Source organism: Dipteris shenzhenensis, chromosome 11 (genome assembly GCF_047967505.1).
Source record: "Dipteris shenzhenensis isolate YYH24624 ecotype China chromosome 11, Dip_SZ_1.0, whole genome shotgun sequence".
Taxonomy (NCBI): Eukaryota; Viridiplantae; Streptophyta; class Polypodiopsida; order Gleicheniales; family Dipteridaceae; genus Dipteris; species Dipteris shenzhenensis.
In genome coordinates, this window is record NC_141606.1 from 36,770,808 (window position 1) to 36,842,896 (window position 72,089).

At 42.1% G+C, this 72,089-nt stretch overlaps 1 protein-coding gene and 2 pseudogenes across 1 annotated transcript; all 3 read right to left on the bottom strand.

Annotated features, from left to right (window-relative positions):
- Positions 1 to 16,401: 16,401 nt before the first annotated feature.
- Positions 16,402 to 17,674, bottom strand: LOC147896973 (uncharacterized; annotated as a pseudogene).
- Positions 17,675 to 18,378: 704 nt separating this feature from the next.
- Positions 18,379 to 20,428, bottom strand: LOC147896974 (uncharacterized; annotated as a pseudogene).
- Positions 20,429 to 57,584: 37,156 nt separating this feature from the next.
- On the bottom strand, positions 57,585 to 60,062 carry LOC147896975 (putative pentatricopeptide repeat-containing protein At3g01580). Its single transcript, XM_087381190.1, has one exon. It carries the CDS (start codon positions 60,060 to 60,062, stop codon positions 57,585 to 57,587), a length of 2,478 nt encoding a protein of 825 aa, XP_087237316.1.
- Between the last annotated feature and the right edge of the window lie 12,027 nt (positions 60,063 to 72,089).

The following is a 72,089-nucleotide window of genomic DNA, read 5'->3' on the forward strand; positions in this document are numbered from 1 at the left end:
CATAAGCTTATGCGGAAACTTGTGCATAAGCTCATGCTCATGCATGAGCATAAGCATGAGCTTATGCTTAAACATAAGCATAAGCATAAGCTCATGCTTATGCGGATGCGGAAATAGAGAAAGAGCTTATGCGGAAAGAGAGAAGGAGCTTATGCGGAAACTTACGCATAAGCTCATGCTCATGCATGAGCATAAGCATGGGCTTATGCTTATGCTTATGCTCATGCGGAAAAAGAGAAGGAGCTTATGCGGAAAGAGAGAAGGAGCTTATGTGGAAAAAGAGAATGAGAGAAGCATAAGCTTCTCTCATTCTCTATTTCCGCATAAGCTTATGCGGAAACTTGCGCATAAGCTCATGCTCATGCATGAGCATAAGCATGAGCTTATGCTTATGCTTATGCTTATGCTTATGCATAAGCTCATGCTTATGCTCATGCGGAAAAAGAGAAGGAGCTTATGCGGAAAGAGAGAAGGAGCTTATGCGGAAAAAGAGAATGAGAGAAGCATAAGCTTCTCTCATTCTCTATTTCCGCATAAGCTTATGCGAAAACTTGCGCATAAGCTCATGCTCAAGAAGGAGCTTATGCGGAAAAAGAGAATGAGAGAAGCATAAGGTTCTCTCATTCTCTATTTCCGCACAAGCTTATGCGGAAACTTGCGCATAAGCTCATGCTCATGCATGAGCATAAGCATAAGCTCATGCTTATGCGGCTGCGGAAATAGAGAAGGAGCTTATGCGGAAAGAGAGAAGGAGCTTATGCAGAAAAAGAGAATGAGAGAAGCATAAGCTTCTCTCATTCTCTATTTCCGCATAAGCTTATGCGGAAACTTACGCATAAGCTCATGCTCATGCATGAGCATAAGCATGAGCTTATGCTTATGCTTATGCTTATGCTTATGCATAAGCATAAGCATAAGCTCATGCTTATGCTCATGCGGAAAAAGAGAAGGAGCTTATGCGGAAAGAGAGAAGGAGCTTATGCGGAAAAAGAGAATGAGAGAAGCATAAGCTTCTCTCATTCTCTATTTCTGCATAAGCTTATGCGGAAACTTGCGCATAAGCTCATGCTCATGCATGAGCATAAGCATGAGCTTATGCTTATGCTTATGCATAAGCATAAGCATAAGCTCATGCTTATGCTCATGCGGAAAAAGAGAAGGAGCTTATGCGGAAAGAGAGAAGGAGCTTATGCGGAAAAAGAGAATGAGAGAAGCATAAGCTTCTCTCATTCTCTATTTCCGCATAAGCTTATGCGGAAACTTACGCATAAGCTCATGCTCATGCATGAGCATAAGCATGAGCTTATGCTTATGCTTATGCTTATGCTTATGCATAAGCATAAGCATAAGCTCATGCTTATGCTCATGCGAAAAAAGAGAAGGAGCTTATGCGGAAACTTACGCATAAGCTTATGCTCATGCATGAGCATAAGCATGCGCTTATGCTTATGCTTATGCTTATGCATAAGCATAAGCATAAGCTCATGCTTATGCTCATGCGGAAAAAGAGAAGGAGCTTATGCTCATGCGAAAATAGAGAAGGAGCTTATGCTTATGCTTATGCTTATGCATAAGCATAAGCATAAGCTCATGCTTATGCTCATGCGGAAAAAGAGAAGGAGCTTATGCTCATGCGGAAATAGAGAAGGAGCTTATGCGAAAAAAGAGAGAAGGAGCTCATGCGGAAAGAGAGAAGGAGCTTATGCTCATGTGGAAATAGAGAAGGAGCTTATGCGGAAGCTTACGCATAAGCTCATGCTCATGCATGAGCATAAGCATGAGCTTATGCTTATGCTTATGCTTATATAAGCATAAGCATAAGCATAAGCTCATGCTTATGCTCACGCGGAAAAAGAGAAGGAGCTTATGCTCATGCGAAAATAGAGAAGGAGCTTATGCGGGAAAAGAAAAGGAGGTTATGCGGAAAAAGAGAATGAGAGAAGCATAAGCTTCTCTCATTCTCTATTTCCGCATAAGCTTATGCGGAAACTTACGCATAAGCTCATGCTCATGCATGAGCATAAGCATGAGTTTATGCTCATGCTTATGCTTAAGCATAAGCATAAGCTCATGCTTATGCTCATGCGGAAATAGAGAAGGAGCTTATGCTCATGCGGAAAAAGAGCTTATGCGAATGAGAGAAGGGGGAATGAGAGAAGCATAAGCATAAGTGAATAAGAGGGAAAGGAAATAGAGAATAAGGGGGAAAGAAAAGAGAGAAGGGAAAAGAGAGAGGGGGAAAGAGAGAAGGGGGAAAGAGAGAATAAGAGAAGAGGGAAAAAAGAGAAGGGGGAAAAATGAGAAAAAGAGAAGGGGGAAGAGAGGGTTCCTATGCCCATCACTGCAGCTAGCGCTTAAGGCGCTAGCTGCAGGCCAATGCAAATAACAAAAAGCTTAAATGGAAAGAAGAGGAAGCACTTACCTGTAAAATTATGTCCCGCTCGGTGTAGTGGACTGGGCCCACAAAAGAGAGAGTATGTCCCGCTCGGTGTAGTGGACTGGCCCTACAAAAGAGAGAAAACAACCCATTTTTTCAAATAAGATGTTAGTGAAAAGAGGAGATCACAAAAGCAACTTCTTGAAAGGAGACAAGGAAAGAGAAGATTGAGGAGACAAGGAAAGGAGGAGATTGAGGAGAAGAGAAGGAAGAGAAGGAAGAGAAATACAGGAAGAAGAGGTGAGTTTCTTTCTTTCTTTCTTGAAATTTCGTTTTTTATTTCAATCCTTTCTAATCAAGCATGAAAACTAGTTTAAAACTTTAGCAATACAAGTAGAAACACTCACAAAACCAAAGCTAACAAACAAACAACCTACATTGTTGAAACAAACTCACCTCTTGAAGAACTTTCTTTCTGGAAACCAAAGAGGAAAAAAGGAGAGAGAGGGTGTACAAGAGGTAGGAGAAGGGTGAGGAGTGGGAAATAGAGTAGGAGGTTGCTTGGAATAGATGGGAGGTCAGTGAAAATAGGTGGGAGGAGATTTTGGGTTGCTTACTTGAGAGATTAGGAAAGCTTTGAGCAAAATGCCGCGCGTTTCGGCGTTTCGGGTTTTAACCCACAGCGTCGCTATATAGCGACGCTTATTCGTCGCTATATAGCGACGCTTATTCGTTGCTATATAGCGATGTTTTTAATTTAAAGCGTCGCTATATAGCGACGCTTACTGTTTATTTTTTTGTGTGGCCTCTTGTGAAGCTCAAACATGCTATGCCTATAATTGTCAATATCTCCTCTTACTACATAGCCTTACTATATAGGATTTTTTGTTTCAATCCTTACTATATAGCGACGTCATTCTTTTTATATAGCCTCAAGAGAAGCTCAAATTAAACATGCTATGCTCATAATTGTGTACATCTCCTCTTCATGCTTATGTTTTGGTTTTATAAGTGTAGATGGAAGGGACGAGTGGAAGCTCATCCGATGATGCGCCAACGCCCGGGAGCACGAAGTGGCTTACGGAGAGGTTATATTGTCATTGCACTCATTGCAAGCGAGAAGTACGACATCAACGTCGTATTATCATGCGCCACTTGCGGATGTATGGGGAGCAACCGGAACCAGTACCCCCCGTTGGTGTTGCACATGTTGATGGATCATCGGTAAGTCAAAGCTATTTAAGTTCGCAATCTTATTGTATACCCGGAATTAGAAGATCTTCTATTTACACGAATGAGCTTATGACAGGATGACGAGGGTGACGAGGGTACACATATACCTTCTCACTTTCAACAAGACTATAGTCTCCCGGATGACGACGAGGGTATGGTCGACATGATGGATTCCATTTTTAGGGGCACTACATCCCACGTACACGTGATGTCAGAGTCTGAGGTGAAAATGCGAGAGTTGCAATCAACACAATTGTACGAGGGTGCCAGGATGTCTAAACTACGTGCTTGTCTCTCAATCTTGAATCTACAAGTACATTATGGGTGGTCGGATACAAGTGTCTCGGCCTTAATGAGGTTAGCCCTTGCATTAATTTGATTGACTCATTATTTAGATATTGTTTGTTTTGAGAATCATCATTTGGATAGTGTCTTTGTCATAGGTTGCTCCAAAAGATGTTGCCTACACCAAATACCATGCCCGCATCAAGAGATGAAGCGAAAAAGATGCTAACAATGGTGGGTATGGATTATGATACCATCCATGCTTGCCGTAATGATTGTATTCTCTTTCGTCGTGAGCATGGAAATTTGGCTAGTTGTCCAAAGTGTGGGGAACAACGATATAGAGATGACTTGCAGGGTGAGAGGATACCGGTAAAGGTCTTAAGACACTTTCCCATCATTGCAAGAATACAACACATGTTTCGATGCAAATCCATAGCGGAGTTGATGACATGGCATGCATCTCATCGGTCCACTGATCACACATTGAGGATTCCCACAGATTGTGCGGCTTGGAAGCACATAGATAATCAGTGGCCGGACTTTGCGAGAGAGCCATGCAACTTACATCTTGGGCTAGCCATGGACGGCGTGAATCCTTTCGGGTTATGCTCGACATCTTGGTCGACATGGCCCATAGTCGTGGTGAATTACAATATCCCACCATGGCTAACAATAAAAAAGGGACACCTCATGCTTGCACTACTTGTGCCAGGAAAGTACAAGGCAAAAAACATGGACGTGTACATGGCACCTTTGATAGAGGAGTTACAGATATTATGGAGAGGAGTGCAGGTCTTTGATATTTCCAGAGCTCCTAGGCATACCAATGATATTTTAGTCAGGGGTATCTTGATGTGGACCATGCATGACTACCCAGGATATGGAGAGTGCGCAGGTATGTGGTTATGTCTTTACATGTACAATGAGGGATTATGCTTTTTTTACTCTCTTTTGCATGCATGTCTTGTACTAACATATTCATGCACGCGTGCACGACTTGTTACAAGTGGGTACCATGCTTGTCCTGTTTGTGGACCCGCTCTGAAATCGCTTGCACGCTACTCCAAACACATGAGGAAAAATGTTTATGAAGGTCATGCTCGATACCTTCCGCTCGACCATCTCGCACGTGGAGGTCAGCTTGATCCACCACCATCATATTTGAAAGCAAGTGATTGGATTCAAGCTTGGAGGGAGAATGGAGAGGAACCTCCTCCTGGTATGAAGAGGCTATCGATCTTTCACAAGCTTCCTTATTGGGGTCAGTTACAAATCAATCATCTCTTGGATCCCATGCATATCTTTAAGAATGTGGGGGCTACCATTTGGGCACACTTGGTTGGTTCCAAGGACTCGAGAGGAGTGCGAGAAGACTTGCATGCTATGAATAGGATGTCTCATTTGTGGCCCCAAGTGCATGCTTCAGGAAAAGTTGTCCTCCCGAAAGCAACGTGGATCCTCTCTACGAGGGAGGAGGCAGCGATCAAGGCAGACATTGCCTCTTTTCAAACACCGACAGGGTACATGCGTTGCTTGAAAGGAGCATTTTCAAAGGACAATAAGCTTAGTGGCCTCAAGTCCCATGATTGGCACAAGGTCTTACAGGTATTCTAAGTAGAATTAGTGTACCGATAATAGTGATGCATTAGCGTAATTATTATTATGTTATATTGTTGACATGATTTCATTGTTGCTTTGATAGTTCATCCTTCCAATTACAATAAAAGGGTGCTTACAAGAAGATGTTAGAAATGCTATATTCAAGATCTGTGGTATTGTGAGGTATGCTTACTATCAATTCGCATTATGTATTTTCTTCATGGACATGTGAAATAGGTGGATATCTCAAATATCTTACATATGCATGGATATGTGAAATAGGTGGATATCTCAAAAAGAGATCTCTATATCGAGCATCGAGAAGGCTAGGGTGGAATCCATCGAAGCCGTATGCTTGCTTGAGAAGCACTTTCCCTCAAGCATTATGCCAACTCAAGTCCACTTGCTTGTGCACATAGTTGATGAGGTGGCTATAGCAGGTACCGTTCATAATCGATGGATGTTTTTTCTCGAGCAGTTTATGAAAACTTTAAAGGGGTTTGTAAGACAAAGAGCAAGACCAGAAGCAAGCATGGCAGAGGGATGGCTTGTGCAAGAGTCATTAGTATATATCACAGAGTTTCTTGCATCCACGGATCCTGATATGCCGCAAGCTTGGCACAACAAGGATGATGATCGCATCATTGGCAAGGTCCCCCAAGGAAAAGGGATTGAAAGAAAGATGAGCGAAGAGCAAATGGAGAAATTCAATAAGTTTTGTATCCTCAATAGCCCTGAGATGCAGAAGTGGATTGAGAGATATGAAGTGGCCAAAGCAGAAAGAATAAATGCAAGGACGAGATTCAGAGTAATGTACAGGCGATCACAACCATATCCACGAGATCTGGCTCTTCTCCCTACTCACATGTCACTTGATTGGCTACAACTAGCTATACGTAAAGCCGAACGTGATGGAGAGACAATAAACGAGCGCGAGCGGGAGTTATCATCTGGATGTATGGTGCATGTAAGTTTCTTATCTCTTGATGTAATTAAGTAATTATTTGTGGCAATATATGCTATAAAATAGGTGCATCTTCATTGTTTTAATGATGCTCTTTTACAGTACAAAAAGTACAGTGCATTATGGTCATATGGACGACATTTTCGCGTAGAACGCATCGGTTCAAAGAGAGTCACGTATGATTGTGGAGTCATGGCTAACTTCACACAAGATAGCTGAGCAAGTGCTTCGGATACCAATCTTCTCTCCTCACAGTTGGATTATTGTGGAACCATACGCGACATCTATGAAATTGATTTCAGACGATTTACTATTTTCAGTCTTGACGTAAAATGGTTTAGAACTACTTACAACGGTCCCCATGCGACTGTGAGAAAAGATGGTAGCGGTCTCTTTGCAATAGACTCCACCAAACATTGGACCGATGAAAGTGATACTTTTGTTCTTCCCGAGCACTGTGAGCAGGTGCATACTAATGATTTAATTAGTCGAAGCTTTCGTTTTTTAAGTCCATTGATATATATATAATTGACGACATTTGGCACGTGATTTTTCATCTTCAATATAGGTGGTTTTTCATCCGGATCGTTCTGATCCAAGATGGTGGTACGTGATCCAAGTTGCACCACGAAGTAAGCAGATTTTTGAAGATCGAGATGTGGATATGGAGATGCCACTACCAATGCCGGATCCAATTGATGAATCTAGCGAAGAAGATGTAGATCACCATATGAGGCAAGAGGAAGATGCGCATAATGACATCGCACGGGAGGAGGATGGAGATCACGATATTGATGAGGAAGACAACAATCGTCAAGATCAATCACCACACTTAAGCTTAATTGAAGAAGATGATCAAATACTTTTAGGTGAACGTACGATGCTAGAGTACGATGATGATATAGGAGATCAACTCGGTATAGAGTTGGAGATAGACATGCTTGGCGCCTTAGACTTGGCTCAAGATGAAACAGTTGATGTAAATGCTCTTATTTAATTTGATTTTTCTCATCTCAAACTTGGACATGAATATATGAGCTTCAAAGGCTTGATGTACATGCTCTCATTTTTTAATTCTCTATGAGCTCAAACGTGTATGAAAATTTAAAAAATTTTGTCATTGGAAGAAAATAATTTTTAAGGCTAAAAAAAAAAAAAAAACCTCTCTGTAAAACGTCGCTATAATATATTGTCTCAGTGTCGCTATATAGCGACCTTTAAAAGTCGCTATATAGCGACTTTTACCAATGTCGCTATATAGCGACGCTTAGTAAAAGTCGCTATATAGCGACGATTTACGACACCCAATTTTTATACCGACGATTAACGCTAAGCGGGCGCTAATCGTCGATACGTAAACGTCGCAATAGGATGCGTGTGTAGTAGTGAGGGTTAGATCCCCTAACCCTAACCCTAAATGGGTTTGTATATATTCTATTTTTTAAACTAAATCTAGTGTACAATTAGTCATTTGTGGTGTGCTCTCTAGCTATGCCCTCTCTCCTCATCTTCACTGACCTTGTCCTCTCTCCTCTTCATATTTTGTTAGTTTCCTCTTGTTATAAAAAGCAAAAGTACTTCATTTCATGTGCTTTATTCATATCTGATACTAGATCGTAGATTCTGAACTTTTTCAAGTTCACTCCTTAGACGCACGCCACACGAGGAGGGTGGATATTCATGTCACTTCTCGATGAGTTCAAGGATTTGGTGCTTGGTGGTCCTCCGCTCATTACGGCTACCAATTAGCGAGATATCTTTCTTGATCTTCATGTCGATCACAACTGATTGTACAATGCATTGTTCAAGGAGACGACGGGTGGGATGATACACCATGGATGATTCAAGGTGAAGAATTAGTGATACACTGGGAGGACTTTGATTTCAATTCTACTCATTGTGTGGTGATCGAGGTACTTGCTGCATTGGAGGTAATTAAAAGGGTGACATTCTTTGAAGGGTGGGATGCTCCCCAAGCTTGGGGGGAGATTTATCGCATCTGCTTATTAATTCCTATGGATAAGCTCATCTTGAATGATTTCTTCTCGATCTTATTACAAAGGTTTTTAGGGCTCAGCTATGGTTGGTAATGTTTTGACCAAGGAATCCCTTTGTACCTAATGAACCTTTTGTGCCTCATTTTGAGCATCAAGTTGTAATTCTTTTTAGTCTAAAGATAAACTATCAACAAAGGATTGCAAGTTTATTTGGTGCTGAACGTATTGCTCAAGTATTGAATTCTCCCCACCCTCTCCTTCTACCTATCTTGGACTACCAAGAAACTTGGGATGTCCGGATTTTAGTCTTGGTGTGATGACATCTTGGCTCCTCCAATTTGAGGGCGCATACAAACCTTTGACCAAGGCTACTGGTGTGGGTGTGAAGCTCACTTCACCAGGGGGTGAGGTGTATTGTTATAGCAAGTCTGCACCAGCAAGTACTTGTAACCAAGCTGAGTACTCGACACTCATTTTTGGGCTACAAAAGGCGCAAGAACATTGCATCAAGCAACTTGAGGTGCAAGGAGATTCTTAACTCATGTGTGAACAAGTTAGTGGAAGGTGGAAGGTGCGGAGCAAAGGCTTGGTTCCATGGCATCAATAAGCATTGGAACTTTGCCGAAAATTTGAAGAGGTAAAAATTCAACATATCCCTCGAGCTCAAAATATAGTTGCTGATTTCTTGGCATGTGAAGCTTGTACTTCAATCATGCATGAAGCGAGTGGAAGCACCATCCCAACAAAGCCACAAGCCACGAAGGAGGGTGATCATTTGTAAGGAATGCAAATGTTGTGGTCATCATGAAACTAAGTGTTGGGCATATTTGATATGAGTTTGCCAACTTCAGAAGATCATCAGAAAGGTCCTCAAGGACATTGCTCAAAAGAAGAGTGCCAGACCGCACACCCCTTGAAGAAATAGCATGGCAATTACAAGAACTGGAAGAAGCTGAAGGTGATGTGCAAGCTCTCCAACTGTTGACTTTTGTCATGGCATTCTTGTTTGCCTTGATGAACCACGGGGGGTTTCACTCATAGTAAAGAAGACATGTCACCTGCATGCAAGGACTTCTAAAAAACCCCCTATTTATGAAGCTCTTGAGACTAATATATCCCCCTATTTAAGCTTATAAGATATATACATGTATGACTTTTTATGTATCCCCTTTCTTAAATGTAAGTCTTCATAGAACATATATTACTTTCTTTTTAAAAGTTATAATTATCCTAAGCAATTAAAATTATCAAAATGATCATATCACAAAGTGATTTATGTATTGGCACTAGAGAATGCATAAATATTTAACCTTATAGTAAACTTGATGATTAAAGGTGTATTATATCTTAGAATAATATGAAAGCTATGTTGAGAGTTCACGCTCAACATCATGTGATCATGTGTGCATAGCACCATCACGTGATCATATGTGCATAGCACTAACCTTATAGAGTGCTATAAAGGAAAGGGTTAGATCCCCTAACCCTAACCCTAAAAGGGTTTGTATATATTCTATTTTTTCAACTAATTCTAGTGTACAGTTAGTCATTTGTGGTGTGCTCTCTAGCTGTGCCCTCTCTCCTCATCTCCACTCTTCTCCTCTCCCCTCTTCATATTTTGTCATGGTATCAGAGCTTCCTTGTCTTCCGCTGAGACATTGAGTTTCTTGAGAGTGTGAGAGAGATTGTGAGATTGAGAGTTCTCTTGAGTGATTGTGAGATCCTTCCCTTCACTTCCGTTGAGAGAAATTTCCGTCCATTTGGTGAGATATTTCCGTTCATCTCCTTCAAGAGTTTGTGAAAGATTTTCGTTCTTCTGCGAGAGAATTCTATTCTTGAGAGTTTGAGAGATCTACGGTGAGAGAGAGTGTTCTGCTTCCTTTGTACTTGGAGTAAGAAAGGAAAGATAGGGAGTCTTATCTCTGCAAAGAACAAGTAAGGCTTTAGTGAGATCTCTCTTTGGAGAAAGAAGAGAAAGAGTTATGTTTGGAGCTCAAGTCCTGCGAGACTCCAAGTCTCTCATGTAGCTGGAGAGCTCCAATTGCTTCGACTCCTCCAAGTCCACACAGCTTCATCCGCCAGAGCCTTCAACAAACAGCTCCAAGGCTCCAAACGAAGGCTCTTCAACGGACTGCAGCATGAGCTCATGAGCGAAGGTGGACCAGCGCAAAGCTCATGCACAGCACTCATGTAGTAAGGTGACCTCCATTGCCATCGACGCCCACTGTGAATCCTCCTTCCTACCATGACTTTGGAAAAGCCCCTCATGGCGAAGGTAAGGAGAGGCCCTTCCTCCTTTCTCCAAGCTCCCTGACAGACTTTAGCCTTCGTGATCAGGCCATTGCTCTGCTTCTCATCTTCGCAGAGCAAGATAGAGCGCAGCAAGTCTGGCTACTAAAGTCATGTCCGGCTCCAACCCGAAGGTCTCCTTTAACAAAGCCAAGACTTGCTTGTCTTCTACAACAAGCAAGGCGATTGCTACTAACAATGAGCCATCTACGCAACAAAGAGCATCTGGAGAGGCACTAAATGCATCAACGACATCAACGACCTTCGAACAATCGGGCTGCTCCATAGCGAACCTTCGACTCCCAAACCAAAGAGCAACGCTCTGGCCCAGCCTCCTCTTCCACGGGCTCTACAGGCTCTAGCAAGGCTGTCTGAGAGCTCTCCAGCCCGCTTCACAAAGTGGCTCCCCACAGCACCAGCCACTCCACCAATGGGACTGCATAGCACTACTGTCACAAGTTTGGACACTATGAAAGAGATTGCCGCAAGAAGCAGTATGACCAAGGCGGTCAATCCAGCAGTAATCGAGGGAATTCCTAAGAAAGAGGAAATCATCCTGGTGGACATTCTAGTCACAATCATTTTGCAAATGAACATGGCAATATGTTTCTTGCAAGTGAGGAATTGCATCAGACTAATACAATGCACCTAGACACTGATTTCAATCCCAAAGAGGATTTCAGTTATCAAGTCGACCAAGTGGAACAGGATCCTTGGTACATCGACAGCGGTGCATCATCTCATATGACAAATCATCAGGAATGGTTCACAGAAATGAAACCATTAGAAGGTCAAAAGAATGTCATCTACATAGCAGACAATACACCGAATCCAGTTCAAGGGACAGGTGTTATCCCTATGAACAATTTCACTGGTACAAAAGGATTAGTCAAAGATATGCTCTATGTTCCGAAGCTCAGCAAGAACCTTTTGTCAGTAGGTCAAATGACGGAACACAACTACAAAGTCATCTTCAACGGTGATGAATGCACTATGAGAGACAAATCCAAAAGAGGTCAGCTAGTAGAAAAAGGTGTCAAGGAAGGACGCTTATACAGGATGCTAGCTACAATACCAGACAAGCATGCCATGTCAGCTCAAATGCAACAGATGCCACTATCTGCAAAATGGCACAAGAGATATGGTCATGTCAACTTCAAGTACTTGTTAGATCTAAGGAATCAAAATATGGCAATTGGGATTCCGAAGCTACAATTTCTTGGAAAAGTTTGTGAAGCATGCTGCTTCGGCAAACAAAAGCGAACCAACTTTCTCAGAAGTACCTCTCGTGCACGAGGTATTCTTGATTTGATTCATACAGATGTATGGGGTTATGCCCAGACACGAAGCATCAATGGTTCACTTTATTACTTGACCTTCATCGACGACTATAGCAGATATTGTTGGGTCTCCTTTCTGAAAGAGAAATCTGAAGTGTTTGCCAGATTTCAAGAATTCAAAGCCATGGTAGAAAACCAGACAGGCAGAAAGATCAAGGTCATGAGATCAAACAGAGGAGGTGAATACATGTCTTTAGCATTCATGAACTTTTGCAAAAATCACGGCATACGAAGACAGTTCACATGTGCAGATACTCCTCAGCAGAATGAAGAGCTGAAAGGAAGAATGCGACTTTAGCAGACAGTGCTAGAGCAATGCTTAGTGAAAAGCATCTTTCGAATCAGTATTGGGCAAAAGCAATAGCTACAGCTAACTATTTACTTAATCGGCTTCCTACCGAACCGATACAAGGTATGACTCCTTATGAAGCATTCACTGGACACAAGCCATGCTTTGGGCATCTCCGCATATTTGGTTGCATAGCATATGCCCACATACATGATGATCATTGCAGGAAATTGGATGCAAAGTCACGCAAATGCATCATGGTTGGCTACAATGAAGAAAGCAAAGCATACAAATTGTATGATCTCATCAACCGCAAAGTCATTATCTCCAGAGATGTAATCTTTGATGAGGAATCAGAATGGAAAACCTCACCTACACAAGAGATAGAAGCATCGACTTCATAGTCATCTACAGAACAGGTTGATGAAGAAGAGCAAGAATTGCCAGCAACACCCCAAGTAGAGCCACAGCAGCTCAGACGGTGTACTAGGGAAAGCAGACCACCAGCCAGATTGACATATGCTCAGAAAGGCAAAGCAATTCAGGTGGAAACCACCAACTATGCTCTTATGACTACCATCATGGCTACAGAAGAGCCAGTGTACTTCGAAGACGCAATAGACAAGCCAGAATGGCAAACTGCTATGAATGAAGAAATGGATGCTTTGTATAAAAATAACACTTGGGAATTATGCGACCTTCCACCAGGAAAGAAGGCCATAGCCAACAAATGGGTATACAAAGTGAAGTACAATCCAGATGGAAGTATTCAGAGATACAAAGCTAGATTAGTTGCAAAAGGATTTGCACAACAATATGGCCAAGATTATGATGAGACTTATGCTCCAGTAGCAAAGATGGATTCCATACGGTTCTTGATATCACTAGCGACACTCAGTAAATGGAATGTGTATCAGATCGATGTCAAGAATGCATTTCTCAATGGTTATCTAGACGAGGAAGTCTACATGCAACATTCAGCCGATTATGTTGAACCAGGAAAGGAGAACAAGGTTTGCCATCTCAAGAAAAGTCTCTATGGCTTAAAGCAAGCACCCAGAAGTTGGTACAATAGAATTGACAAGTATTTTGCTGATCTGGGATACATGAAGTCCAATGCAGATCATACTCTCTACTACAAAGTTCAAGGGGACGACATTACTATTGCACTTTTGTACGTAGATGATCTGATTGTGACAGGAAGCAAGGAAAGCTTCATCAGACAATTCAAACAAGACTTATCTGCAGAGTTCGACATGAAAGATCTTGAACTTATGCACTATTGTCTTGGAATTGAGTTCTGGAGAGATTCAGATAGCACATTCATGAGTCAGCTCAAGTATGTTGACAGTCTCCTGAAGAAGTTTCATATGATAGATTGCAAGATTGCAGCCACTCCCATGGAACAGAGTTTGAAACTTACTAAAGATTCAGAAAAGCCTAGAGTCAATGACAGATACTACAGGCAACTCATTGGATCTCTTATATATCTGACAATCACACGGCCAGATATTTGTTATGCAGTAAGCTCACTAGCACAGTTTATGGCAAATCCAAAACAGTCTCACTGGAATGCAGCCAAAAGAGTCTTGAGATACATCAGAGGTACAAGACAGTTTGGGATAGAATACAGAGGAAGTCATCCACGGTTGCATGGATATTGTGATAGTGACTATGCCGGAGATCATGAGACTAGGAGATTGACACAGGGATATGCATTTTTCCTTGGTCAAGGTGCTATATCATGGTTGTCAAACAAGCAACCAACTGTTTCTTTGTCTTCGACTGAAGCAGAATATAGAGCACTCACTACAGGTGCATGTGAGGCTATATGGCTCAAAAGACTATTGTCAGAAACAGATTACTTTGATGAGTCAAAGCCAACAACAATATACTGTGATAATCAATCGGCTCAAGCATTGGCCAAAAATCCAGTATATCACTCCAGGACAAAGCACATTGATGTCAGAGAGCACTTCATCAGAGAAAGAGTGTTACTTGGTGACGTCACACTGCAGCATTGTGATAGCAAAGAAAATATTGCAGACATCTTTACCAAACCACTCGGTAAAGAGCTATTCGAGAAACACCGACTAGCTCTTGGTTTGATGCAGAGGAAGGACATTCCCATTAAAGGGGTGTGATGGAATGTAATGCTCAGTCCTTTGATTCCCCAGAATCATCATCTTGAGGGAAGGCCTACTTCATGATGTTGATCTTGAGAGAAAGTGTTGAGAGTTCACGCTCAACATCATGTGATCATGTGTGCATAGCACCATCACGTGATCATATGTGCATAGCACTAACCTTATAGAGTGCTATAAAGGAAAGGGTTAGATCCCCTAACTCTAACCCTAAAAGGGTTTGTATATATTCTATTTTTTCAACTAATTCTAGTGTACAGTTAGTCATTTGTGGTGTGCTCTCTAGCTGTGCCCTCTCTCCTCATCTCCACTCTTCTCCTCTCCCCTCTTCATATTTTGTCAAGCTAATCTTCTCTAATTAGATGACAAATATTAGAATTCACTTTCACATGAGGGAGGGAATACAATAACGAGATGTCTTAGTAATTAAATTCTTAAATGACACCCTTCAAATGACAAGTATTCTTTCAAAATAAAAGGGTTGTTTTTCTCAATATTACTATCACAATATACTAGCAATATTCAAAGTGGTAGTCTTCTAAATTATCACATTGATTAAGACAAAATCCAAGTATTATCTCAGACAATGTCACTAATACATAAATTACAAAAAACTTTGTTCATGTATGCTATTAAAAGGACCACATTTCTTACTATCATGTACAAAGCATCTTCAATGATAACATAAAGACCATCCAAAATTAAAATAATCATGAATCTAGGCAATTTTCCATAGTATAGTAGATAGGAATCAAGCTTGGATGATGTAACCTCGAATAAGCTCATCTCCAAAATTGTGATTCGCAATCTTTGATGTTGTTGTCGATGGTGAGGGCCCTAAACTACAAGATCATAAAGAGCAGCAACACCAAGATCATAAATCATACTACAAAGACTTACATTCCCTTATTAACATTATATTCAAAAATCCATTAAATCAATTCAATTGCAACAACTAAACATTGGATAATTACCATGATGATATTTTGGATACCATCGAAGTATGTGTCGCAATGTTTTTGACCCTTTACCACATGAGGAGAGAGTAGGGGAATCGAACCCCTTTACACTTAAAGTGGCTACACCAAGCGGACACCAAGCTCTCTTTGGGAGAAGGAGAGTTGGATCTCTCTACCAAAACCATGGGAGAGAGCCGACTCCCCCCCTCCCACACTACGGTTATTACAAATCAAGAAAAAAAATCAAACAAAAAATAAAGATTTAATTTTTTGCTCTAAGAAAAAACTTGGGTTTAACCTCTTACCAAACACCTTGAAACTCATGATACTAAAATCTAGTTAGTAGTCACAAATTACAGTACACATGAATGAGTGAACATAGCAAAGAGTAGCAACAACACAAGCATCACATGTATGTGTTTAAAAGTACTTCCCTTCATAGATATCCTTGAATGAAATACATGTTGAAGATACCTCCAAAACTATAATGCTGCAATGTACTTTGCTTCATCACCATAAGATTATCAATACATATACTTTTCTTCACTATCAAAGGATTACCAATGCAGCCATATGCCTTTTCTATTGCATATTGGTGGGTGAGATGGACCCAAAACTACAAACTATTGCCAAGTGTGGTTGCAAGCTACTTCATGCATGAGTGATGGAGAGAGTTTATGACCTTAAAACTCAAATTACACCCAAAATGGTCATAAATGTTCATGACTCTAAAACTCAAATTACACAATAACTAGATGACCACAAAAGTTCTTTGACATTTCTTGGTAGCATGTATGATGTATCCATGGCAGCTTTCAATGTGCAAAGAAAAACAAGATTGTTAATTTAATACTTATTCATAAGGACAACACATTGAAACTATTATAGTTTTGGTATTTTACTCTATGTGATTCAAATTACCTTATGTATCTATTACATATTCATTAAAGATCTTATAGTCATTGGCATCAAGTTGATATTTCTTTGATATTGGATCATAACTCAAATTTGCCAGAGAAATTATAGATTCCAAGGACACTGATTGATTATCAACAAGATCATATGTGTAGCATCTACTTCCTTTGGTTTTTTGATGCCACGCTAGATGAATCTCCACATTTGGAGGACAATCCAGAAGATCAAAAGGGCCCCTTGTCTCTTTCATACCATTTCCCAACTTCATTCTCATACTCATTACTCTTCCTAGGTACCATATGCCTTTCTTGACCCCTTGACTAGTATTTGCAACCTTTCCTTTTCTTTTAAGCTTTGTATTATCTCTAAGTATAATATCTTCAAATAGAACCACAATCAGATCCTATTCCAAGACAAGTACTTGTTTGAGGTTTTGACTTCATCTCAAATGAGAAATATACTCCACTTTTTACCCTTGTTAATCTATCCTTTGATAACGTTGGATTTCCATTCAATTGGCTCACAAGTGTGCTCTTGCACAAAGTCTTCCCATCGATTTCCACAAAAGGTGATATTTGGCTCACCACATTCTCCTCATTGTCAACTATAGGATCTATGACATGGCAAAGCTCACTTTGTGCAATTGTATCCTCTTCATCAACATCCAATACTGTGTCCATGATTACATCTCCAACAAAATCATCCAATGAAACTTCTTCTTCTTCAAGATTGTCATGTGAATTGTTTTCAAGATGCTCTAAGATATCTTTTTCTTCCCATGAGGCACCCCATGAAGCTTCACCTTCCATACCAAGCTCGTGACACATGACCTTTGCTTTTGCTAAACCCTCCTTTAATGCATATACAATCTGCTCATCAGTACTCACAACCATGTAGTCATTTAAATTTGCCAAAGGAATGCTAGGCATATGATTCATATCAACCCATATATTTTCTTACTCTGAGTGAGCTGCCGAAAAACCTAGATTTGAACCTGCTTGAAACTTTGAAATTCTATTCAATGCTCCTGCACTACTCAACAAGTCACAACCATCATAACACCTCTCATTGCTAACCATTCCACCTACTTTACTAAAGAAGTTCTCACAAGCATCAGATCCCATAGAAGATAAGGGAACTGCCAAGTGACTATATCTGTCTTTAAAGATCTTTATGAGAAGAACCACAAAGTGACATGACAATTGGATGTCCATGAAAGTTTCTCTACTAATGAAGTTATGATTGAGTGTATATACATCATGCTTTGTGATCCACATGCACCAAATCCTAATAAAACATCATAAGTCACTTGTTTAATAAGACATAATGGTGCTACCATAGCAACAACATGAACATACAATATCAATTAATTATTTATATATGTTCAATAGATAACATGAATTCTGTACCTGAAAAAGAAGGATACCATTCTGACAGCTTTCACACGCTCATACAAGTTGAGCGTAGGAGATAGAAAAATATCAATGTATGCTACCACCATTGAGAGATACACCTTTGTACCAAGTGTTCACTCTTAACGATGATTGGATCCCATCTGCAAGAACTCTAAACAATTTTAAACTTTACGCCCGCTAATCTCCAATTTTGTCTATCTTTTCTCTCTATATCTCCTTCTTGCAAACCATGATCATCAACCTTGAAACTTTGATATACCAAGGCTACACATGTGATTCAAGGTGACAAGATCATTACCAAGCACTAATCTTTTAGATGCATTATCTAGAGGATTAATCATCTTCTTTCCATTGTGTATATAATCTTGATCATGTAATCCAATGATGCTTCCGTCATCTTCCATAGAAGCTGTGAATGGCCCACTTTTCCAAGGGATTGAGTATCGAACACCTGCAAGAGAGCTATAATCTTCAACCATAAGCTTTCTTCGCCTTGAATCTCCATCAGAAGCATGACCAAGTATTGGTCCTATCACATCCTTCACATACATATTCCAATGCAAATTGACTTATTTCCATTTCTCCTTGATGGACATAGAGTCAAACCTATTACAAGTTCATTGTATAAGAAGAACTAACTTTGGCAAGCATTCAACAAGAGGATTTGCAATCAATACTCTTGCATAGTGGGCAATCACATTATGCTCAAATGCATGAACAATTCTATGATAACCATTCTCACCATCTCCAACAAGCACTACAAAATTTGAAATGCATGTGTGATCTATCTTCTTCCCACAAAAACCAACAAGTTGGTCATCTCTTGCTATCCACCTCACCATCCTCTTGATCATAGTCTCATCTTCAGCAACAATGACAGGTACACTTCCCATGCAAAGCCCATTTTTCAAAATATGATGCTTATATGTTTCTGCCACATGCTTGAATACATCCTCTCTCAATCCAGTCCTATAACAAAGAGCTTTTCTCATAGCCCGAGATGTAGTTGAAAGATGTGGACCTTGAAGATTCATGGAGAGAAAGTTATGCAATCTTATACCTCCCCAAATCTTTACAACTTCAAAGAGATTTTTTGTTGTATCAGAATGTCGCTTTCCTTGACCCACTCTTCCTATGTTTTGAGAGATGTCGATGAAAAAGTCCCACAAAGCTTTCTTCCCCTAAAATAAGCCAAGCTTATGTGCATTCACAATATAAGTGCAAAACTTCTTTACATCTCCTCATACCAAGGCTTTAGAAACACTTTCTTGAAGACACCTCACCTTTACACTCAAAGTAGTAACCTTTGTCCTTGTGAACCATATTTCTTTTTTGAGTCACCGAACCATTATGTTTTTAGTCCTAGAAATTCTCAATATCTCAGAATGAGTCAAGTAATCCAATCTTCTACCACCTCCAGTGTCTCTTAATCCTCTTTCCCCTCTAGAGTGCATGTATCGATACACACGCATGCAAAAGTCTCTCTCCTTGGGAATGGATGCACATGATGAGCACTGGAGATTGGAGAAGGAAACTCCCTCCAAACTTACCCGGTTGCAATCATTGTGACGAAATGTGCCATTGATCTCAACAAGCTCTGTTCCCAATAAAATCATTGCCTTTGTGCTTGGCTCGCAAGTCCAATGCACACCTCCTCTACTATCATCCAAGAAACACTTTACATTGATCATGTGGTTTCTAAACTTATATGATCCTTGCCAAAATCCCCAACAAAGAGTAGCAAGCAAACTCTCCTCTGCATAGTACATAAATTCTATTGTTCTCTTCATGGAATAATGATTATTAAAAGAAAGACGAAAACAAATCCATAATGCCAAAAAATACCAAGACTTGTTAAAGTTGTATACCTGAAGGTCTTTGTGGCAACTTTGAACCTGATGCATTGGAAGTGTCTACATATCAAACATAGTGAAAACTATTAGTTACAATAAAAATTTCATTGTAAAAAAATACAAATGCCCTTTGCTTGAATTAAGTACCTGTGGATTGGATTGGTTTAAAAAAACCAATTAGATTTCTTTGATTCTTGTCCAAGACCATTGCTTTACTTGGGTGGCCTACTTTCTTAAGCTCATCACCATCTCCTTTAGTAGCGGCTTTCACATGAAGCTTTGACTTCATGTGCTCTATCATGCACAATCTCAAAGAACTTGTCTTTGGGAACAATGGTAGCCACTTATCATCCAATGGACACCTTATGAAAGCCTTTAACAAGGTAGTGTAGTCTTCGATAGTTTCAGGAACAAGTTGAAATTCTAGATCATTCTCACTTCCAAAAGAAGAAATCTCAAACATTGCTTCATCTATTTTTTGTTTGTTTTGTGTCTTTATCTCCTCGAATGATGGTGTGACTCCAAGCATGTCATGCCTTTGCTTCCCTTTCTTATCCAAGCCAATAGCTCGTAAATGAGATAATGACTTGATATGCGAGTGTGTGAAATTGTATAGAGTATCATGCCCTCCTTGAACATAAGAGCATTCACACTCCGCACACCAAATTTGAAACAAAGCTTTCCCTTCCTTATCCTTAGACATAAGCTCAAAACTATCATGTTGACCCATGGATTTTAGCTTTTCCTTGGCATTCTTGATATCCATCTCCCACCTTTTTATCTCAGATGATATGGCAAGAAGACTTTTGAGTCTATTTTTTGGAACACCTTGACAACACTCACATCATCCCTTGTCAACTCCATCCCATTGCTAGATACATGAAGATCACTAGCTCTAGCTTCCATGGATGGATCTGGCTCATTGCTAGCCCCCTCTGAATTCACTCTTTGACACTTGCATGGTGACTCACTCTCCTCTCTCAATTGAGCAGTGACCTCTTCTACATCAACTGTCCATCTCTCCTCTTGCTTTGCTCCAAGAGGAAGCATTCTAGAACCTCCCAAAAAGACAAAATCATTTGAGATGAGACTATCAAGGACAAGCTCCTCTCGTAGATCTTTATAGGTTCCTCCTTCTTTGAGAAAGAAAAATCCCAAAACATGGCTTTGATCTGTACCCTCATTTAGACGAATCAATATTTCCTTTCTTGCCATCCTTATCCAAGATCAGCAAACCACAGAGCAAGAGATTCCAAAGTAGCCCACTTTGAATGTTGCATAATCAATGTACACAAACCAAGAAAGCATCTATCCACTCAGGATACAACATTGGCATAGTGCTAGGGGGTTGTTCCTGCCCATAATAAGCTCAAAACGTAAGCGTAGAAGCTGAAAACACCTACCCAACAAAAAAAGGGCTGATGACTCAAAATCATAAATTTCTAAAGTGGAGACAACTGAGTACCTATGGGGTAGATGTGTTAGTGGTTTTTGTCGGAGTTCCCATCTCCCATGTGCCCATGTCTGACATGAAACTCAAGAGCCACTGGTCCCAAAGCTCCCTGCCCAACCACTACAGAAGAGGCCTGTAGAAACAACCCACTTAGACAATGATTAGAATACATAATTGCTTGCTGGATTTTGTGTCATAATTGGAACATATCTAGAACATAATCAGAAATATTGAAACATAATTAGAAATATTGGAACATAATCAGAAATAATGGAACATATTAGAAATATTTCAACTCTTTGTCTGTAGTACTCAGCCTTCTTTGCTGCTCTAATCCCCCTAGATGAAGGCCTAAGTTTGGCTAAAATGCTGCTCCAATCTGCTCCTGAAATGGATCTCCCCTGAAGGGATGCTTTTAGATGCCCCAAGCGCCCCAAAACTAACCGACTATGGTCAAGTTCAAATTGGCCGACCCAATTAGGTCTTCTCCCGGTCTATGTACCCAACTAGTAGGGCAGCTTCTTTGCTGCCTCATAGGTCCCACCATCCTGCAAACCTATCACCATGCAGATCCAGTCATCTTTCCTGTTTCCTCCACATGCACCTGCTGCCCTGGATCCATTGCTCCAGCTCCATACAGCCACCTGTACTGATCCATACAATAGGTGCCGCTTGTCCTAGCTACTTTCGTGAAGAATTTCCAAGCTCCATCTGCTCCAAATAGTCCATGTAGACTACGAGAACCATCCCGGTTCTATTCCAGTCCTTTGTGCTAGGTCGTACACATGCTGAGCACTCTCAAGAATCTGCAAAGTGTCAAGTTCCCATGCACCATGGCTGCTCCAACTCTTCTCCAAGCTCTTCCATGCAAGTAGGTACTTTTCTGTATGCTGCCCATATGGCAGCCTATGTACTACCCATTTTGGCAGCCCCATGCCTTGTCTCTTATATGTTGTATGCTGCCCACAAGCCAATGTGCTGTGTGGAAGTTCTATCCTATTCTGGTCCACACCTTCCCCATGCTCACCTCATATAAGGGTTTACAAATGGAGAGGTGACCATGTAACTCCAATATATGTGTAGCAGTAGGTTAGAGCAGAGGTAGGCTGACAGCAGTACAGAAGGTACTAGTCTGCAGGAGAGCAGGTAATGGTCGGCAGGTATAGCACAAACTAGACAGAAGGTATAGCAAGGATGGTGTTTAGTACAAGGTTGATGGGCTTGGCAAACAGCCAACAAAAAGCTTGCATGAAGGGCCTTATATAGGCCCAGGAGTTGGAGCACTAGGTCGGCTGACCTGGCTGCTAGCTGGCTACCTACAAACTGGGTCGGCTGACCTGGCTGCTAGCTGGCTACCTACAGACTGGGTCGGCCAACCTTAGTTTGTGAGGCCTACATACTAGCCAATCGGCCAGGTTTCTGGGGGGCATACAGTCCTATAAATAGCCTTATGGGACCCAGTTTACTACACTAAATTCAGGAGCAGAACTCCAGGAAATCCAGAGTACACCTAGGTGCATACCTATACCTATAGCAGAGCATAAGAAGGTGCACAAGAGTGAGCTCTGTCTACAGTGAACTCAAGACCAGAACTTTGCAAGAGAGTTGTACCTTTGAGCAGCTACTGAAGCCTACCACAGAGGCACGTGGCATTAATTCCTCATTTACCATCACAAAGATGTCAAGTTGACTAATTCTCCAACTTAGGATGGTAGAAATCTGGTGATTCCCATGACAAGAAGGGCCTGCAAATCCCAAAAAAAGGTCATTCAGCTAGCAATAATGTTTATGTACTATAATAAGGAGGAGATGAAGCCTGAGTAATGCAACTCAAACTATTCTTGGCATTCAATAATGGGCATTGCAACCTAATAAGCATCCGCTTGGTATGGAGATATGGCAACGCTTGAACCATGAGAAGCTATAGTAGCTTGAACTGTGAGCATATAGAGCCAGCTTAGTTGAACTGTGAGAGTACAAAGTTGGTGCAATAGCTTAGAACTTGATGCAGGCACACAGAGCCAGCTTAACTTGAACTTCGGGGAAAGCCCTAGAGAAGAAGCCAAGCTTCTATAAGTAAAATACAACTCTTACAACCTCTTATAACAATGCTTGCATTGATCAACTTACTATGCCCACTAACCTATAAGTTCAACAAAGTATTTAAATCACTTCAAAGAGAGCCCATCTGGATATGTCTCTCAGCTAATTGGAAGCTTTTGGAAATGGATCTAAAATCCAAGAGAGGGCAAACTAGATTTCACATATGATAGATACAAGCAAAGAGCTAACACATCTGGTACAAGATTCAATATCCGATTGCGAAGGAAGAAGCCTAGAACCACTAGTTGAATAACAATTGTCATACGGTATGGATTGATTTGAGTAGACGGAATTGGAACTTTTTGAGATAATGGCTGCCTTACCTCATCCATCTTGAAGAAAAGAAGACACGGCAGATAATTAATTGGTATTCATAGTAGAGATATTAGTTGACATAGACGCAAAGTGAAGTCTCAACCCCACTACAAATGCTACTCATTCATTGCTTGAACACTAACAACAGAATTGCTTACATAAGGTAATGAACCGAATTCTGTAGACTTACATAGGCAGATCAGGATGCTCTCCATTGTCCCCATCATCTTCCCCGCCATATGCTGCTACCAAGTCGTTGATTGGATTCAGTCGTCATGGTTATACTATGAATTATAATAAGAATTGTGCTTTTTGGTGGATAGGCATAGAATCGAGAAGTGTGTATGCCCATACAAGGCTTGTACCTGGGACATTTGACTCTAAATAAGGAAGATATTGAATTTGTTTCGCCTCACGTCCAATGTATGAAGGAACCCCTTATGCATGTTGATCCCGGTGGAATTCCAGGGGATCCCCAGTAATCTGACAAAATAGATAAAAGAGTGCAACGAGTGATAATGAAAACAATGTGCAAAAAAGCATCCACAATAGATCACATCTATAACTGAGAATTACTTGTGACAGCAGTGCAAGAGATTTTCAATTGGGATGACAAGTGTCGCTTCCAGTTGGCCCGTTAGTGGGAAGAGGAACCACAGGTGGTATTGTTTGCATCTTGTGATGCATTTCATCATCAGTAGCACGTCCATAGCTCATATGCCCTTGCTATACTCTTTGTGATAATCAAATTCAATTTCCAAATCATCTCAGCATAAAAAAGCTCTCTTATGAAGGGAGTGACATTATATGAAGTTTGAAGACAAGATTAATTAGCCTTCGAATGCTACAGAAGTTTCAAAAATATCAACTTTGTGCACATAACACCACTATGGAAGCTAGATCTATCGTGTTAAAAAAATTTAGCAAGTGAAAAGGGGGAAGCAACCCTCTGAGCCATTTGTATCTTGTCTTACACTATGATTCCCCTCTTTACATCCATACTATAATAGGACCGGCAAACAGGCAAGAAGCATTTGTTGCAGGCAACGAAAAGTTCAGCGTGCAATGTGAGCCAGACATCGTTACCGCAAATTTGATAGACCTTGATGAATGCAAAAGTCATCACAAGAAAGATAGCTCGAGAAAGCAGGGGTATATTGAGAACATGCCTCTCTCCAATCCTTGTCTCCCAGAGTGCCAATGTGTGAAAAGGATGAAGAATAGCAAGCAATGGTTCAGTCTGAGTCAAGGGTCTTTTCCTATGATGTCTTCACCAATGATTGAAGCTTCACTACAGAACTTTGTCATAGAATGCCTGCAGAAACAAAGGACCGAAGAGGTCGATCTCTTGCATGCGAGAGAGCCGAGATGAGAGTCATCGACAATTTCCTATTTGAGCTGAGGAAATGAGGCCCGAGTCTACAAGTGACCTCGATGGTGGTGTTGAGGACAATGGAGGTGCCAAGGAGACTGAACAAGAAGTTCATTGGGAAGATGTTTTCACTAGAGGGCAACAAGCTCACGATGGTTCCGAGCAAGGTGCACTGTTTCACAATTACATTGTGCCCATCGAGAAAGATTCAAACTTTAGGTTTCTTTTGCAATAAGGTTAAGTTGAATATGTGGGAATGTATAATGTCTATTTGGCAAGATCCCTAAAGTGATGAAGGTGAAAATCCATTGATTGTTACGAGATGAATTGACAGTTCTTAGATGCATGGAGTTGTCAAGGTCTCTTGCATGCCATGGAGAAACCAATCTATGGAGAGTGGTGATCAAATGGATCCCCCCCGTCTTTTTTTCCCTCTACCCCCTCCTTAAATTTAAGTTCAATATAGGAAATTAAGAGGTGTCTACCTCTAATGTATATGCTTAAGTGTCCCCTTCCAAAACCCCCCCTCCCTTACACTCATGTGATACCATACATCATCTATAGTGAACCCCCCGGGTGATGAACAACCTCATGTAGCGCCGTGTCTCTAACCCTCGCTTGTAAAGATGGATGCGATATCATGAGGGTTGGTCCTTTTAAGATTGTCTATGAGCTATTCTATGTTGAAGATTCTTCCCGTGTAGTATTTCACAATACACCAGTCACACCCTACCCTGCCTATGTGTGCTTTGTGGATGTATCTTCACCTGATTTTCAGTTCAAGCTACCTCTTTCCATTGTTTGCCAATAGATAAGCCTCATTTTGACTCTCTCTTTTCCATTTTTCAAGCATGGCTGACATTCTCATGTTTTGTGGATGGGTTGAAAAAAATCCAAATGAGTATCTTGTGGCCTTCAACTGCCATTGTGTTTCTCTCAACTTTCTTACTGAAGATAGATGGCTATTGGTTCTTCCTATATTTCTAGAGGGTTTGGCTCAAGTGTGGTATGAGAAGCAGGCCGACGACATTCGCTAAAGTTGGCCAAGGTTAACAGCCGCGATTGAGTATTTCAGCAAAGAAGAGGAGCCAGAGAATGTGTACTTGCAGGTGGCAAACTTGAAGCAGTCAGAAGGTGAGACGGTGCGTTGATATGTGGATCGAGCGGTCGTGCTCTTGGACCGTTTAATTGCCATGCAAGAGGACAATGCCGAACTTTGAGCTGGAATGACTCAGCATGTGTTGGGCTACCTTGTAGCAGGAGCAAGTGATGAATCCTGCCTCAAGCTTAAATGGGAGAATCCAGAAACTATGGTGCTAGCACATGAGATTGCTCAAAAGTTTGATAAAGTTCAGTCTGACCCCACTTCAAAGAAGATGATTGTCCCTCCGCAACCCCCTCAATTCTTGCAACAACAACCTAGGGGGTCTAACTCAGGGGCATACCCCCACCCCTCATCAGGGATGTATCCACCACCTCCACCTCAAATGTATGGTCCTCCCTTAGATGCTTACCCTCAACAAGGAGTATATCCTCAACCTCCGCCTGGAAGATTTCCCTAGCCTCACCCACGAGCCCCCCTCCTTCCTACTCCCCCGGCCCCTCCTGCTAAAGAACTCGAAGTCAATGACCTAGCCAAGGCCCTGAATGATCTTTGACTTGAGATGGTGGGCATCAGAAATCAAGCCAATCGCCCTCCAAGAGAACGTGCCAGGACACATGTCTTTTGGTGCTTCTAAGGAAAAGATCTTGGTGCAACCAGGTGCCACTGAACTAGAAGAAGAAGAGGAGCAAGATAGTGATACTCTCTCATCCTCGGTGTTTAAATCAATGGAAGAATCAGACGGGGGGGAGGGGTTCTCATAGGAGGAAGTTTACATGATGGGGGTGTCTTCGACCCCGCTACCTGTAGAAAAGGTAACAGCTAGTCCTCAACATCTTGAATCTATGCTTTCCCCAGACCGCACTCCAGGTGAGAAAGACGAGTTCCTAGAAATGTTCAAAGATTTCCCTGACCTCTTCGCAACTAGCTACTGCCACCTTCACCATGTGACTACCATAGAGCACAAGATAGAGCTGAAACCTGATGCGAAGCCTGTGGCTCAAAAGTATCGGAGATTAGGGCCCCTACAGGATGCTTTGCACTCAAAGTTGCAAAAACTTGTAGAAGCTGGGTTTATTGTTCCGGTTCACAATACTGAATGGGTTTCACTAGTGGTAGTCACCGCAAAGAAAAACAACAAGTGGCGGGTCTGCATTGACTATAAGAAACTCAATGCAACCACCAAGAGGGACCATCATCCTCTTCCCTTTCAAGACCTCATTCTTGAGAAGGTAAGTGGTCATGAGATATACACTTTCTGTGATGGTTACTCCAAGTTTTATCAAATCAGAATTGTTGACGAGGATGTGCTTAAAACCACATTTGCCACACCTTGGGGGACATTTGCATTCAAAGTTATGCCATTTGGCCTCACCAATGCTCCTGCTACCTTTCAAAGATTTATGCAGATGGTGTTCGCTCCTTATTTGGGGGTTTTCTTGGAGGTCTTTTTAGATGATTTTTGTATATTGTCGGCACATAAGGAGCATGTCATGAAGGTTAGGTTGGCCTCCCAAAGGGTCAATGATGCAAATGGCCACCTCAACCCTGATAAATGCACCATTGGAGCCACTTAAGGGAGGTTACTGTGACATATTGTCTCATCTAAGGGCGTCAAGCCTGACCCCGAGAAGGTAGAAGCTATCCTCAAGCTCTCCTTGCCAACAACCAAACGTCAGGTATGCTCATTTGTCAATCTTGCAGGATACTATCGCCGCTTCATTGATGAATATGCTGCTTTGACGTGACCCATAACTGTGCTATCTAAAGATGGAGTTGATTTCTCTTGAGATGAGGATTGTGATCATGGGTTTGTACAAATCAAGAGTGCTCTAGCTTCAGAACCCATTCTATGTAATCGTAATTGGTTAAAGACTTTCTATATCAATCTTGGGTTTGGTGAGCACACTCTGGCAGGTATTCTTCTCCAGCAAGGGGAGGATCAGTTCATGTATCTCATTCAATTTGCTTCTCGACAATTGCTCGAAACTGAACGACACTACTCTAAGGCTGACAAGCATGCTTTGTCTTTGGTGTTCTGCATTGAGAAATTTAAGCATTATGTTGCTGGAAAGTCCATTATAATCTGTAGCAATGGTCTTGCAAAGCAAGTTCTTAAATCACCAAATCCCATGGGCCAGTTGGCCAAATGGTTGGCAATTTTACAAGAATATGATTTTTCTTTCAAAATTTTAAAAGGGGGTTGTTCCAACTTGAAGAATGCTTTGACTGATTTAGAGGAGTGCCTTGATGTAACCCTTGTAGTGGCCATAGAAGTTGGGGATCCATGGTATGGTGGAATCTATAGGTTTCTGACCGCTTTCTCCTTTCCTCCAGAAAGTACTAGCTATGACTCATGAGAGAAAGAAAATCCATAGAGATAGTAGGCGCTACACTCTCTTTGATGGGGTGTTTATACCGTCAAGGCCTGGATGGGGTACTAAGACGGGCCATTGATGCAAATGAAGTACCTAAGGTATTGAAGCATTATCATGATGGATTTTGTGGAGGCCACTATGCCGGTGACTATACAGCTAAGAAGATTTTACATGTTGGGTACTATTGGCCGACCTTGTTCAAGGATGTCACTATGTATTGCAAAACTTGTGAACCATGCCAATCCTTTGGTAGGAAGGATTTGCATCCTGCGCAACATCACCCAGTGATGTCCATCCATCTGTTTCAGAAGTGGGGAATAGATTTTGTTGGGCGCCTACCCATGACTGCCTGCAAAAAGAAGTATGTTTTGATAGCCACTCAGTATGTCACTAAGTGGGCTAAAGCTATTGCCCTCCCCACTGCAAATGGTAAGGCAGGTTCAAATTTCATATTTGAATGTATTTGCACAAGGTTTGGGACACCCATGGAAATAGTATCTGACCATGGGAGTCCATTCTTAAATGAAGTAGTGGAGTTGCTCATGGATCGCATGGGTATTGATCACCGCACTTCTAGCATCTATCATCCAGCATCCATGGGACAAACGGAGCTGGACCAATGGCCTCCTTTGTAAATCCATGGGAAAAATGGCCACGGGGAATAGAAGCCAGTGGGATCAGAAGGTCACTGAAGCTCTCAGGGGGGTCACTATGTATAAACCCTCTATATCACGTGCGTTCAACGCCTATATTTAAAATCCCTTATCTATAAAATTTTTCATTAATAAAATGTACCCCTTTTCTATACAAATCTGTAAATTTTTTTCCAAAACTATTTTAAATAGTCCCTTATGTATATTTATTTCTGTAAATTTTAGAACTAAAAAATATCCTTCTGTTGAACTCATGTGATAGGGTTACATATGATGAGTGACCCCCCCGAGCTGAAGCTACGTGGGCTTACAACATCACTCATAAAACATCTACAGGTCACACTCCTTTTGAGTTGGTGTATGGTACAGAGGCAGTTTTACCACTAAAGATAGAGATTCCGGCCTTGAGATTGCATGAGAACTGAGGATGATAGAATATGAACATGTAGAGGCAGGTTGGTACAACTTGAGAAGTTAGATGAAACCCGACGCCTTGCACTACATCAAATGGAGATCCAAAAGAATCGACAAAAGGCCCGCTTGGATGCTAAAATTCACAAGGGATGGGAAAGACACTTTGCTGAGAGGGATGTTGTGCTATGCTTTGATAACAGATTGGACCACCAAATGGATAAGAAGTTCTTGCCACTGTGGACTGGTCCATACAAAGTCATCAAGAAACGTAGCAATGGGTCTGTACAAGTTCAGGAGCTGCATGAGCCATATGGCAAGAAGGCTTTGTGCGTGATGGTCCCAGGCATGGAAATGCAGTGCATTCCTTGCCTGGGGGGGGGGGAACTATTATGGATAAATTTGACCAAAGTAAAAGGCATAAATATGTGTGTGTGCTTGTATGTGTGGCAATAGTATAATAAAATATGGTGTGCATAAGGCCCAAGGTTGAGGTGGTAGGGCATGACCATGTGCCACCCTTCCATGTAAGAGGACCCATAAGGTGTGTTGTACATAATCCATGGTAGTAATAATATAAAATGATAAGGTGGCATGGGTCCTCCATGCACCACCCCTCCACCTAGGCGGTCCCACACTTGCATTTACTGAGATATGGCCCAAGGACCATGGGAGAAGTAATATAAAATAGGTGGAGATGGATATTATATTGGATTATTCCCTCCATGTAGGATAGGCCCATGTGGGGGTGGGTGTAGAAAGTCCAAGAATGTAAGTTAAATAATGAGAAAGTAGGATGAGGTGGCAAGATTCCTTGTGCCAACCCTCCACTTGTCCTCCTAGATGTTTGAACGTATTATAAAATTGGGAAGAGACCAAGGGAGTATCTTAGACTTGGAATAATGTGGATGTATGTGGAAAAATGAGGCAAAGGGTTGTCGCACACAACTGAGATTGTGTAACCGCCTAGCCCACATGGGACACTCTTCCACACACACCATGCATGTGGGAGGATGCATTTATTGGGAGCGACCCCCTCTCTTGGCTATAAAAGGAGGGGGCTATTCCTTGATGGAGCATGCTCATTCTTGTAAAGCCACCTAGCTGGTACTTTGATTTTCCCCCCCATCCTTCCAATAAAGCATGACTCTCTTCCCTTGATGTCTCCATCTCTACATTCCACCTCCCATCATGTACATGCTCCTCTTCCCCCTCTTCCTTCCCCCTTGTGCCATAGTCCCCCTCTTCATTCCCACCCCTCTTAATCTTTTTTTCCCCACCTATGTTAACTCTTCTTTCCTCACATTCCCTTTTCCTCAATGGCCCTCGAGCATCACCATGCCTAGCATCTAGCCTCATGCATTGACTTCTTTTCTAGTTAATAGTAGAAACAAAGATTGTAGACGAAAGATGAAATTTGAAATATGCTGATTGTTAAATTGATTCATAGTGTCAAGAGGAACACCATGTTGTAGACGTATTCATAGGTGGGGTTTCCACTCGAGCAACTCTCTTAATGTCTAGCCCTCACAAAATCAGAAGGTGATGTGGGAGATTTGGAAACAATGTGTGCACACATCATTGAGGTTGATGAGTCTCTAAAGGCATGGATGGGACTAGAAATTCCTAAAGACAGGGCATCCATCGAGGCAACTCCAATAACAAGTGTTGAGCTTTTGAAACAAATATACAACGAAGCAAAGAAACCTCATCCAACATCTCCGACCAATTCAGATGATGGACACAGAGGTAATGATACAAAAGACAAAGAGGACTTAGACAATGATAATATATGAAATTTATTTTTGGTACATATGATGATTTCTATTTTTTCTTAATTCGATTGATCGTAGTTTTTGTTATTGCTTTATGTTGGATTTGCATATGTTAGCATAGTCTATGTAAATGTAATTTTGGAATGATATGAAGAGCGTCCTACAGGTAGTTTAGCAGAGCGAGCGTCTGGAGCATTACGTGGCATTCGAGAGGGAGGTAGCACCTAAAACTTTCAAATGAGAAATATCTGGTTTCCTACCAGTATACCTCTCCTCTAGTGTCATGCCATGTATTGCTGTAGTGGGAGTCCTATTCATTATGTAGACTACTGTAGCAACTGCTTCAGCCCAATAAAAATCTGGCAGGTCTTTTTCGTTGAGCATGGCACGAGATACCTCTCCAATATGCCTGTTTTTCCTTTTTGTAAGTCCATTTTGCTATGGGGTATGACTGCATGAATATTGTTCCTTTATGCCATGCTCTTGCAGGGACCTTGCAAACTCATTTGGGAGGTACCCTCCCCCTCCATCTGACCTTAGGCATTTTATTTGCAAGCTTGTTTCATCTCATGAATGTTAGTGGTGTCTATAAATAGTGTAATAGATTTTACATTGTCGATTCTTGCATTTCCAGATCTCGAAAGCTAAGAGAAATCTCCCATTCTTAATGTCAGCTTCTAGTAGTTACTAACTAGTTAGTTATTAGAGCTACTAGCTAATAATGATTTACTAGTCCGCTACTAGCTACTAGCTACTAGCTAGTTAGTTATTAGCTCTAAAGTAAGGTATTAGATACTAGCCTAAGTAGGTAGTAGCTAGTGCCTAAATATGCTCATTTTTTAAATTTCTTAATACTTGAGTGTTAGAAACAAATTAGCAACTCATTTGAAAAATTTTAATGAATATATACGCAAAATGACTTCTATTACAAAAATAGTACATATTAGCCATATGTTGAGTACATATCTATAAAGTGACACAATGTATCATGGGTGGCTAACTACAAAACCGACTAGTATTACTACATAAACACATGTCACTTTGTACATATGTTGAATTTGATCATGCCCATCCTTGATGGGTGTTTTGATAATGGCAAAGATTTGGAAGTGCTTCCACTAATTTGTGATTCTCATAGTCTCATCATCATTGCCTAGCATTTTGATTGGTGTACTCTTAATGATTTCTAGCTTGAAGCCAGATTGGTAGCCAATTAGCAACATCTTCAATTAGATAACATGTAAGCTCTTTTGGATTTGATTAGTATCTTCTGGATATCTTAGACACACATAAGCACTACCATCCAACAAAATAGTGTTTTTTCCATTGTACTATAGTTTCCCTACACATAAGGTTGTCAATTTTTTATAGAACACAAGCATTCATTGAGGTAGCATCACAAATGCATGCTCTTTCACACAATTCTCCTATGAGTACACCCAAAAGAAACTTGTGCCAATGATATGGAAAGTAGCTTTGCAACAATTACAATCCCTTATTCCTCATGTAACAAGTCAAAATAAACACATTAATAGTCACTTATGATAGTTAATAATACAACTAATGTAGCAAGAAAATTCTTCAATTCTCTTAGCTCAGGTACATGAGACACTCCTATTATGCTAAATGAAACAACTCATGGTGGGGTGAGGTTGCCAACAAGAGTAAAAGACCTTTTTTAAAAACCAGTCAATGATATGGTTGACCTATCAAAAGAGACTTTTGAACTTAGCCAAAGATTAAGGTCACAATATTGCCACATGTCATCCATAGAGAAGATTGATGAAACCTTATTAAGGCTTTGGAGAAGAAAATCATTCTGTACAAATAGAGAAATGAGACACGTTGTCCTGTGAATGAAGAATACTCCACTCTTTGAGCCTCCTCTAAGAACATCAAGCTTATCGCTCTAAAGGAAGACAACGCAATGAACAGAAAGCCTAGATCTCTTGACAACCACAAAGTAGTTGTAGGCTATTTGTTTAGCAACGACATGAAGCATGAACACTGTGAAATCTCCCAAGAATTTTAATTCTATGAGACACAAGAATTGGCTATGACTAATTGTAAAGCAAAAGCCAACATAAGATTACCACAAACTGTCTTCTCAAACCAATACACAATGAAACCTCCCATGGCTATTGTAAAACAAGCTTCAACCATAGCCGTATGCTTCAAATGCAGTGAGATAAGAAGCTCCAGTAGCATAAATAGGGTTCAAACGTTTGGATTTCATCAACAGTAGAGCAAGGTCACCAGGCCTTCTTTGGCAATGACAACACAACAATATACAGTGGGAAGAGAGGGCTACAAAATGGCAAGAGTGTGAAAGTTGGAGAAGAGCCTAGTGCTCTGATACCATGTTATGAAGTAGAGTGCACAAAGAGGAGAGGAGAGATGGAAGATGACTCAAGGTAAGGGCCAATGCATAAAGATTGTATTAGCTATCGGCCCTGATAACCCAGAACGCTAGGAGTGATCCACACGATACAAGGGGGGTGACCACCCTCTAAATAGAACCAAGTCCCTATCCATGATCTACACTAACCAATCAAGATGATATGGATTTACACCCCTCTAGTCACCTAGATGTACTAACCTCAAAACCTAGTAGCTAGCTAGTAACTAGTGCCTAGCTGCTCGTACTTAGTAGCTAGCAGTAACTCATGCCCAGTTGCTTGTACTTAGTAGCTAGCTAGTAGCTAGTACCTAGCTGGAACCTAGCAACTAGTACCTAGGAGCTAGTTGGTAACTAGTACAGATAGCTAGCGACTACATAGTACCTAGTAGCTAGATGGAAACTATTGGCTACATAGTAAGAAGTGCGTAGTTGGCATCTAACAACTACCTACCTAAGTAGTAGCTAGATGGTAACTAATAGGCTAGCTAGTAACTAGTCATTGGTGGATAGTAACTAATGCCTAGCTAATACCTAGTAGCTGGTAGCTAGCTATAATTGGTAGCTAGGGAGTAGGTAAGTAGCACCTAGTAGTACCTAGTAGCTAGCTAGTATTTAGTAGCTAGTTTTGGTACCTAGGAGCTTCTAGCTAGTACCTAGTAGCTAGCTAGTAATCTTCAAGTACTTGAGACCGACTAGTTAGTGATGCCTTACAAAGAAATTGCAAGTGCAAGTGAACAAATCCATATAGAGAGCCATGTTCAAATAATCCAAGTTAAACACCACATAATGCTTACTCTTGGGTGTTTTGTTGCACATAAGGTTCAATTATGCCTTTCTAGCATCCCATATTGGCTGATTGCATGAAATTGAGAGACATGTTGTGTCCCTTTGGCACATAAGAGAAAAGCACATGATATGATAGGGGTTTTTTCAAAATAGCATGCAAACATTCACCCTATCATCATTGTCAAATCCAAGGCTGCACCTAACACATTCGTTCATTGCTATAATGCACATTATCACATTTCAAGGTAAGAATTGTTAGAAATATTAATCTCTAAGAAAGTACCTAATGTAATAAGGGTTAGGCCCACTTTTTGCCTTTATAAGGTTGTTTTTCCCTCACCATAGTTAGTGGTATAGTCAATTTTAACTCATCATAGGCTAACCCTAAGGTTTTAGAGTTTTGTTATGTTGACAATGATCTTGTATTTTATTGTTGCAATTCTGAGCTCCATTTTTGTTGTCTCTCCACATCCATAAACTCTCCAACTTTGCCCTAACCATATCTTATGTGTGAGTTAGTCTCACCACATGTATGTTGACCCTAGTTAGGGTCCATCCTAGGTTTCTATCTCTATGACTACCCTAGTGAGTCGTTCATTGTGTGTTGCCTTAGTCTTAACATGTCTTGTTCCCTCTTGTGTTTTCTTCAACTCTTAGTTCCATTTTCCAAGACATTGGTAGTAGAGAAAATTTATCATGTGCTTGGATGTACTTCCCCTCAGCTCTTGCACCCCTTGGGACCATTCCTATCATGAAAAACTTAAATTTCATGTGAAAAAGCTCAACCTCCATGTCATTTTAGGGCACATGCAGCTTCAAGAAGTTGTTCAAGGCAAGGAGAGTTCATTTCAGCCCATTTCCAACAATTGTAAGCTACCTACAATAAAAACCATCGGGTTTTAAAAGGTTGAGGAGATAGTGTTTCAAAGATGGCTTCTCATTTGTACAGTAGGGTGCCTCTCCCTACAGGTCATTAGAACTATCTTAAAATTGTGGGATCACTTTTTGGTGAAAAACACTACTGCAACAGCTACACCTGGACAGGTTGCTCCTATTTTGTTGATGCAACATGACTTTCAAGGTTGTTTTTAGAATGACTTTACTGTTTAGATCCTACTAGAGATTATTCTGGAGGTCTATAAATCAACTTGTTGTTGTTATTTTTGGAGCTTCTATATATGTTCTGTGCATTGTGTTCATTGTACATGAACTTGTCAAAGCTTGTCACATTTGTGCATTTGTTTGAGATGGCTCAGAATCTAAATGGTGTTTCAGTGTACTTTCCCAAGAGGATAACTTGGATGACACCAAATGCTCAATGTGGATATTTATGGTTAGGAAACTTTTGCTTGCCAAGGACTATGAGACTTTGTCACTGGGATGATGCTCATTTTGTGTCTATAGCTCTAGGTAGTCCTTCACAATAGGTGGTTGTAATGCAAGATGTGGGCAATAGGGTCCACCATAATGCTATCACTATATATCAAAAAAGATGGGATACACACGATTATCTTTGATTTCACTTTTCATGAAGATGTCAATTATACCCTACTTTTGATCTTGCTGGACTTCAAAGAATGCTTGGGATATGTTAGAATCAATGTATCAAGCTCATAATGAGACGAGTCTCATTTTTGAAAAGAGATCTTGTTTCAGTAAATATGACTGAAGCAGATTCAATGGCAGACCATGTCACGAAGATTCAAGGTTGCATGATTAACTTTTGAATATTGATGTGAAGACATACCAAATTCACAACTCATCTATACTACATTGAACTCCCTACCAGAGTCTTATCTTTTTTCCATACATGACTCAATTTGTCCATGTGGGGAAATCCCAACCCTCTTAAGCTAGAGGAGTTGGTGAGACTTTTATTGCAAGAAGAGTAGACTAGAAAGAAAATGTCAATGTATATACATAGTGGACAGCAAGCTTCTGCTACAAACATGATGTTGGTCGTACTTCTAGTAAGGACAAAAAGAATGTTGAAAAGCCTAAGACAGAACACATATATCTCTATTGTCAAATGGTAGGTCATCTCATTCATGAATCTAAAAGAATATTGCAAAAGAGAAGAAGAAAGATTTGGATATGGTGGCTTTGCAAGCTCTCCACCCACACATCCAGGAAAGGATGATGCCTCAACTACTTCTATAGAGCATGATAGGGATTTTCACACATGAAGAAATGATGCCTCTTGGTATTCACACATTTAGTGTCAATGCAACTATAGATACATGGCATTTTGATAGCGGTGCATCAAGATACATCATGTGTAGCAAGGACTTATTTGACATGCTATCATGTCCTCCTATAGGCATGAAGGTATCTTGTGCCAACAACTCTTCTTATAAGAGGGATTGGTGAGATTTTGTTCACAGTAGCTAGTGATGGCTTGGATCTTCACATCTATGATGCTTGTATGTCGCATGAATAAAGAAGAATTTGCTTTTTCTTTCCATATTCACTATAAGATATCAGCTCATCTTTGAAGATGACAAGTATATGGTTCGCAACTGAGAGAATGAATATGCATTGGTTTTATCACACACAATATGTCACCATATTTTTCAACTTGATGCATATGATTAAAGATCACAAACTACATACTCATCTTCTACATCTACCTATACGATGCAGATTCTAGCATGCCAAGTTTGGGCATGTTAACTTTGGTAGTCTTATGCTTTTGCCAAAATTTTAGATGGTAGATGTCTTGCCTCATTTGGAAGCTTCTCCTAAGCTATGTGTGTAGGGGTGTATTTGGTGAAAATGTGTAGGTTCTCATTCCCTAAGGATGGTGTAGTCTAGGCTACAAAGAAATTGCAACTTGTTAATAGTAATGTTTGTGGTCCTCTGAGGATATAGTCTCTTTGAGGTCAATTCTAATTTGTTACTTTCATAGATGAATTCTCAAGATTTACTTTGGTCTTTGCACTCGAGCAAAAATCAAAGTTTTTTGTTTGTGTTTGAGCATTTAATTGCTCTAGTGGGGAATCTATCTGGTTGTAGGATACAAACCCTATGTTTGGATAAAGGGGGGCTCTATATGTCAAGGAGTTAGCAAACTTCTTGGGTGAGAAAGGCATCTTACATCAATGCACGGTATGCTATACTCCGCAACATAATGGAATGGCTGAGAAAAAGAAGAGGTCATTAATGGAAATGGAAAGGTGCCTAATTAAGGCTAAAGGATTCCTGACAAGCTGTGGATCAAAGTAATAGTATGCTCTAACCATGTTTTGAATAGGAGCCCACCAAATAACTTAAGATTATGATACCGTATTAGGCTTGGTATGAAAGAAGACCAAATATCAATTTCTTATGTGCATTTAGATGTGTATATGCAGGTGTACCTCAAGAGTTGAGAGGAAACCTTGAGGCGACAAAGTTGAGACATGCATATTTATGGGCTACAACATTGAAAGCAAGTGTTACAGACTCTACAATCTGACTACCAAGAAGATTTTCACTAGGAGAGATGTTTCCTTGCTAAGAAACCCTATTTTGTGCTTGCTATATCTGACAAAAACCAAGGTTCATTGAATGCATTTGAAGGTCTACTACCCATTTCTTTTGATACTAGAGCTAATATGCCTATTGAAAATCATATTTTGCAGTGGGATTCACAAGTTGTTAATGCCTCATTTTGGCCTTTGGTTGGTCCTGTCACTCAGCAAGAAGTAGAGTATGTTATGGCATAAGAAAGTTTAGCAATGCAAGAATCAAGAACAGTCCCTTGTATGTACTCTCCACGAGAGCAAGCTCTCCATGCCACTTCGTAGCCACAAACATTGTGACACTAAAGATAATGAGGATGGAAACTATTCAATTAAGCCTGAGCTAGTAATTTATTGGAAATATATGAACATGATTGTTATGATGATGAACATGATAGTGTGCACTAGAACCACATTTGCGATTTGGTGGACTTGCCCATGTGCAACAAAATAATAGATACAAAGTGGGAATATAAGTTGAAACGTACATCAGATGGATAAAATGATAGGTACAAGCTGCGCCTTGTTGCAAATGATAGCTCAAAACAGGGTATAGTTTATGATGAGCTCCCATTTCTCGTATGGCTACCATTAGGTGCCCCCTATAAAATAGGGCTCACTATGGCCCTTTGTTGTATCTTCCATAAGTGGTTGTTTCGCAGCCAAGTAGAGTAGAGTTTTCCAATGGTCTCTACTGCATTCTCTTGTGTAATTTTCACTCTCTCTATTCACAATCTCATCTCTCTACTTTCGCACATTTCAACTAAAACTTTGACATGTTATCAAAGCACGAGGTAGCTTAAAGCCTTGGACTTACGGAGAGCATGAGGGATAGACATGTGGTTCTCAATAATACAAAGAGCACATCAACAAGGGGTTCTTCCAGCCTTAAAGGAGATATCACTAGAGGACATGGCCATTGCCGTGCTTTCTCATCTCTTCTCTTAGTACTAATTATTCTACTCTTCTTTGATCACCAGTGGGAGCCTCAGCACTCTCACACATGCAATGAGGATGGGCTTGGAACAAGAGGAGCGGTTTCTCAACCCTCCACAAGGTGGAGATTCTGAGGATTGGTTGTCCCGCAATCGAAGGGGTAGAGGAACAATAGCAACAGTGGTAAGGTGGAAGTCTTGTCAATCAAAGTCTTGGGAGGACAAGTCTGACTCAGATTGTCATACCTTAAAGGCCGAGTAGACTTGTAACCACTATGGCCAAAACCGCCACTCTTGGAGAAAATGTATTGATTTGCCCTGTTTTATTGCTACTATGCTACCACATGCTTGCAATATGCATGACAATGTGATTATGGTTGGCTTTATCTCCTTAAGTTGCATTTTCCTAAACTGTTCTAGTGCAGGAAATTTATATTCGTGGTGGTCATACCCTACAATCAAAAAATTCCACAATGCCACATCTCTAACCAGGAATTCAACAAACAATTTGGGCTATTGCATTTAGAGTACATATCAACCAAGGTGTTCCCAATGAGCACATCTAAATCTAGTAATGTAAAAGCAAACCCTGTCCAGAGGCTCCTATATTCCATAGGCTTTCAAGATGCTCCAAAATATCACTTTTCTTGGCAATATGCCATCCGGATGCAATTTCTCACAAAGGTAAAGAGCAAGAAGGCCCATCCCATGCTATACATAGTCATAATCATAGCCCCCCAAAAGACCACATTTTGATACCACAATTCTATTGGACTGTGAGGCCTTTGTGTAGTCCAAAACCCTCATGATGCCTAGAAATGACTATGCATATGAAAGGTATCAAGCATGAAAGGGGTTGATTAGATTTAAGTTCAACACCTTGGTCTTGTATCTCAAACCCGAGGGTGGGTCCTTTGTCCCTTAATGATGTCTTCATCTTTTCTAAAGCAATATTATACATTTCTATTTCTACATTTCAAATCTGTGAAGTAAAGCAATATTCCACCTTTCCAAGTAATCTCTATGCTTCCCTTTAAGAGAGCATGTAGAAGTTTCATCTCACCTCAATGCTTACACTAATGTTCTACAAGCACTTGGCTACCAACATATGATGCATTACTTATGACCACATGGGATGGTTGGTGCCATCAAGCTTGTCTTTAGGAGCAAGCATACCAAAAAGATCATTGCCTACCATTGCAGATAAGGCACAAATGCAAAGAACCCAAAGAAGGGGGAGGGTCATTGGCCCCTTAATGATGTGATAATCTTTTTTGAAGCAATATTATACATTTCAAATCTATGAAGTAAAGCAACATTCTGCCTTTCAAAGTAATCTCTCCATTCTCCTTTAAGAGAGCATGGAGAGGTTTCATCTCACCTCAATGCCTACACTAATGTTCCACAAGTTCTTGGCTACCAACATCTGACGCATTACTTATGACCACATGGGGTGGTTGGTGCAATCAAGCTTGTCTTTAGGAGCAAGCATACCAAAAAGATTATTGTCTACCATTGCAGATAAGGCACAAATGCAAAGAACCCAAAGAAAATTGACTGACAATTTGTTTAGCTAGAATAACCTACAACTAAAACCCAAGGCACAAAACCAAATGTGCCAAAGATAGGGCAAGGTGGACCCAAATTCTTTATAGAAAAACTTCCATGACATGTGCAAAAAATGCAGTAAGTCTTGAATTATGCAACAATTTGACAAAATATGAAGAGGGGCGAGGAGAAGAGTGGAGATGAGGAGAGAGGGCACATCTGCTAGAGAGCACACCACAATTGACTAACTGCACACTAAATTTAGTTGAAAATGTAGAATATATACAAACCCTTTTAGGATTAGGGTTAGGACATATAACCCTTTCCTTTATAGCACTCTATTGAATTAGTGCTATGCACATATGATCACATGATGTTGAGCATGGTTTCTTAACACCTTTCCTCAAGATCAACATCATGAAACATGCCTTTCCTCAAGATGATGATTTTGGGGAATCAAAGAAGTACTGAGCATTACATTCCATCACACCCTTTTAATGGGAATGTCCTTCCTCTACGTCAAGCCAAGAGCTTGTCAATGTTTCTCAAAAAACTCTTTACAGAGTGGTTTGGTAAAGATGTCTACAACATTCTCTTTGCTATTACAATGCTGCACTCTGATGTCACCAAGTAACACTCTTTCTCTAATGAAGTGCCCTAACATCAATGTGTTTTGTCTTGGAGTGATATATTGGGTTCTTGGCCAACGCTTGAGCCGATTGATTATCACAGTGTATTGTTGTTAGCTTTGATCCATCAAAGTAGTCTATTTTCAACAATAGTGTTCTGAGCCATATAGCCTCACATGTACTTGTAGTGAGTGCCCTATATTTTGATTTAGTTGAAGAGAAAGAAACAGTTGGTTGTTTGTTTGACAACCATGATATAGCACCTTGACTAAGGAAAAATGCATATCCCTGTGTCGATCTTCTGATCTCATGATCTCTGGCATAGTCACTGTCACAGTATCCATGCAACCTTGGATGACTTCCTTTGTATTCTATCCCAAAGTGTCTTACATCTCTGATGTATCTCAAGACTCTTTTGGATGCATTCTAGTAAGACTATTTTGGATTTGTCATAAACTGTGCTAGTGAGCTTACTACATAACAAATATATGGCCATGTGATAGTCAGATATATAAGAGATCCGATGAGCCACCGATAGTACTTGTTATTGATGGTAGGCTTTTCTGAATCTTTTCTAAGTTTCAAAATTTGTTTCATGGGAGTAGTTGCAATCTTGCAATCTGCCATATGAAACTTCTTCATGAGACACTCAACATATTTTAGTTGACTCGTAAAGGTGTTATCTAAATCTCTCCAAAACTCAATTCCAAGATAATAGTGCATAAATCTTTCATGTCGAACTTTGCAGATAAGTCTTATTTTAGCTTTTTTATGATGCTATCATTGCTTCTGATCATAATCAGATCATCTATGTATAAAAGTACAATAGTAATGTCTTCCCCTTGAACTTTGTAGTAGAGAGTATGATCTGCATTGGATTTCATGTATCTCAAATTAGCAAAATACTTATCGATTCTGCTGTACCAAATTTTGGGTGCATGGATGTTTTTATCGAAGGTATGTTTCTATATTAATATAAAATCATGGTGAAAGTTTATCAATATAGTTTTTTAGTTTCATAATATTAATAGCATATAGTATACTTTTGTAGATTTTATTTTTAATTTTGAAATAAAATATGTAAATCTTGGCAAAACTTAAAAAATTTTCATGTACAAGTTTCAAATCCTGACGAATGTTTCAAAGATTTATTTTTATTAGGTCATATAAACTTTCCACACCACTATAAAAGTTTCGCTTCTTAACCAAAATAACATGAAAAAATCATCCCTGTTTGGGTACTTGCTTTAAGCCAGAGAGACTTTTCTTAAGATAGCAAACTTGATTCTCTTTCCCTGGTTTAACTTAACCTGCTAGTTATTGCATGTAGACTTCCTCATCTAGGTAACCATTGACAAAAGCATTCTTGACATCGAGCTGGTACACATTCTATCTATTGAGTGCCACTAGTGATACCAAGAATTGGATGGAATCCATCTTTGCTACTACAGCATAAGTCTCATCATAGTCTTGACCATATTTCTGTACAAATCATTTTGCAACTAGTCTAGCTTTGTATCTTTCAATGCTTCCATCAATTTGTACTTCACTTTGTAAACCCATTTGTTTGCTATGGCCTTCTTTCTTGGTGGAAGGTCACATAATTCCCAGGTATTATTCTTGTACAAAGCTTCTATTTCTTCATTCAAACTAGTTTTTCATTCTGGCTTGTCAACTACGTCTTCAACGTACAGTTGCTCTTTTGTAACCATGATGGTAGTCATGAGCATAGTTGGTGGTTTCAACCTGAATTGCTTTGCCTTTCTCAGCATATGTCAATCTGGCTAGTGTTCTACTTTCCCTAGTAGACCCCATCTGTGCTGTGTCTCTTCTTGGGGTGCTTCTAGCAATTCTTGATCTTCTTCATCAACCTTTTCTATAGATCATTGTGTAATTGGTGTGTCCATATCCTGTGTACTTGAGATTTTCCATTCTGATTCCTCACTCGATTTTGCTAATGGATTGACCTTCTTGTTCGTATTGCTTCTTGCGGTGAGTCTTTCTGACTCAAACAAATATTTTTTCTCGTTCTTGAAGAAAAAAATGCATGTAGAATAGTAGTGGAATTGAGACACACTTGCGAAGGTTTAATAAGTAATTTCTCCTTTGTTGGATGCCTCTTTAGAATGCTCATTACAAGCACAGGCATAATGTTGACCATCTATTGCCTCAAATGTGCAATGAGCTAAGAAATTTCTCTTGGCATCCTTTATATTTGTTTTAGATCATTCACTGAACTCTGTCCTTTCTGAAGTAAGGGAACTTGTTTTTCGAGGAGCTTAGTGAATTGCATCTCAAAATCTATAGGCTGAAAGAAATTGATGGATTGACTAGAATCTCCTTTGACCAGCCAAAATGCCCTTGGACGGATTACCAAATTAGAAACAACTGGGTTTTTTCCATCAATCAAAGCCTGAAAAATCTAAGGTCCTATTGTTGGTGAAGATGCCTGCTTTGACCACCGTTGAAGCATATACAACTTGAGTCTTCTAGCCCCATATATATCCTGGATCCTCATCTGTCACTGCCTCATTCAAGCGAAGATTTAGGTTCTTTATTAGTAACATTTCTGCTTCTGAATCAGACTCCATTTCAAGACCCTCCGCATCCTCTTCATGTTCTTCCTCTTCTCTTCTTTGCCCTTTCTTTGTAGATGAATGCCCTCTTTTTCGAGTCATAAGACTTGGAACTGTAGCTCGTGAAGTACTCGCCTTTTGCATTTGACATCCGGATTTATTTTTTAGGAGCTCGATGTGAACTTCTTTAGATCGCCCTACTTCTTCTATTGCCTCCACTTTAAGTATACTCAAGGGCTACACTTATTCTATTATTTCATCAACTTCATGAGTTACACCATCTAAGTGAGTAATACCATGAACGAGAGATGCATGTGCATGTCCTGTCTCATTTGATGCATGTCATATCTCAGCCAATTCAATTCCTATCTCAGATGCATATGCATGTCCTGTCTCATCTGATGCATGTCGTGTCTCAACCAATTTAATTTCATGTCTCAGATGTAAATCCCTTGTAAGCATCCACGTGTACAAGACCCTCATCCAACGCTACAATGTGTTCTGTCTCATCCACTCCAGTTCCTCTCATTTGTATTACCCTGAACTAGGTCTACATAACGTGTCTCATCACTTCTTTTTCATGTGTGTATTCTTACACCTTAGATCCCTCTTCCAATGAACTTGAACCTTGTTCAATGATACCCTGAAAGTATTCAAGGATTATCTTTAATTACATTTTTCTTGCTTCCTCAATGAAAAATTCCTTCCACACATGTTGAAGGATCTCCAATGCAGGAACCAATTCATGAAACCTAGTTCCTCTCTTATTTGTATTACCCTGAAGTAAGTCTACATAGCATGTCTCATCACTTTCTTTTTCATGTGTGGATTCTTGCATCTTAGGTCCCTCCAATAAACTTGAACCTTGTTCAATGATACCCTAAAAGTATTCAAGGATTATCTTTGACCGCATTTTTCTTGCTTTCTCAATAGGAAATTCCTCCCATATGTTGGAGGATCTCCAATGCAGAAACCAATTCAAAAAACGTAAGTGCTTTTGGAGGCGACAGTACAAAGTGCATTACATCTTTCTTTGAAAGAAGAAACAATCTGTTGCTCATTCTTGACTTTGTGTAAATTATCATTGTATTGCTATCTTTTTCAACTTTTATTCTTAGTAAGGTGCCCCCTTGAATCAAATTGCTCTTTGAGAAAGATAAATCTGATACATGCTCATGTTTCTCCAACTCTCTTTGTCATCACTAGAATGAGATTTTCTTTGCTCAGTACCAAGAACCATGCTTTCTTTATGGTATCAACAAAGGTCCAGTTTGTGAAGTCCTTCGAGGCATAAATTCTTCCATTGTATTTTAGTATCATACCATTGACAAATGTTGTAGCCTCAAGATCCATCATATATTAAAGCATAACCAAATTTTAGGTACAAATAATATAATAATATAATACTTTTGCATGAAAACTACAATTACTTTGATAAATCAAAAGTATAATGAGCCCCATTGATACACCTCAAGTTTTCATTCTTCCCAATGGTATAAGTGTCAATTTCATGCTTTGGGAATAGCCTAAAAGGCTTTACAAGGCTTAGATACATGCATAAATGTGAAAAAAAATAAGGATTTACAATTAACTCATGGATAGTCTAAAATGAAATAAAGTATAATCGAATACAAATTTAAAGTCTTTCTGATACAATGCAATATGCTCTGTCAACTCCCACAACTGGTACAAATATAACCTGCTCTGTCCACTCCCATAACTGATACAACTGTAATTTGTCATATCCACTGATCCAACTTCCAATCTTCTTGAAAGTTTTAAAACCTTGATCGTTGCTTAAATGGTGGGGTTATTGTGAGTGTGAAACCGTATGTGAACGAATTGACGGACTCCAATTAGGAACTAGTCGAAAAATTTTGAGCATGACTTTGATTGGTTTTTTTGGAGCTCTCTCCTAAACTAATCTATGCCAATCTAGACTACACCAACCATCAAAGCGAATAAAAGCAAGAAATAATTTCTTTTCCATTGTTCTTTTTAATATGCTTAGGTTGCGAGTTAAAAGTAAGAGATAATTTCTTTTCCATTGTTCTTTTTAATATACTTAGATTGTGAGTTTAAAAAAGACAATTACTATTGAGACAAACAATTTAAAAAATAAGACCTTTTTTTTTTACAAAAACTAATTTACTTACAACTCATAAGAATTTAACATTCACATTAATAAGAAGTCAAAATCTTAATAAATTTAAATTTAACTTTATGAAAATAATAAAAACTAAAAATTAAAATTGACTCAAAACCCTAAACCTTAAACCCAAACACCCAAACCCTAACTCCCCATACCCTAAACCCAAATCCTCAAACCCTAGATCCTAAACCCAAACCCTAAATCCTAAACGCAAAATCTTAAACCCTAATCCTAAAGCCTAAACCCTAACCCCCAAACCCTAAACCCTAATCCCAAACCCTAACCCTAAATCCTAAAGCCTAAATCCCAAACCCTAACCCTAACCCCATACCCTAACCCTAAATCCTAAAGCCTAAATCCCAAACCCTAAACCCTAAACCCTAACTCCGAAATCCTAATCCCTAACCCCCTAAACACTAACCCCAAACCCTAACCCTAACCTCTTAAACCCTAATCCCAAACCCTAAACTCTAAACCCCAAGCCTTAAACCCTAACTCCCAAACCCTAAACCCTAAACCAAAACCCCAAAACCTAAACCCTAACCCCCAAATCCTAAATCCTAACCCTAAAGCCTAAACCCTAGCCCCCAAATCATAAAGCCTAAACCCCCAATCCCCAAACCTTAAAGCCAAACCCCCAAACCCTTTTCTAATTCAAATTAATTTAACTTAAAACTAATAAGAATTTAAAATTCACATTAATAAGAAGTTTAAATTTTGACAAAGTAAATTCTTATTGGTTTGCAGCCTTTGTTGATGTTGCCTTTCACACAACCCAGAGATCTAGTCTCTCTCCAAAGCTCTCTTTCCCAATCTCTCAATGGCCTCTACCTCTTTTCACGCTCGCACACTCGCACACAAGGATGGCGCAGCAGAAGGCAGAACCATGCTCTAATACCATGACAAAATATTAAGAGGGAAGAGGGGAGATGAGGAGAGAGAGCACAGCTAGAGAGCACACCACAAATGACTAAATGTACACTTGAAAATGTAGAATATATACAAACCCTTTAGGGTTAGGGTTAGGGCATGTAACCCTTTCCTTTACAGCACTCTATTGCTATGCACACATGATCACATAATGTTGAGCATGGTTTCTCAACACAGTCCACTGCAAACAAAAGTGACTAAACACGTGCTCCTTGAGAATTTCAAAACTGCATTAAAAACACTGCTAAACTGCTCCGACCAGTCTGCATCAGCAAAAGAGAGCTAAACTGACCCTCAAAACCGAGGTAGGAGCTCAAATACTAAGAAAACCAATACAAAAACACTTTGAAATGTGCTTTTACAGGAAACAGCTCCAGAAGGATGTACAAAACTGCTTTGAAGTGGGTCTGAGCAGCTGCAAAAATCAGAGCAGCAGCCTAGAATTCTGTCCGACAAAAATTGCCAGAAATGAGCCTTCCAAAAGCTGCCTTGCAAGCTGTTTGAGCTCCAAACAACTCCAAATAGAGTCACAGTGCAGGTGCAATGCTGTGAATCAACTTAGAACAGGTGCAAGAAGAGTCACAATGGCTGGAAACAGCAGCGGAAAACTCCAAACTGCTCCAAATGCAGTCGCATTGACAGAAGCAGGTCTGGGCTGCTCCAAATAGGGTCGCACAGCAAGGTAATGCACTAGAGGAGCACTCCCACTGCAAAAGCTATATCTATCCTGGTATTAGTTAAAAACAGCACAGTACCAACCATTCTTCGATAGACCGCTGCATCAATGAGCTGAGACATGTCCTTATTGCTCAGCTTTGTCCCCACCTCCTTTTGGAATTGGTGCTTCTTTGCATTCCTTCGTCAAAAATCTCTTCAGCACCTACTGACAGCACTTCTCTTGACAAATGAAGATGCTGTCATTCGTTTGCCAGACTTCTATACCAAAGAAATAATGAAGTCCTAAATCTGTCTTTCAAACTCTGGCATTAAGAGTCCTTGGACCGCCGGGACCTTTGTCTGTGATCAAGTGTGACAATTAAGTCATCAACATAAAGGATAATGATCATGGTCTTCCTCCTTCAGTGAAAAGGTAGAGGTTAGGATCAGATGGACTATGAGATAAGCATATCTCATAGAAGTAGTCATCTATATTCTAGTACCACGCCGCCCTCGGGGCTTGTTTCAGCCCATAAATTGCCCTCCAAAGTGTACATACTTCTTTCCTTCATCTCGTTGTTAGAAGCTTCTCACTGCTCAGAATAAACTTCCTAGGGAGCCAAAGCTATGACCGTGCGCATGGTAGTCATCCTGGCTGTAGAAGCAAATGTCTCTTTGCAGTCAACTCCCTCTACCTGTGCATGGTCTTTGACAAGAAGTCTTGCCTTGCACTTATCCAAATTACCATCAAAGCAGCTTCGAAATCAGAGCAGCACGGTACACCCACTCAGTTTCGATGATCTTCCTCTTCCGAGGTTTATAACTAGGTCCCAAGTATGGCTCTTCAAAATGGCCTCCATTCTTGCATCCATGGCGGCTTCTGGGATTCCCTTTGCTTCTTCAAAGGTCCTTGGTTCCATAGTCTTATGGATCTGAACCATCATGGCATAGTTCATGGTAGTGTCTTTCTTTGAGACCTCCGAACTGCCCTCTCAAGTATCTCTGACTTCTGAATCCTCCAAGTCTTCAAGTACGACCTTGGTATCTTTCTTTCCTCTGCCTAGATCTGTCTTCTTAGCTTAGGTGCCTTAGACTCTGACTCGGAATCTTTAATCTCTAGATCCTTCATCTCCTTTTCTTGCATTATAGCAAGTCTCGGTCTCTTGGGAACAATTGGAACTTCTAGTGCAATTGCATATGCTTGGGATTTCCTAGAAGAACACATCCCTGCTCACCACTAGCTGTCTATGGGTCATACACTCGATAGACCTTTAATTCCTCGATATACCAAACATAGATACACGTCTTGCTCTTGGAATCCAACTTAGTCCTATCTACTTTGTTTACATACACATAAGCATCAGAACCGGAACACTTTAAATGAGAAATAAATGGTTTCTTACCAAAACATGTTTCATATGGAATTTCCTCTTCCACCGCTTTAACCTTTGTTCTGTTTAAGATGTGAAAAACCGGATGAGATGCCTCACCCCAAAAAGATCTTGCAAGCTTCCTCCTCCTCCACATACACAACCCAATTGCAATGATTGTCTGGTTCTTTCTTTCTACTACCCCGATGTGTGTGTAGTAGTCGATTGTCTTTAGATCCCTTCTTTCTTGCATAATAGGTGTCTAAAGCCTTTGAGGTGAACTCCCCCCCTTGGTCGGTTCGATCTTCTTTCTCGAATCTTTTGCGACTGGAGCCTTCCACTCTTTGAACTTGGTGAAGGCTTGATACTTCTTTGCAATGCAATGTGGGAACATGCAGTTCGTGCCACGTGCCCCCTCGAAAAATGGACCGTGTGCAAGGTCCCCAGTCCCGCCTCATAGCCGTCCACAAAGCTCCACAGTCCCCCCCAAAAAAGTATCAGGAGGGGATAACTGTGGAGGGCTCAAGAGGCATATATATGACTTTGAGGCAATTTAGGCGGCTTTGGTTTGCCGCGACCCCGTGCGGTTTGTCCACGTTGCCTTGGTTTGGTACTGGCCTTTGGTTTGGTCAGTGCTTTGAATGGTGCTTGGATTTATGCTTTGGGGTTTGTCCATAGGGGGGTGTTGGAGGTAATGGCCTTCACCCTCGCATGTGCAGCGTAGACCATGGAGAAATACAAAGGAAATGAAGGGGGGCCACGCACTATTGACATGTGTATAGGGGGAAGTTCCATCCCAAGCATAATCACTCCTTGGCCAACCAACTATAGGCAAGACAATTGTGGGTGCATACAGCCGCCGCCCGTCGCACTTCGAAATCCTCCACAAATCACAGCTGTCCATAGCGAGTCGCACTTAATGCCCACTCATGCAAATCACTACAGCTCTGCACAAGCACACACAGGTCTTGAAATAGTCGCCGCCAGCCAGGTGTCATGCATGCGACAAGCACCACCGAAAACACCTACTCTGATACCATGTGGGAACACACAATTCATGCCACGTGTCCCCTCGAAAAATGGACTGGGTGCGGGGTCACCAATCCCGCCCCATAGCCGTCCACAAAGCTCCACAGCCTCCCAAAAAGTCCGGAGAGGGGATAGCTGTGGACGGCTCAAGAAGCATATGTATATGCAAGGTCTCCAAGGAGTCTTATGAGATGGACCCTATACAAGTGTCAACAGTGCACGGCCCCCCTTCATTTCCTTTCTACTTTTCCATAGTCTACGCTGCGCATGCGGGGGTGAAGGCCATTACCTCCAACATGCAATAGATCCAAATCTGTCAAAGTGAACCGACTCAATTGGAACCTTGGTTCATTGCATAGCCTCCTTTGGGAATGCCTTCCGGTGTTGCTTTGCCTCCATGCAAGACAAGCAAACTTGAACACTATCTGCAATGTGTGGAAGTCCATCGACTAACCTAGCTCTTTGCATCTCTGAGAGGGTTCCATAGCTAACACGCCTGAACCTTTCATGCCATAACTTTGAATTACCTATATCCACTTCCGCCATTAAAGCACTGATTTTGTACAACCCATGTTCCTCTGCTCCTCTTGCCATTGTGTTTTCAATGTCCTTCGATCGAATCAGAACTCTTCCATCATAGAGCTTAGCCTTCATCCTGTTCTTTGTGATCTGGCTGACAGACAAAAGAATCTTCCAAAGATTAGGAAAATAAAGAACATTGGTGAGTACATGTTCTTCACCTGAATGCATGGTGAACGTTGTCCTGATTCCTTCTACTGAGCAATTCTTACTATCTCCAATGGTTATATGTGAAACTCTTGTTATTGGCAATGTCTTTGAAGGCACCATTGTCAGCGTACCAGCCATTACTATTCACACTCACTGTGTGAGGAGCTAAGCAATGCTCTATGACTAGAAAGAGCTCCTCTTTTGCCACATTTGCTGAACCTGAATTTGACTGTTCTTTGGTTTTGTCACCTTCCTTTCGCTGCCTTTTTCTTCCGACAATCTTTTGCTATGTGATCTAGCTTGTCACAATAGAAACACTTCCAATCCCGGTTCTCTTCTTCTTGTCTCCACTGTCTTCTGACGCGTCCCCTTTGGACCTCATTGTCATCCTTGGGCTTGCCTTTTCCAGGTCTACCCTTTCTGCCATTACTTTTTGCAAGGCCGGCCTTGTCGCCAACATCTTTGTCATTTGAGACTTCATGGAGTAGTAGAGAATCAAGCTCCTCAAGCGTCATTGAATTAGTCCATTGACTTGCACCCACTATCCTTTGAAGCTTCTGGGAAGAGAGCCAAGTACAAGCATGGCCCCGCTAACTTGTGTCCACCTTGTGACCAATCACGGCCACCCTTATAACCTTCACTTTTGTGAGACGGTCATGGATGTAGTCCCCCTCCTCCATTCCCATGGTGAACAGTTGGTTTTGGAAGGAAAGGATGTGATATGTGTTGTTGATCTCATATAGACCCTTCAGGATCTTCCGACCCTCTGTTGTCATATCCGCAAACTGGATGTGGGTTACGACCGAATCTGCAGTGGTGCTGATTATCAGAAATTACAACATAGAAAGGAGAGATAGAACTCAAAATATATTCATTCACAATTGTCGGAAAACTACTCAAGGATGAGCCAAATATATCCAGCCAGAGATGCTGGGTGAAACAGCAATCAAGGATGATTGCTTCATACTGCGATCTCCATAAGAGAGTCCATCACACTCCTTTCAATTTGCGGGAGCCTTCAGAGGCTTAAGTGGATGCTAGGAAATATGCTGATATATGCGACTATTTATAGGTAGTGTGGAGTGCACCAAAAATAGCCAACCCTGTCTAAAAAAAATCTAACTGATGTTTGTAGACCTGCTCCAAAAACGACTTGGTAACTTACCCGACTGCTGCTGTTTTACTGGAACGTTCTGCTGCTGCTAAAGTCGCCTATTGCTGTTGAAAAACCTAGTTCCTTTGGCTAGTTTTGCCACACAGCGGAAATAGGAAATGGATAAATGGATAAGCTGTAATTCAAAACTTCAACTTAATGTGTCCACAAGATAGAACTCACAAACACCAAATTCACAAGATAGGCAAAAGTAAGGCAGTCAAGAATGCCTCGGAAATATGAGTCAAACACTCTTACAAAAGGCTTCACCAGACATACAGCACCCTGCTGCAATAGATACTCTATGGTTGAGCACAAACTCTGATCCTACTTCTGTCCTTGCACTCCTTTGGTTGCATGCTCGTCAGTGAGCTTCAGTGACCTTTCATAGTGCTGATTCCTTGGACAGCACCCGCCCGCAGATGTGTGCTCTCCTCTTGGCTGTAGGTATGCACCAATATCTGCTCCAAGAGGCAAGGGCTGCTTCCAGTCTGAACTGTGTGGGAACCTCTGCTGCTGCACTCCTCCACTCCTCTACTGTCCAATAGACTGGTGACCTGCACACTGAAGTAGAGTGGACTGCCCAGAGACTGGACTCATATGCTTTTATAGAGGGCTGAGAGCCCCCTAGACTTGGCCGACTTTGTCAATAAAACCCAGCGGCCAGCCTGTAGATAGACCTACTGGTAAGCCAACCCATCTACACAGACTGGGCCTACCCAGTCTGTGGACTGCCAACCTGTTCATGCCTTTGGCAGCATTTGTGTTGTCTTCTGCAGGTGCCTTTGCTGGCTGTGTGCCAGTCCACGTTGCTGCCCTTTCACAAAGCCTATCGAGGCCTTTCCAGCAGCCTGTAATTCTATTATGACTCCTTCGTGTGCTGCGTCAGTCAGCCTCTTCTGCAGCAGCTTGCCATCACCTCCTGCGCAGTCCTTCATAGCCACCACATAATGCCTTGTAAAGAAGCCCTGCAAATGCTCTGTGTTGTTTCTGCTGTACAGCCCTTTTTCAGAGCTTCTGGACCCTGTGGCAGCCCACATGGCAGCCTACAGTGCTGCTCACGTGGCTGTCCTGGGGGAGATTCCTTTGAACTAGATCTGCCCATGTGACATCAAAACGTGATGCACACATGGCAAAAGTCTTATGCCCCTCAATTTTATATTGGCACCATGTCCCTATGCTCTCCTCATGTGGAGGCTTACAGGCGAGACAATGGACTCTAATCTCCAACACCCCCTCACATTGTCACACTATGGGCCCCTCACAACCCAAAGGCATTTACTCCCTCTACTCCCTGTAAGAACTCTCAAGAACACTTTGAGAAATGCATTGAAATCAGACATATACTCCCTCTGCTCCCTCTTAGAAGCTCTCAAGAACACTTTCAGAAATACATTGAAATCAAGTCCAGATACCAACATACTGACTTCTTATGAAAAAGACTTCTATTAAGTATGAAAGAAACCCTCGTGAGCAAGCAAGAAGCAGAAATACATCATGCTAAGCATGAGAAAACAACACTCTAGAAGAGTAAATAAAAACTCAGAATGAGCTGAAAAGAAACCAAGGTTGAGGCTGAAGATGCCACCTCAACCCTGCTAGTCTCTGAGAAAAAGGGGGAGCCCCTCCATTCCATAAGGAATATAACCCTCCTGGCAAAGGCTGCCCGGGAGGATCCCTGTATGCTCGCCCAACTGGCCATCAGAGTGTGAATGGTATCAGCCCAAATACAGGCCAGGGTGTGAGAAGGGTAGACCTCTGATCCATCCAAGGCTTCTGTGCATTTGGCCCTCCAAATCTGCCAAGCAGTAATACTAGCCAGTATCTCTCCCAAGCCAAATCCACATAAGTGTGTACTATAGCGGGAGAAAGCCACATCCTTTAGAGAGCAAGGCTCGACTAGGTGTCATCGAATGGAGATGGCCCAGGAAGCATCCTGCCACTCATAGAAGATCTGAGGTCCTAACGAGAAATCCAAGCGACTGATCCTCAAGTCGTGAAGAAACGAGAGAGAACAACAGTGCTGAGAATCCTGGCAACCCCTGTCCATATGACTCTCACATGTCTGCGGTCCCAGAAGCCACGATGAACCGACTCCTCCGCAGATGAGTACCTAGGACAAGTGGAGTGTGCCGCAAACTTGGACCTCGACCTGTTCAATGCAATCCCTCCATGTTTAGAAAGCCAAGAAAATAAAGTAATCTTTCTATTTCTTCAAGATTTTCAGAGCCTCCTCCAAAAGACTCTCTACAAAGCAGAAACCTGATGACTCTCCCAATGAGGGGCTTTGGATGGTCTCCAACCTCCTGGCATTACTGACCGAGTAGCCAAAAAAAAGAAGACTCTTCTCTTGGTTCCCTACAACAATCCATTCCCACTCTCCGGCATAGTCACAACAAAACGCGTTTCTTTGGGAAAGAAACGTTTCGAAACGTTTCTATCCAAAAGAAACGTGGCCAAGGGTAGTATTACTGGAAATTCTACATGTTAGGCATCATTTGAACATGCCATGTATATGTGGGACATAGTTTAGGCATTTTTGGCACTAAAAAGTACAACCGGGCATTTCAAAACTTCTGCTTTTTTGTTGAAACGTTTCACGTTTCTACCTTTCGAAACGTTTCTGGTGACTATGCTCTCCGGGTCCCACTATACTTTATGGGGACTTCTCCACAGAGCCACAGAGACGAGGACTCGGATCCATATGCCAAGCAGAATCCTTGCCTTGTTCCACATAGCCTATGATCCTGACATGTTGAAAAGGCATGCCCAAAAGAATATCATCTGAAGAAATAGACAGCCTGCCACCTGACTATACATCAAAGACCGAGGCATCCTCCTGTGCTCCCAAAAAAGAAATGGCCTGAAGAGGAATACCTGTCCTCGAAAAAGCCCCCATCCAAAGTGGATAAACCACAGGCCTATCATCTGTATTGACCCAATCACGGGGTAAGACTGCATCTATCTAAAGTATCCTCCTTGCACTTCCTCTGAGGTGACTGACCAATTGTTGTTGATGATTTTCTAGAAGCCTTTCTAAGGCTTTCCAATAACCTACAGAGGCGGCAGGGCCTCTCTCCCTCCTAGACCACTGCATACAATGAGAAAAACTCTCCGAAGGGTATTTCTGAAGCTTGCTCAAGCTTTCAGAATAGAGACCATAAGAAGGGAGGAAGGAGATCGGAGACGGGCTGAAGTGAAAATCCATCTGGTGCTGTCCATCCAGTCTCCACTTGAGGAGGGGCTGCAAGTTTGAATGTAATGAATTAAACAAAATTACAAGGCTCATCCCCAGGCATAAAACCTCTAACCACAAACTTGCAAAGCAAGGCCTTACATTGCAAATCTGGGTCTATGGACATTAGTGTCTGCTCCTTGCAACTTAAGAACCAAGGCGGTACATAGGTACAACCACAATACCATCCTCCAATGGCACTAACCATCCTCCAATGGCACTACCAAATGTCATCACGAACATGCTTGGCACACCATATAACGCAGGTACAATATTCAGGTACACCCGGTTGTCCCTCTCTGGACTTGGGAACCATCCAAACCCTGAAAAGCATCAACACCTCTGGGTCTGCTTCAACCCATTATGCAATCTGCATGAACCACAACCTAAATCTAGGCTGTCTCAAGACACAAGCTCTAAGTGAGTTCCTCTCAGGTTCAAGCCCTGAGCCCACCAAGGTACAAAGTATTCTTGTCTATAGATGCCTCTGGTCCTCCTTGAGAAGTCTTCATCGTCAATATCATCTGCAACTACCAACTCTATAGAGCTACATACGAACTAGGTCTACCAACCAACAAAAAGCACCAAGTGCCTCTATTAAGAAAGCTCCTCCTGTACCCGTCTAAAAGGTTTTCACCCTCAACCTAACAAGCATTGAGTACCAAGCATACTACTGTAATCATCATATAAATACAAGGAGATTACATACCCATTAGTTTGTTGCTTGCTGTCACAACAGACCAAGTACTTCAATGAAGTACTCGCATTAGAACATGCGAGTTTCAAAGCCAATACTCCAGCCAATGCAAGTTACAAACCCAACATCGATCTCAGATTGGTCTTTATCTTCCTACTCTATGTCGGATACAACCTTGTCCTCAGCATGCTCTAAGCAACGTACATTGTACTGCTCATCTTCTGGGGAACCTCCATTTTTTTACCATTGCTATGTATTGGACATGGGCACTCACACCTGGATCTCACCAAGAACAATTCACCTTGTACCACGAGCTAAATCTTTTTCAAGTTCTTCTCCTTTGAACTTTTCCTCTTGATTCCTCTTTTGATCAGCCTTTTTCTTCCGGCAGTCTCTTGCTATATATCCAGGAATATCACAATATAGCACTTTCTTCTCTTCTTCTTGATTCCTTCAAAAGAATCTTAGTCCTCGGAAGTGTCCTTTTCCTTACTAGGACTGCTGCTTCCTAGCTTGCCCTTCTCCTTACCTTTGGTAATGACATTGCATGCTATCTCGCTGCAGTCATCCTCACGCAGCCTCTGTGTTGCTTCCTCCTGGAGCAAAAAGGGACCAAGCTCCTGGAAGGTCAACCGCTTTGATCTCTCTCAAGCTATCAACATTGGATCACTGTCCACCATATGACCGTACAACAGCCAATTGATCCTTTAAGACTTTTAGCTTGACTAGATTATCACTCACCTGGTCACCTTCTTCCGTACCCAGCACGAACAGCTGATTTTGAAGCATTACGATGCGACCAGTAGTCATACAACTCTTTCAGAATCTTCCATGCATCAGGTGAGGTCTCCGCCAATTGAACGTGTGGAAGCCCCGCATCTACAGTCGCCACTGATGATCATTACTAACGAAGTAGCATCCATTCTTTTACGTCATCTGTATCCGCCACTAGATTATCTTTCCTAACACATCCTTCTGATCCTCAGATTCCTTCACTTATACCCCCCAATCAACGGGTGCATACCTACACACATTTGTGAGAGGGTGTTGTTCAAGAGATCTGTCCCAGGAGGTAAGGACTAATTCAAGTCTGAACTGGTGAGAACCTCTGCTGCTGCATTCCTCCACTCCTCTGCTGTCCAATACACTGTTGACCTGCACAATGGAGTAGGGTGGGTATGCCCAGAGACTGAACTCATTAACTGCCAAACGCCCTCCACAATGGGGCCTTTTATAGAGGCCTGGGAACCCCTTAGACTGGCCAACTTGGTCAGTAGACCTACCCACCAGTCTGTCAATAGACCTACCAGCCAACCAATCTGCCACAGACTGGGCCAACCCAGTCCGTGGATCTGCCAACCTGTTCATGCCTATTTAAGGCTTTTCTGCAGCCTTTGTGCTGTGCTTTGCTGCCTGTACTTCTACTGCAACTCCTTGGTGTGCTGACTCTGCCAGCCTCTTCTGCAGCAGTCTGCCAAAATCTCCTGTCATCCTGCATAGCCGCCACATAATGGGACCATGCACCTTGCAGATGCTCCAGGAAGCCCTGCAAATGCTCCATACTGTTGCTGCTGTACCAGCCCTGCAGTACCAGCCTATAGATTAGCCTTTTTCAGAGATCCTGCCCACCTCTAACGGTGCACCATGTGACAACCCACATGGAAGCCTACAGTGCTTCCCACGTGGCTGTCCTGTGGAAGATGCCTTCCAACTACACCTGCCCATGTGGCATCCAAACTTGATGCACACACAATAGACTCTCATGCCCCCCCATTCTATATTGGCACCATGTCCCTGTGCTCTCCTCATGTGGGGGTTTACAGGTGGGACAACGGACCCTAATCCCCAACAACTGCCGTGCCTACAAATAGGCCCTGGCAGTGCATTCCATGTGCTGTATCTGCAGCCCTCTGCCACGCATACCTGCTGTCATCCATCACGGCAGTTTCTGCTCCACTTTCAGAAGCAACCAGTCCTCCAAAAACTTACAGTTAGGTGCACAATTTCCAATCCCAGGTAACCCTATCTTCCTATGTGCCCTGACCCCTTGTCCCAGTGACACTTCTAACAGGAAGCACTTCATGGTTCTCCTTCTCCCTATCCCAATGTTCTTGCACCAGTACTAGGTCCAGTTGTGGCACATACCCATCTTCTTTTAGTGCTCTTGTTAAACTCTCCAACGTGGCAACAGCCTTGTCATTTTGTCGACAGATTTCATCCCCCACAATAAATTGATGCACCTTGGCATTAATCTCAGTCCAGGCCATTCCGGCCTTCTTCCATGCAGCTGTCCTTTTTCGGTTGCCTTGAGTGTTTTGAACAGACTCCCACATGTGGGCATCTGCAAAAATGTTTGACATGAGTACAAAGCCTGCAGGGATGTTGGGGTCTAAGAGGAAAAGTTGATTACAGCAATAACCTGCAAGCTCCGTGTTACCATAAGTTCTACAAGCACTCAACAAAGACATCCAACTGGTAGTATTGACTGGGACAGACATTTTGTGCAAAAATTCTTTTGCCAAACTTAAGTGTCCTGCACGGCCAAGAAGGTCAACCATACAGTTGAAGTGCTCAATACTAGGTGTGATTCCATGCTCCAACATCATAGAATTAAAGTAGAATTGGCCTACTTCCACTTGGCCGGCGTGACTGCAGGCCGAAAGGATGCTTGTGTAAGTAGTACTGAGTGGCTTCAAGCCTTCTCTCTTCATTTGCTCAAGGCATTGTCCAGCCAGCCTCCAGCTACCGTACTGAGCATATCCTGCTATCATTGAACCCCATAACATCGCATCAGGATTCTTCAATCCATTGAAAACTTTGCGAGCCTCCTCTAGGCACCCACATTTGGCATACATATGAACAACAGCACTCCCAATTACCAAATCTTCTTGTAGCCCACATCTGACAACTAAACTGTGTATCAGCTTACCCTGCTCTATGGCTCCTATACTACTGCATGCTTTCAAAATGCACAAGAATGTAATGCTGTCTGGTTTTACCTCACTCTCTTGCATTCTCTCAAACAGTTCAAGGGCAGAAAGTCCATTTTCACACTGGGCATATCCTGAAATCATTGCATTCCAGGATACCAAATTCTGACTTGGCAACCCATCAAACACATTACGTGCCTCCTCTAGGTTGCCACATTTAGCATACATGTCAACAAGGGTGCTTCCAATCACTGCATCGCATCCAAGTCCAATCCTCTTTATCTGCTCATGTATTGATTTGCCCTGTTTTATTGCTCCTATGCTGCCGCAAGCCTGCAATATGCATGACAATGTGATTCTGTCTGGCTTTATCTCCTCAAGCTGCATTTTCCTAAACAGTTCTAGTGCAGGAAGTCCATATCCATGGTGGGCATACCCTGCAATCAAAGAATTCCACGACACCACATCTCTGACTAGGAATTTATCAAACAATTTGTGTGCTTCCTCTAGCCTGCCACATTTAGCATACATATCAACTAAGGTGTTCCCAACCAGCATATCTGAATCTAGTCCATCTCTTAGAACTTGGTAATGTATAAGCATACCCCGTCCAGCGGCTCCTATACTGCCACAGGCTTTCAATATGCTCAAAAATATCACTTTATCTGGCAACATGCCATCCTGATGCATTTTCTCACAAAGTTCAAGAACAAGAAGGCCCTTCCCATGCTCTGCATATCCTGTAAACATAGCACCCCATGAGACCACATTTCGATATTGCAATTCATCAAAAACTTTGCGAGCCTCTTCCAAGTTCCCACATTTAGCATACATGTCCACAAGGGCGCTGCCAACCGCAACATCTGACTCAACCCCAGTTCTGACTACCATTCCATGCGTTAGCATGCCCTGGTCTATGGCACCTATGCTGCTGCATGCCTTCAGCACACACAAAAAAGTCACTTTGTCTGGCTTCAGACTGTCCAATAGCATTTTCTCAAATAGTTCAAGCGCAGGAAGACCGTGTCCTAGCTGGGCATATCCTGCAATCATTGTTGACCAATCCACCAGATCTCGGTTTGGCATTTCATCAAATATTTTGCGTGCCTCATGTATGCTCCCACATTTTGCATACATGTCAACAAGGGTGCTTCTCACAACCAGATCTAAATCAAGACCAAGTCTGGTGATCTGGCCATATATCAGCTTGCCCTGTCCTAAGGCTCCTAGGGAACCACATACTTTCAAGACACACATACATATTAAGCCGTCTGGCTTTATCCCTGCCTCTTGCATTCTGTGGAATAATTCAATGGCCCTCTTACTTTTATCAACTGTGGCATGTGCAGAGATGATAGCACCCCAAGTATAAATACTAGGTTGTGCAACCTTGCAAAATACGAGATTTGCTTCAAGCAAGCTCCCAGACAATGCAAACAGACGAATAAGGTGGTCCCCTAAAACAGGCACATAATCTAATCCATTGTTAACCATAAGCGAATGCACTTGCCTGCCAGCAACAAGATCCTTTTTCCTGGTACATTCTTTTAGAAGATAATAAATGGTATCTCGTGACATGGGCATCCCCCAAAGCAAGCATTCGTGAAAACAGGACGCTCAAAAAAGCCAAAAAGCCCAATTATGTTTGGAAAGCCAGATTATGGCCGTGGAGATGGATTTCCTGTGTGAGCTGCAATCAGTCGACTTGCTGTTGCTTCTGAACACCTTTTAGACTTCTCTGTGCAGACAGAGACGAAGAAAATACTTGTTTCATTTTAAGGGGGGAGAATCAACAGAGTGAGAGAGCAGCTGGTGGCAAATCCAGCGGAAGATTTGTTCTTCTGGGGGGATAGGGTAGGCAGAGTAAAATGGACCTTCTCTCTCAGTACCGGGAGGACGACGATGAGGATGCCGGAGACCTGAAGATTGATCCACAGAACAGCCGTCCTGACTCGCCTGATTCCTCCCCTCTCCGATTGTTGGTCCCAAGAAAATCGTGTGCTCCTGACGTCGATGATACGCTTCTTGCCCTCGGTCACGTCGGCAGCGGTGGCTCATTGCGTGTGCCCACGCCTGTGAATCCCTCTCAGCGTATGGTAAACTTCAATACCGGACCCGCAAGGAAATGGATGAGGAAAAGACCATGAACCCTGCTTCCGAGTTATGGCTGCTAAAAATTTCAAAGAATCTTTTCCTTGGAGAATGATTAGGCCGAGCAACAGAAAATATGCCGAGGAATACGCTGCTTCATCCCATCTTTCTTGGGATTCACCTCTTTAGCTCCAATACGACATTGCACAGTTAGCTCAATCTCGGATTTTCCATCTCCAAGAGTATAATTTCAAACCCATCTCAATCCTTGGAGCTACAACCATATATATGACCAAATCTCAACCTAACTCAAACGAATTAGTTGAAAATAGTACACATCTCACAAGATGTGTGGTGCCATGGCTAAAGGATTTCTTTGGAATGCTTTTAGGCCATTTATCTTCAAATCTGCTATCCCGAGAGACTGTGGAGTCTAATCTAGACCATCTCACATTAAGAGTTCTTTCAAGTGTACATTTTTGTTGTTGCATGTGCATTTTCTATTGCATGTTTGCATTTTTGCTGCATCTACATTTCTGCCGCAAAGCGTGCATTTTTGCTGCATGAGCATTTCTCCCGCAAGAACAAACAGCTGAATCTGAGTAGAGATTCTGAAGAGAATAAATCGTCTCCAGAGTCCCACATATGGTTGACAGAAACATCTCTCAGAACAAGCTACTGTCCTGTGTACAATTAATTCATGTACAATCCCGATTCCCATCAACTCTTCCAATTTGTACCTTCATTGTAGGAGTTTAATCTCAATCTCATTTTCTGTTTGAGAAGAAAATTTATATCCTCTCAAATAGAATCCCGCCCTCAGTCATAAAACCCATTTTTAGACTTGATCGTTCAGACTCCATAGTCCCTCATATGGTTGACAGAAACATCTGAAAAAGCTACTGTCCTGTGTACAATCAATTCATGTACAATCCCATAGCTGTCGCAAGGATCATCCTGTGTACAATCAATTCATGTACAATCCCATCAACTGTCGCAAGGATCATCTGCTTCATTTCCCCTACATTACAGTGCTGTAGCCTCATCAATTCATCCCCGACCGGAGTTCATTCCTATTGAATGGAGGGCTGGGCGTTTGCAGGGACAAGCATGGCGGTCCAATCTCCTCACTCTGCTTCTCCCGCCCACAAACTAAAACTCTCATTCGCACCAATTCGTTCGTACCTCCTCCTCCGTTCCCCTCTTTGGGTCCCATTGCCGCCATTTTCCTCCGTCCTTCTCTTGAACACTACCTTGTCCTCGCTCTTACCTTGACGACTCTCTCTCCTCTCCTTCTCCAAGCTCCAATACTCCAATTACATACGAGAGTCAACCGTTGGTTGCAATACAGTGACACTAGACACGTGGCACCAGCATTTTGAAGTGGTGAGGGTGACACGCCATCCTCCAAACGACAGTGTGAAGGGCTATTGTCCTAGTTGGCCCAATAGGAGAGACGGACCAAACATTGACACAAACTACTTGTGTCTGGCCCATCACCTGGCCCAACTTCTCTAACCACTACATGATCGGACCATTCCATCTCGAACTCCTACACCAAGCATAGGTTGGTGACATAAAAATTAGCAGCCTGATGACCTCCAGGCACCACACGTAGCGGCCATCCTCCAATTATGTTTCCTCCTCCATGGGCGGGTGGGTGGTGTGAACCTAGCCTTATTTTACGCGGGTGTATTGTTTGATGCTCACCGAAAATTTGCATGATGGCTTCCTGACTGAAAAAGTGCAACCAAGGCACTTTTTCGTCCGTCAAGGGGCACCAAGAGGTAGCACGTGTGATTTTTCGATGAGGTAATTTTGCTTTTTATTAGCAGTGGCGGTGCTATAGCGGCACGGGCAGACAACTGTCTCCGCAATGCGCAGTAGCTCGCCACTATGTGCTGATGTACGTGGAGTCTAGGCACGCCATGTAATGATGCGTGCAGGGTCTCTTGTGATGTTTGCATGCGCCATGTCATCCTCTGGTCTCTGGTCTTTGTTGAGTTTTTACGAGTGGGATAGACTGGACTGGGACTAGCAGTCAGAAGTTTATGCGACATGTGGCGCAGGGACACAAGGCCTACAAAAATGTAGTCCACGATCGTTTTCTAAGTGTGGGAATCTTATGTGTCATTTTCTAATGCATTGGTTTCCTATTTCCAACCTTTTTGGTGAGACATTTACCACACCTCGAGATTTGAAAGGTCCTCGATTGTACAGTGGGATCTCGTTTGCACCGACTGAGGACCTTCACGGTATCGAATACTCAGCTACTATAGGGAGATGCGATGTTTGAAATTGCATTAGTGGTTGGATGAGACGAGGTTTGTGTTGTCCTGTTTACAAGAGAGATGTGCACAGCAGGATGCGGCTTCAGGAAGAACATGAGGACGTATAGGGGAATGGGCTGAGAGAGGCCTTTCCAGGAAGTGTTCGAAAAGTGGCCAGTCGCTCGCCACTTTCCAGGCACTTCCTTCTCGGAAAGGCCAACCCCATTTCATTCCCCCACGTGTAGCTTTATACTAAAAATCAACTTATGGTTAATTTAATTGTGTGCCAGGTGATGGCGATTGGTTATTTGTGAATTCGATTGGGGGCATGGCGGCAGTTAAAGCAATTGATTCTGACTTTGCCCATTAACCCATAATTAGATTAAAGTGATTGATTGTGACTTTGTCCATTAACCCATTGTATGGGGGGTTGTGCCAAAGGGTGTGTACATGGGATGCTAAGGGGTGTCCATTTGTGGCATGAAGGGATATGAGACTCTCTATGTATATGGGTTACATGCAATGCAACAAACACACACGGTTATCCTTCTTCTTCGTCTTGTCTTGTAACACTTCTTGCCGCTTTGAGAGTCGTGTATGTTCTTCCCCTGTTGGGGCTCTAGCCCCAACACATGGCGACCACAAGGTGCCGGATCTTCAAGACTTTGGAGTCAAACAGGTCCTAGTTTTGAGAAGAAAACAATTGGTGGAAATGAAAAACATAGCATCGAACTAGGTTTTCAAAGGTCACGGGCGATGCAAGAACTTAGAAGGTAGATTTCTCGAGAGCCAATTGCTCAAAAGTGGAGATGCGATGCAGTCTCTTGTCGCTGCTGCTGCAGAAGGTATCACAAGCATGCGGAGTTAAGAGTGCGTAGTATCATGTGCAAAGGTAGAGCCGATTCAAATGATAATTGGGCACAGCACCGGAATAGTCTACAGCTACGGAGGCCAACTATGCGTGTATTGTGGTATGCTGATCAACGCTAGTTCAGGGAAAGGAGGGCCACAGAGTTTCAATTTTTGTTGATCCAATGATACGGGCCTATAGTACTACAATCTTATGTAGAGACCTTTGTTGGTGACGAAGAGGACTGGCTGGGGAGAAGCAATGAATAATGGTGGACATTGTCACTGTTGCTACCATCGTCAACAACCTCCCTGCCTTTAAGTTCCTTGACCAACATGTGGACTTGCAATGCTTATTGTGATTCAAAGGGCAACCGATCAAGCTTCTATTCATGCAGTCATTCACGTCAATGACGACTACTCTTGAGGAGATGTTTGCACATGAGTAAAGATAACTGTTGTTGTGAGGATGCATTCTGATTTGGAGAGCACATGAAGCAATTGGACGTGGTTGAGGACGTGGTTGTGGCTGCAGATGGCATAACTGACTTGCAATTGCCTTGGTGCAGTGATGTGATGATTTGCAGATTGCAGTTGCGGGTGTGGCAAGGAATTCCTATTAGCCTTGGTTACCGGTGGTGGCCTATCACAAAGGCGGACAATGAACCCGATGCAAACCAAGAGCAGCCGCAAAGGATGACGAAATGGCTCAAGCAACTCACGACAATAACAACAACAAGGCAAGTAGAGGTGCAGCAGTTTGGAGGCGGATGAGAGTCAAATTTTTAGTGTCAATTGCCATGATAATCCGAAGGAGGATGGCAGGAATGAAGAGAGCTGTGACATGTTCTGCTGCTGTAGAAAGATACATATGAGATTGCAAAAACCATACTGATTCCACCAAAGTCCACACAAAAGAGTATGCATAGCAACAACAAAGCATCAGAGGCGCCTCGAGGATAAGGAAGATGTAGATGCGACTGAGGATGGCAGCTTGGTGTGGATTTTCTGTGGTGCAAAGTGATGAGGTGAAGTTAAAAATTGGTGAGCTGGTTTTCTTCATTCTTGTAGAAGCTTGCAGTTGTATTATTGTACCCTATTTAATTGTATGATTACTTGCAATCCAAGGGTTTTCTTCAATTAATCTCCAAGGGAAAGCTAAGAGGCATTTGAGTAGATACAGTGATGAGGGACATACCAGATCAGAGATCTCAGATGGAGCGCCTACACCGGGAGTCTATTTCATTGCAGCAGCAAAGGTGATTTTTGCGGAGATCGGATTGAGAAGATTTGCAGGTTGTTAAGGATGAATGCGGTTTGATGCAGGTAATATCATGCAAAGATGAGGCAAAGCTTGATTCATGTACTGGTTTGAAGCTTCTTCAAGGATGCGGCGTTCCATGCCTACTATTTTTTCATTTTTGCACTCACAAGGTTCTCTACCTCGGCTTTACCAAAAATGATTGTACTCCTTTGCACATGCACATAAGGCATCTGATTTCTACTCATGCGCATTGTGGATTCGCATAGTCCACCGTGAGTGCCATGTGTATGGGGGGTGGTGCCAAAGGGTGTGTACATGGGATGCTAAGGGGTGTCCATTTGTGGCATGAAGGGATATGAGACTCTCTATGTATATGGGTTACATGAAATGCAATGAACACACACGATTATCCTTCTTCTTTGTCTTGTCCTGTAACAGTTCTTGTTGCTTTGAGAGTCGTGTATGTTCTTCCCCTGTTGGGGCTCTAGCCCCAACACCCATAATTACATTAATAGTGTGTGCGGATGGTTTGGCGGTCGATGTCAATGGATGGGCGAATTCCCATTTTGCATCACTCTTGATCAAATGGCGGAGATTTATTCTCTGATAACATGAGACCTTTATGGTGAGCATCACATGCACCCACAATTCTTGCGTTGATGATCTCATCTTTCTGTTCTGCTTCCCCAAATTCTTCCATCGATCATCTCCTTCATCCACAGCTTAATTCATCAACTCATCACGCTTGTCCTCTTTTCCACTCTCTTTCTTCTTCGTGCCTCAAACTCGCACTACTTATGGTTGTATCACGGTCGATCACTCTGAAGGCAGAATCAGTGGAGAGGGCATTGAATCATGGTTCTAAAGAGTAGGAAAGGGAGGGAGGAATCCTTTCCCACTCAAAAAATTGTGAGCCCATGCGCCCATGAGCCCATTTTTGAGTGGGAAAGGAGGACTCCCTCACCTTTCCTAGCCACCAAAGGCTTGGGGAGGGGCTTCACTTCATGACACGTGTCATATTGGAAATCGAGTAGGCTGATTTAGGAAAGTGTATTCAGGGGAGGCATTACCGTTCTGCAAAGTTCTTAATCCAATGGTCCAGATCGGCATTCTGTTGACCCAAGCCTTTGATGAGTAAGGTGGCAGTTTGGCAATGCTTATTTTCAGTCCAATTCATCATTGAACAATGTACATCCTCACATTTCATAGAGGTAGAGTTACCAACTAGCATCACCTACTACTGATGTGCAACGACCAATCCCTTGAGTTGGAGCATCTAGCACTAGATTATCCTAGGCATTGCTAAAGGTCTCACAAATTTGCACTAAATGTCTCGCACATTTGCACAACGAGATGGACATGCAAATTGTTCACAAGGACATTAACACTTCCAAAATTCTATTGGATGACAATCTACACCCAAAATTGCCATCTTTGGCTTGGCCAGGGTTTCTACATCTAATCATAACCATATTTCTATGCAGTTTGCAGGAACGCTTGTAGAATGTCTCTAAGCATTCACGTATCTCATTATATGTACATTGTTACTAACATGTCTTCCTTTGTGACATTGCCTATAATAGTGTTATTAAAGAAATGAAGTGTTTCCATGTACTTTTGCTTCACCCTAACGGCCTTTTTTTTTCATGGGCAAGCCTAATGAATATACTTCACCTTGTTTGGCTTTATGAATGCATGAAATCCATTAGCATTGTCACCAAGCTACAAAATCCATGAAGGTGATGATTGAATTACACGAGAGTGGAACACAAGAATTACATGTAGTTACTATAGAGTTAGTAACAACAAACACAATTTTTGTGTATGCCTTGTCATTTAACTTAATATATACATCACCCTATTTGGATTTGGCAATTAAAAAATACACGTTGCCAAAATTTGGCTTTTTTTGGGGGTGATTAATACACGTCTTTCCTCTCTTTTTGAATGCTATTGTTGCCCAATATTTCTCCCCAAACCCAAAGGAGCACCAGATTTTCTAAAACTTAACCCCAAAAAAAGGCACTGACAAATGCCAACAAAAAGAATACTATTGTGAAAATTTGAAAGAATAGATTGGCTTTCACATAACCTATAGAAAATAGACAATTGAAAAGTTCTGGACTTTGTTTCAAATTTGGGCAGGGTGGTTGTGGACTTTACAATTGTAGTGGGTGGCCCAAGATTGAAATTGATGTAGTGAATTTGCATTAGAGTGGAATACAAAATCTACACGTAGGCCTAGCCAAAGATTCTCGACTTGGGGTCTTTGATTGGAATGTCTTCAACCTGGTACCTTCTATTGGAAAGTGGTCCATCTCAGTTGGAAGTGGCTCCTGTGGAAGAAGCTCTAGTTGAGAAGAAGGCTAGCCAAAGTATCTTTTGGAATAGCTCAGGTGTGAACCCAGTGAGTAGATCATTTGTTTGTCCTACAGGGGTCTCTGTCGACACTAGGTGAGTGCTTGTGGCAGGCTGTGAGGCAGAAGGCTATGTGGGGGTAGAAGAAGTGGGCGGTGTGGAGTGAGTCGAGGGGATGGGAAAGTTAAGGTAACTGTTGAGGGGAGAAGAAGGTGGGTGGTTAATCTTGGTGGAGGGGTGGGTCAAGTGCGACATATCAGCATGCGTGGTGGAGTTAAAAGATAGCTATAGCTATGTAAAATTCCCCTCGGTTAGTGGTTTGGGGTAGGTAACATGCTCGGTTTCAAAATGGTTGAAGCCTTCCTTGAGCATGTATCCAACACTTTATTGTATAAGATAAGAATAACAGAGGGGTGAGTGACATTATTTTGCAAAAGATAGTTTCTAGTTCTTTTTGCTTCCACGTAACCGCATTCTAGAGCCACCCGAAGCCTTTGGCCACATAATGTGTACTACAAGCCCACATCAGAAGGTTGCAGGGTTTGGTCGACTCGAGTATTTCTATGTTGGCAGAAAAAATAGAGGACTCTTGCATACACTAACACCAACTCGTAAAATTGAGGGTAAATTGCTGGAGAGGAAGGTGTTTGACTTCGATGTCCTCCAAAAATTGTAAGTCACCACCATTGAAGAAAGCCATTATCAAAATTGGGTGCACACAAATACAGTGATGGTGCAATTTTCTTCATCATCTGCACCTTTTCTCTTGAGCCCCTTTACGCATGCCTTCTCAGATGCGCGAGCTCACCCTCCAAGGTTGCGGGTTGTTCCCTTAGGTTCATGGCCACTACTCATTCCAAGCCATCGCTTCTAGGTTATCTCCCATGACTTGGAGTGTGGTGACCTTGGCCTTCTCGATCTCAAGCTTCTATGTGAGCTGGTCTATCCTTGCTTACGCATGAGAGAATTGGGTGGCTATGTCCCACGAGGGTCTCTTGCCACCTCTTATAGATGTTCAGGGCCATCTACGTGCTTTGGACAAAGAAGTCCATGAATAGGTCCTCCATCAAAGTGACTTTCTTCGAAGCCTGCTCGCTCGATTATCTATATTTCGTGGATGAGCTATAGGCGGGAGATGCACAATGGTCAAGTGCTTCTTAGACGTCAAACCAACTTGTGCTTAAGGGACGTGTTTGTTCTAGAATGGGGGCTGCCTTGCCCTTGAAGGTGAATGGCAGTGTCTCCATCTACTTTGAGATGTCGGGGAGGGGAGTTTGGGTGCTTAGCCGAGAGGAGAAGAAAATATCATTGCACAACTGATTCTCGAGCGGCTCTTACTGTTGTGGCTGCTTTTGTTTCTGGTGGTCCAAAATTTTGGTGGTCATGATGGGGGAGGAGGTGTTTGATGATATGGTGCGGGATTTATTTGTCCATTAGTCCTCAGGTAGGGATGATAGCCTGGAGCAGGACTATCTTTTTACTGCAGCCTTTTCTGGAGAGAGATGTGCAAGCCCTTCCTAGCTATTGTTGCTACTGCTGCCTTTTCTTTAGCTCTTTCTACCATATGTTTGGCCTATTGGTGGTAGCTATGGATATCTCTTGTTGCCTTTGGTATTCTACCTATTCTTTGGCTATGGAGACACGTGGGACTATGGTTAGAGGAGGGCTAGAGGCAGTGTGAATTTCGATCCGTAGCTCCATATTGGTCAATAGGACATTTGGCATCCAAGATGTGCTTATGTTAATAGCCATTGAGCATGCTAATGGATCTGGCATGTCCAAACCCTACAACTGCTAATGGATCTAGCCCATCAAAACCCTATGGGTTTTGAGCCACAAATGGCCCAGTCTTGAAGTAGTTGCCAGGATCGCCCCAATTGGCAAGGATAACACGAGTCATTTGGATCCCATATATGGATAATACAAGAGCCATTTGAAGACAGAGACAAGGTTGAGAGAACGTTAACCCGCCAACTCGAAGGCATAACCTCAACCCAACCCGCTAACATGTGTCAACTGCTATCCCGCCAATCGTTGCCTTAAGACTATCCCTTCAACCCGTTGGCTTACCAGCTAACCCTTCACCTAGAGGGATAGCTCTGGGAAAAAATTCTTTGACAAAACATACAAAACTAAATTTGAGGCAAGGTGTACCTTTGTAGGGATCTCATACATGCAATTGAAGTCTATGAGAAATTTGTCCAAGGAGCTTGAGCCCGAGGACAGCATTTCAAACTGCATGCAGTCCACCTTTCGCCCCAATTTTGGTTCACCTCCAACAGGGAGTTCAATTCTCAGCTCTCATTCAGTGTAAGGGCCTTGATGTAGTGATCCCTCTAGTTCAGACGAGACCGAGAGCTTGAACAAGGAAATGCAAGAACCCGCTAGCCCAAGGTCCTCCAAAGCCCCCTACACCAACATAGCTCCACCTCATTCTCCTTCTCCTTCCGTAGTCTCCAAATTAAGGGGGATGATATCCAACATGTTTGGAGAGTTAGGCCAATTTAGTAGAAATGGAGAACCCTTTTGCCAACATACTCATGGAAAGGGGAGGCCAACAACAACCAGTCCTTGAGCCACAGGTAGGGACTGAGGCCACCTTTGTGGACTCAGGACCCACAGTCTTCTCAGCGCATCTTGACCCAGAGCACATGGAAGACGAAGACCCGTGGATGAGGGACTTTGCAAGACAAAACCCTCGTTGTGGAAACTCACGAGACTTCCAAGTGGGAAACTCTTATGAACCTCCGACCTTCCACACGTCCCCAACATACACCGGCTATGTGCCCTTGCAAGTTCCACCCTACAGACGAATGCAAGGAGTGTCCATGCAAATGCCTGGTAACTCGCTTCCTCCTAGAGTCTGATAGTTTACTCCCGTAGTTACAACCCCAATGTATGGGGAAGTGGGCTTCATGGACCCAACGTCGATACCGACAACCCAATGGACCCCACTACCAGGGCAACGCTTGAGGCCACCTCTACGTCCTATTAGACCCACAATAGTACTGCCTCCACAAGCTTCCCAAACACTGCTATCAGGTGAGGCGACGCGCATCCTGGTGGACACACTAAGAAAGGGGGCTGGCCCACCCCTAGTCGTACCCGTATTTCTAGTAGGGAACACAATCCCTCTAGGACTTGACCCATAGCCATCTCCAAGCTGATAATTAAATTTCTCGGGGAAGGAGATCCAGTCTCCCACGTGGAGCAATTTGAGAAAATATGTGAAGCATTCGGTGCTCTCAGAGATCTAGAAATGGTTAATGCATTTGGCCTCAGTTTAGATGACAAGGCAGGCCAATGGTACATGGCCTCATCTTAGAGGAGAAAGTCAACTCGGAGGTATTACGGAAAGCCTTCATTGTAGGGTTTGCCCCCAGTGGCACAAGTGAAGTCCAATTAGTCAGTTATATAAGATGAAATAGAATGCCAAGTAATCCCATCGAGACTACATCACTAGGATCAAACACCTCAATTCCCACTGCCAACCGCATGAGAGGCAAGCGACTGTTGCCACGCTTCCTCATTGAATTTGCGGATTTGAAGTTGCATGACCACTTAATGGTTATGAACCCCACTTCTTTCAAACTTTGTAGCAAGGTAGCCATCCGTATAATTGATAATATGATGTGGATAAGGATGTCGAGGACCAAACTACAACTCCATCGGAGGTATCACAATTGGTAAGGTCTTCCAATATGGAGCCTCCCAAGAAGGAAGATAAAGAGTCTATGGTTTAGATATGGGCGAGTTGGCCCCTATTCTATTGAATCATCTGGGCCAGCAGTGGAAGGAAGGAATCTCAAAGGAAACACCAAGTAGCCCCCACTTATTCCCAAGAAGAGACAATGTTTGGTGTGGGGTATGCAATGGCAATCACCCCTCCAATGAGTGCCCCCACTGCAAAGCAAGGCAATCCCTTTACTGTGCACATTGCTATAGATAAGGAAACCACGACACCTCTCAGTGCCGATTCCCAAAGGTTCTTCCCCAACCGATCTACCAATTGAGGCATCAACTAGCCCTAACGGCCCCACTTAGCCCGATGAATGTGCAAGGAGCCCCTCTAGCCAATCCAGGGCACAACATGCACCATTACCGCCACCCATACTAGGCCCACAACCCAACCCCACATCGGATAACTCTAGTCAACCAAGTGTTTGTGGAAGAACTACCTAATGAGCATGATCACGGACATCCCAACTATCACCCTTACGAGGAGGGAAGTGGCATCATAAGTCACTACCTCTTGCATGAGTATCAACATGTCCTGGTGTATCAGACAACACCTGTGGCCTCAAGGGCAAGATACATGAATTCCTTGGCACGAGGGCCCCCGATCCAATTCTATACATGCCAAGGTCCACACAGGGCAAGAGAATTTCCATATAAGGTCTCAATGAACCCTCCGATATCATGTTTTTAATGCCAAGGGCCGCACTTTTTAAAGGACTGTCCATATAGGGATCTTACCCATGTGGTCCCGCCCACAACAGGTCCCATGCCCTTGTGTGCTGGACACAGAGTGGTGAATTTATTCAAGGATTGCCCCTTAAGGAGACCAGTGACTCCAACCACCCCGTTCAAGAGAACTAGCATAAATTTACTAAGTATTGAACAAGGTCAGGTAAGAGGTAGTGCCCTTGAAGGGCATCACAAGGATCCAGGCAAAGGCTCTAGGCAAGAAAATGAAAAAATAGGCAAGGAAGGACATGACTCCCATGTCTCAAATTTTTGAGGCACCCCAGCCCTCGCAGACCAAGTCCAAGA

Coding starts and splice junctions, on each gene's coding strand:
- LOC147896975 (XM_087381190.1), bottom strand. CDS start 60,062: ATGTCACGAGATACCATTTATTATCTTCTAAAAGAATGTACCAGGAAA.